This window comes from Macaca nemestrina, chromosome 18 (genome assembly GCF_043159975.1).
Source record: "Macaca nemestrina isolate mMacNem1 chromosome 18, mMacNem.hap1, whole genome shotgun sequence".
NCBI lineage: Eukaryota > Metazoa > Chordata > Mammalia > Primates > Cercopithecidae > Macaca > Macaca nemestrina.
The window spans coordinates 37,314,430-37,386,518 of record NC_092142.1 but is presented as its reverse complement, the minus strand read 5'-3'; positions in this window follow the sequence as shown (position 1 = coordinate 37,386,518).

The following is a 72,089-nucleotide window of genomic DNA, read 5'->3' as shown; positions in this document are numbered from 1 at the left end:
ATCTGAAATATCTGTTCTCAGATTCCACAGAAATAAGGCTAGCAAAGAGATCCACGAAATACAGATGTAACTCTGTGAGATGAATTAACAGAACACTAAGCAGTTTCTCAGAAAGCTTCTTTCCAGATTTCATCTGAGGATATTTCCTTTTTCACCATAGCCCTCTATGGGCTTCCAAATATCACTTTGCCAATTCCACAAGAATTGTCTTAGCGAAAGGCTTCTTGAGGGGAAAGCTGTAACTCTGTGAGATGATTTCACAGAACACAAAGAAGTTTCTCAGAAAGCTTCTTTCTCTTTGTTATCGGAGGATATTTCCTTTGGCCCTGTAGTCTCCAAAGGGAACAGAAATATCTGTTCTCAGATTCCACAAAAATAAGGGTAGCAAAGAGATCCACGAAATACAGATGTAACTCTGTGAGATGAATTAACAGAACACTAAGCAGTTTCTCAGAAAGCTTCTTTCCAGATTTCATCTGAGGATATTTCCTTTTTCACCATAGCCCTCAATGGGCTTCCAAATATCACTTTACCAAATCTACAAGAACTGTCTTAGTGAAAAGCTTCTTGAGGGGAAAGCTCTAACTCTGTGAGATGATTTCACAGAACACAAAGAAGTTTCTCAGAAAGCTTCTTTCTCTTTGTTATCGGAGTATATTTCCTTTGGCCATATAGTCTCCACTGGGATCTGAAATATCTGTTCTCAGATTCCACAGAAATAAGGCTAGCAAAGAGATCCACGAAATACAGATGTAACTCTGTGAGATGAATTAACAGAACACTAAGCAGTTTCTCAGAAAGCTTCTTTCCAGATTTCATCTGAGGATATTTCCTTTTTCACCATAGCCCTCTATGGGCTTCCAAATATCACTTTGCCAATTCCACAAGAACTGTCTTAGCGAAAGGCTTCTTGAGGGGAAAGCTGTAACTCTGTGAGATGATTTCACAGAACACAAAGAAGTTTCTCAGAAAGCTTCTTTCTCTTTGTTATCGGAGGATATTTCCTTTGGCCCTATAGTCTCCAAAGGGATCCGAAATATCTGTTCTCAGATTCCACAGAAATAAGGCTAGCAAAGAGATCCACGAAATACAGATGTAACTCTGTGAGATGAATTAACAGAACACTAAGCAGTTTCTCAGAAAGCTTCTTTCCAGATTTCATCTGAGGATATTTCCTTTTTCACCATAGCCCTCTATGGGCTTCCAAATATCACTTTGCCAATTCCACAAGAATTGTCTTAGCGAAAGGCTTCTTGAGGGGAAAGCTGTAACTCTGTGAGATGATTTCACAGAACACAAAGAAGTTTCTCAGAAAGCTTCTTTCTCTTTGTTATCGGAGGATATTTCCTTTGGCCCTATAGTCTCCAAAGGGATCTGAAATATCTGTTCTCAGATTCCACAGAAATGAGGCTAGCAAAGAGATCCACGAAATACAGATGTAACTCTGTGAGATGAATTAACAGAACACTAAGCAGTTTCTCAGAAAGCTTCTTTCCAGATTTCATCTGAGGATATTTCCTTTTTCACCATAGCCCTCTATGGGCTTCCAAATATCACTTTGCCAATTCCACAAGAATTGTCTTAGCGAAAGGCTTCTTGAGGGGAAAGCTGTAACTCTGTGAGATGATTTCACAGAACACAAAGAAGTTTCTCAGAAAGCTTCTTTCTCTTTGTTATCGGAGGATATTTCCTTTGGCCCTGTAGTCTCCAAAGGGAACAGAAATATCTGTTCTCAGATTCCACAAAAATAAGGGTAGCAAAGAGATCCACGAAATACAGATGTAACTCTGTGAGATGAATTAACAGAACACTAAGCAGTTTCTCAGAAAGCTTCTTTCCAGATTTCATCTGAGGATATTTCCTTTTTCACCATAGCCCCCTAAGGGCTTCCAAATATCACTTTGCCAATTCCACAAGAACTGTCTTAGCGAAAGGCTTCTTGAGGGGAAAGCTGTAACTCTGTGAGATGATTTCACAGAACACAAAGAAGTTTCTCAGAAAGCTTCTTTCTCTTTGTTATCGGAGGATATTTCCTTTGACCCTATAGTCTCCAAAGGGAACCGAAATATCAGTTCTCAGATTCCACAGAAATAAGGCTAGCAAAGAGATCCACGAAATACTGATGTAACTCTGTGAGATGAATTAACAGAACACTAAGCAGTTTCTCAGAAAGCTTCTTTCCAGATTTCATCTGAGGATATTTCCTTTTTCACCATAGCCCTCTATGGGCTTCCAAATATCACTTTGCCAATTACACAAGAACTGTCTTAGCGAAAGGCTTCTTGAGGGGAAAGCTGTAACTCTGTGAGATGATGTCACAGAACACAAAGAAGTTTCTCAGAAAGCTTCTTTCTCTTTGTTATCGGAGGATATTTCCTTTGTCCCTATAGTCTCCAAAGGGAACAGAAATATCTGTTCTCAGATTCCACAAAAATAAGGGTAGCAAAGAGATCCACGAAATACAGATGTAACTCTGTGAGATGAATTAACAGAACACTAAGCAGTTTCTCAGAAAGCTTCTTTCCAGATTTCATCTGAGGATATTTCCTTTTTCACCATAGCCCTCTATGGGCTTCCAAATATCACTTTGCCAATTCCACAAGAACTGTCTTAGCGAAAGGCTTCTTGAGGGGAAAGCTGTAACTCTGTGAGATGATTTCACAGAACACAAAGAAGTTTCTCAGAAAGCTTCTTTCTCTTTGTTATCGGAGTATATTTCCTTTGGCCATATAGTCTCCACAGGGATCCGAAATATCTGTTCTCAGATTCCACAGAAATAAGGCTAGCAAAGAGATCCACGAAATACAGATGTAACTCTGTGAGATGAATTAACAGAACACTAAGCAGTTTCCCAGAAAGCTTCTTTCCAGATTTCATCTGAGGATATTTCCTTTTTCACCATAGCCCTCTATGGGCTTCCAAATATCACTTTGCCAAATCCACAAGAACTGTCTTAGCGAAAGGCTTCTTGAGGGGAAAGCTGTAACTCTGTGAGATGATTTCACAGAACACAAAGAAGTTTCTCAGAAAGCTTCTTTCTCTTTGTTATCGGAGTATATTTCCTTTGGCCATATAGTCTCCACAGGGATCCGAAATATCTGTTCTCAGATTCCACAGAAATAAGGCTAGCAAAGAGATCCACGAAATACAGATGTAACTCTGTGAGATGAATTAACAGAACACTAAGCAGTTTCCCAGAAAGCTTCTTTCCAGATTTCATCTGAGGATATTTCCTTTTTCACCATAGACCTCTATGGGCTTCCAAATATCACTTTGCCAATTCCACAAGAACTGTCTTAGCGAAAGGCTTCTTGAGGGGAAAGCTGTAACTCTGTGAGATGATTTCACAGAACACAAAGAAGTTTCTCAGAAAGCTTCTTTCTCTTTGTTATCGGAGGATATTTCCTTTGGCCCTATAGTCTCCAAAGGGATCCGAAATATCTGTTCTCAGATTCCACAGAAATAAGGCTAGCAAAGAGATCCACGAAATACGGATGTAACTCTGTGAGATGAATTAACAGAACACTAAGCAGTTTCTCAGAAAGCTTCTTTCCAGATTTCATCTGAGGATATTTCCTTTTTCACCATAGCCCTCTATGGGCTTCCAAATATCACTTTGCCAATTCCACAAGAACTGTCTTAGCGAAAGGCTTCTTGAGGGGAAAGCTATAACTCTGTGAGATGATTTCACAGAACACAAAGAAGTTTCTCAGAAAGCTTCTTTCTCTTTGTTATCAGAGGATATTTCCTTTGACCCTATAGTCTCCAAAGGGATCTGAAATATCTGTTCTCAGATTCCACAGAAATGAGGCTAGCAAAGAGATCCACGAAATACAGATGTAACTCTGTGAGATGAATTAACAGAACACTAAGCAGTTTCTCAGAAAGCTTCTTTCCATATTTCATCTGAGGATATTTCCTTTTTCACCATAGCCCTCTATGGGCTTCCAAATATCACTTTGCCAATTCCACAAGAACTGTCTTAGCGAAAGGCTTCTTGAGGGGAAAGCTGTGACTCTGTGAGATGATTTCACAGAACACAAAGAAGTTTCTCAGAAAGCTTCTTTCTCTTTGTTATCGGAGGACATTTCCTTTGGCCCTATCGTCTCCAAAGGGAACAGAAATATCTGTTCTCAGATTCCACAGAAATAAGGCTAGCAAAGAGATCCACGAAATACAGATGTAACTCTGTGAGATGAATTAACAGAACACTAAGCAGTTTCTCAGAAAGCTTCTTTCCAGATTTCATCTGAGGATATTTCCTTTTTCACCATAGCCCTCAATGGGCTTCCAAATATCACTTTACCAAATCTACAAGAACTGTCTTAGTGAAAAGCTTCTTGAGGGGAAAGCTCTAACTCTGTGAGATGATTTCACAGAACACAAAGAAGTTTCTCAGAAAGCTTCTTTCTCTTTGTTATCCGAGTATATTTCCTTTGGCCATATAGTCTCCACTGGGATCTGAAATATCTGTTCTCAGATTCCACAGAAATAAGGCTAGCAAAGAGATCCACAAAATACAGATGTAACTCTGTGAGATGAATTAACAGAACACTAAGCAGTTTTTCAGAAAGCTTCTTTCCAGATTTCATCTGAGGATATTTCCTTTTTCACCATAGCCCTCTATGGGCTTCCAAATATCACTTTGCCAATTCCACAAGAACTGTCTTAGCGAAAGGCTTCTTAAGGGGAAAGCTGTTACTCTGTGAGATGATTTCACAGAACACAAAGAAGTTTCTCAGAAAGCTTCTTTCTCTTTGTTATCGGAGGATATTTCCTTTGGCCCTATCGTCTCCAAAGGGAACAGAAATATCTGTTCTCAGATTCCACAGAAATAAGGGTAGCAAAGAGATCCACGAAGTACACATGTAACTCTGTGAGATGAATTAACAGAACACTAAGCAGTTTCTCAGAAAGCTTCTTTCCAGATTTCATCTGAGGATATTTCCTTTTTCACCATAGCCCTCTATGGGCTTCCAAATATCACTTTGCCAATTCCACAAGAATTGTCTTAGCGAAAGGCTTCTTGAGGGGAAAGCTGTAACTCTGTGAGATGATTTCACAGAACACAAAGAAGTTTCTCAGAAAGCTTCTTTCTCTTTGTTATCGGAGGATATTTCCTTTGGCCCTGTAGTCTCCAAAGGGAACAGAAATATCTGTTCTCAGATTCCACAAAAATAAGGGTAGCAAAGAGATCCACGAAATACAGATGTAACTCTGTGAGATGAATTAACAGAACACTAAGCAGTTTCTCAGAAAGCTTCTTTCCAGATTTCATCTGAGGATATTTCCTTTTTCACCATAGCCCCCTAAGGGCTTCCAAATATCACTTTGCCAATTCCACAAGAACTGTCTTAGCGAAAGGCTTCTTGAGGGGAAAGCTGTAACTCTGTGAGATGATTTCACAGAACACAAAGAAGTTTCTCAGAAAGCTTCCTTCTCTTTGTTATGGAGGATATTTCCTTTGACCCTATAGTCTCCAAAGGGAACCGAAATATCAGTTCTCAGATTCCACAGAAATAAGGCTAGCAAAGAGATCCACGAAATACAGATGTAACTCTGTGAGATGAATTAACAGAACACTAAGCAGTTTCTCAGAAAGCTTCTTTCCAGATTTCATCTGAGGATATTTCCTTTTTCACCATAGCCCTCTATGGGCTTCCAAATATCACTTTGCCAATTCCACAAGAACTGTCTTAGCGAAAGGCTTCTTGAGGGGAAAGCTGTAACTCTGTGAGATGATTTCACAGAACACAAATAAGTTTCTCAGAAAGCTTCTTTCTCTTTGTTATCGGAGGATATTTCCTTTGGCCCTATAGTCTCCAAGGGATCCGAAATATCTGTTCTCAGATTCCACAGAAATAAGGCTAGCAAAGAGATCCACGAAATACAGATGTAACTCTGTGAGATGAATTAACAGAACACTAAGCAGTTTCTCAGAAAGCTTCTTTCCAGATTTCATCTGAGGATATTTCCTTTTTCACCATAGCCCTCTAAGGGCTTCCAAATATCACTTTGCCAATTCCACAAGAACTGTCTTAGCGAAAGGCTTCTTGAGGGGAAAGCTGTAACTCTGTGAGATGATGTCACAGAACACAAAGAAGTTTCTCAGAAAGCTTCTTTCTCTTTGTTATCGGAGGATATTTCCTTTGGCCCTATAGTCTCCAAAGGGATCCGAAATATCTGTTCTAAGATTCCACAGAAATAAGGCTAGCAAAGGGATCCACGAAATACGGATGTAACTCTGTGAGATGCATTAACAGAACACTAAGCAGTTTCTCAGAAAGCTTCTTTCCAGATTTCATCTGAGGATATTTCCTTTTTCACCATAGCCCTCTATGGGCTTCCAAATATCACTTTGCCAATTCCACAAGAACTGTCTTAGCGAAAGGCTTCTTGAGGGGAAAGCTGTAACTCTGTGAGATGATTTCACAGAACACAAAGAAGTTTCTCAGAAAGCTTCTTTCTCTTTGTTATCGGAGGATATTTCCTTTGACCCTATAGTCTCTATAGGGATCTGAAATATCTGTTCTCAGATTCCACAGAAATGAGGCTAGCAAAGAGATCCACGAAATACAGATGTAACTCTGTGAGATGAATTAACAGAACACTAAGCAGTTTCTCAGAAAGCTTCTTTCCAGATTTCATCTGAGGATATTTCCTTTTTCACCATAGCCCTCTATGGGCTTCCAAATATCACTTTGCCAATTCCACAAGAACTGTCTTAGCGAAAGGCTTCTTGAGGGGAAAGCTGTAACTCTGTGAGATGATTTCACAGAACACAAAGAAGTTTCTCAGAACGCTTCTTTCTCTTTGTTATCGGAGTATATTTCCTTTGGCCCTATAGTCTCCAAGGGAACCGAAATATCTGTTCTCAGATTCCACAGAAATAAGGCTAGCAAAGAGATCCACGAAATACAGATGTAAATCTGTGAGATGAATTAACAGAACACTAAGCAGTTTCTCAGAAAGCTTCTTTCCAGATTTCATCTGAGGATATTTCCTTTTTCACCATAGCCCTCTATGGGTTTCCAAATATCACTTTGCCAATTCCACAAGAACTGTCTTAGCGAAAGGCTTCTTGAGGGGAAAGCTGTAACTCTGTGAGATGATTTCACAGAACACAAAGAAGTTTCTCAGAAAGCTTCTTTCTCTTTGTTATCGGAGGATATTTCCTTTGGCCCTATAGTCTCCAAGGGAACCGAAATATCTGTTCTCAGATTCCACAGAAATAAGGCTAGCAAAGAGATCCACGAAATACAGATGTAACTCTGTGAGATGAATTAACAGAACACTAAGCAGTTTCTCAGAAAGCTTCTTTCCAGATTTCATGTGAGGATATTTCCTTTTTCACCATAGCCCTCTATGGGCTTCCAAATATCACTTTGCCAATTCCACAAGAACTGTCTTAGCGAAAGGCTTCTTGAGGGGAAAGCTGTAACTCTGTGAGATGATTTCACAGAACACAAAGAAGTTTCTCAGAAAGCTTCTTTCTCTTTGTTATCGGAGTATATTTCCTTTGGCCATATAGTCTCCACAGGGATCCGAAATATCTGTTCTCAGATTCCACAGAAATAAGGCTAGCAAAGAGATCCACGAAATACAGATGTAACTCTGTGAGATGAATTAACAGAACACTAAGCAGTTTCCCAGAAAGCTTCTTTCCAGATTTCATCTGAGGATAATTCCTTTTTCACCATAGCCCTCTATGGGCTTCCAAATATCACTTTGCCAATTCCACAAGAACTGTCTTAGCGAAAGGCTTCTTGAGGGGAAAGCTGTAACTCTGTGAGATGATTTCACAGAACACAAAGAAGTTTCTTAGAAAGCTTCTTTCTCTTTGTTATCGGAGTATATTTCCTTTGGCCATATAGTCTCCACAGGGATCCGAAATATCTGTTCTCAGATTCCACAGAAATAAGGCTAGCAAAGAGATCCAAGAAATACAGATGTAACTCTGTGAGATGAATTAACAGAACACTAAGCAGTTTCCCAGAAAGCTTCTTTCCAGATTTCATCTGAGGATATTTCCTTTTTCACCATAGCCCTCTATGGGCTTCCAAATATCACTTTGCCAATTCCACCAGAACTGTCTTAGCGAAAGGCTTCTTGAGGGGAAAGCTGAAACTCTGTGAGATGATTTCACAGAACACAAAGAAGTTTCTCAGAAAGCTTCTTTCTCTTTGTTATCGGAGGATATTTCCTTTGGCCCTATAGTCTCCAAAGGGATCCGAAATATCTGTTCTCAGATTCCACAGAAATAAGGCTAGCAAAGAGATCCACGAAATACGGATGTAACTCTGTGAGATGAATTAACAGAACACTAAGCAGTTTCTCAGAAAGCTTCTTTCCAGATTTCATCTGAGGATATTTCCTTTTTCACCATAGCCCTCTATGGGCTTCCAAATATCACGTTGCCAATTCCACAAGAACTGTCTTAGCGAAAGGCTTCTTGAGGGGAAAGCTGTAACTCTGTGAGATGATTTCACAGAACACAAAGAAGTTTCTCAGAAAGCTTCTTTCTCTTTGTTATCGGAGGATATTTCCTTTGACCCTATAGTCTCCAAAGGGATCTGAAATATCTGTTCTCAGATTCCACAGAAATGAGGCTAGCAAAGAGATCCACGAAATACAGATGTAACTCTGTGAGATGAATTAACAGAACACTAAGCAGTTTCTCAGAAAGCTTCTTTCCAGATTTCATCTGAGGATAATTCCTTTTTCACCGTAGCCCTCTATGGGCTTCCAAATATCACTTTGCCAATTCCACAAGAACTGTCTTAGCGAAAGGCTTCTTGAGGGGAAAGCTGTAACTCTGTGAGATGATTTCACAGAACACAAAGAAGTTTCTCAGAAAGCTTCTTTCTCTTGGTTATCGGAGGATATTTCCTTTGGCCCTATCGTCTCCAAAGGGAACAGAAATATCTGTTCTCAGATTCCACAAAAATAAGGGTAGCAAAGAGATCCACGAAATACAGATGTAACTCTGTGAGATGAATTAACAGAACACTAAGCAGTTTCTCAGAAAGCTTCTTTCCAGATTTCATCTGAGGATATTTCCTTTTTCACCATAGCCCCCTAAGGGCTTCCAAATATCACTTTGCCAATTCCACAAGAACTGTCTTAGCGAAAGGCTTCTTGAGGGGAAAGCTGTAACTCTGTGAGATGATTTCACAGAACACAAAGAAGTTTCTCAGAAAGCTTCTTTCTCTTTGTTATCGGACGATATTTCCTTTGACCCTATAGTCTCCAAAGGGAACCGAAATATCAGTTCTCAGATTCCACAGAAATAAGGCTAGCAAAGAGATCCACGAAATACTGATGTAACTCTGTGAGATGAATTAACAGAACACTAAGCAGTTTCTCAGAAAGCTTCTTTCCAGATTTCATCTGAGGATATTTCCTTTTTCACCATAGCCCTCTATGGGCTTCCAAATATCACTTTGCCAATTCCACAAGAACTGTCTTAGCGAAAGGCTTCTTGAGGGGAAAGCTGTAACTCTGTGAGATGATTTCACAGAACACAAAGAAGTTTCTCAGAAAGCTTCTTTCTCTTTGTTATCGGAGGATATTTCCTTTGGCCCTATAGTCTCCAAGGGAACCGAAATATCTGTTCTCAGATGCCACAGAAATAAGGCTAGCAAAGAGATCCACGAAATACAGATGTAACTCTGTGAGATGAATTAACAGAACACTAAGCAGTTTCTCAGAAAGCTTCTTTCCAGATTTCATCTGAGGATATTTCCTTTTTCACCATAGCCCTCTATGGGCTTCCAAATATCACTTTGCCAATTCCACAAGAACTGTCTTAGCGAAAGGCTTCTTGAGGGGAAAGCTGTAACTCTGTGAGATGATTTCACAGAACACAAAGAAGTTTCTCAGAAAGCTTCTTTCTCTTTGTTATCGGAGGATATTTCCTTTGGCCCTATAGTCTCCAAAGGGATCCGAAATATCTGTTCTCAGATTCCACAGAAATAAGGCTAGCAAAGAGATCCACGAAATACGGATGTAACTCTGTGAGATGAATTAACAGAACACTAAGCAGTTTCTCAGAAAGCTTCTTTCCAGATTTCATCTGAGGATATTTCCTTTTTCACCATAGCCCTCTATGGGCTTCCAAATATCACTTTGCCAATTCCACAAGAACTGTCTTAGCGAAAGGCTTCTTGAGGGGAAAGCTGTAACTCTGTGAGATGATTTCACAGAACACAAAGAAGTTTCTCAGAAAGCTTCTTTCTCTTTGTTATCGGAGGATATTTCCTTTGACCCTATAGTCTCCAAAGGGATCTGAAATATCTGTTCTCAGATTCCACAGAAATGAGGCTAGCAAAGAGATCCACGAAATACAGATGTAACTCTGTGAGATGAATTAACAGAACACTAAGCAGTTTCTCAGAAAGCTTCTTTCCAGATTTCATCTGAGGATATTTCCTTTTTCACCATAGCCCTCTATGGGCTTCCAAATATCACTTTGCCAATTCCACAAGAACTGTCTTAGCGAAAGGCTTCTTGAGGGGAACGCTGTAACTCTGTGAGATGATTTCACAGAACACAAAGAAGTTTCTCAGAAAGCTTCTTTCTCTTTGTTATCGGAGGATATTTCCTTTGGCCCTATCGTCTCCAAAGGGAACAGAAATATCTGTTCTCAGATTCCACAGCAATAAGGCTAGCAAAGAGATCCACGAAATACAGATGTAACTCTGTGAGATGAATTAACAGAACACTAAGCAGTTTCTCAGAAAGCTTCTTTCCAGATTTCATCTGAGGATATTTCCTTTTTCACCATAGCCCTCAATGGGCTTCCAAATATTACTTTGCCAAATCTACAAGAACTGTCTTAGTGAAAAACTTCTTGAGGGGAAAGCTCTAACTCTGTGAGATGATTTCACAGAACACAAAGAAGTTTCTCAGAAAGCTTCTTTCTCTTTGTTATCGGAGGATATTTCCTTTGGCCATATAGTCTCCACTGGGATCCGAAATATATGTTCTCAGATTCCACAGAAATAAGGCTAGCAAAGAGATCCACGAAATACAGATGTAACTCTGTGAGATGAATTAACAGAACACTAAGCAGTTTTTCAGAAAGCTTCTTTCCAGATTTCATCTGAGGATATTTCCTTTTTCACCATAGCCCTCTATGGGCTTCCAAATATCACTTTGCCAATTCCACAAGAACTGTCTTAGCGAAAGGCTTCTTGAGGGGAAAGCTGTAAATCTGTGAGATGATTTCACAGAACACAAAGAAGTTTCTCAGAAAGCTTCTTTCTCTTTGTTATCGGAGGATATTTCCTTTGGCCCTATCGTCTCCAAAGGGAACAGAAATATCTGTTCTCAGATTCCACAGAAATAAGGGAAGCAAAGAGATCCACGAAGTACAGATGTAACTCTGTGAGATGAATTAACAGAACACTAAGCAGTTTCTCAGAAAGCTTCTTTCCAGATTTCATCTGAGGATATTTCCTTTTTCACCATAGCCCTCTATGGGCTTCCAAATATCACTTTGCCAATTCCACAAGAATTGTCTTAGCGAAAGGCTTCTTGAGGGGAAAGCTGTAACTCTGAGAGATGATTTCCCAGAACACAAAGAAGTTTCTCAGAAAGCTTCTTTCTCTTTGTTATCGGAGGATATTTCCTTTGGCCCTGTAGTCTCCAAAGGGAACAGAAATATCTGTTCTCAGATTCCACAAAAATAAGGCTAGCAAAGAGATCCACGAAATACAGATGTAACTCTGTGAGATGAATTAACAGAACACTAAGCAGTTTCTCAGAAAGCTTCTTTCCAGATTTCATCTGAGGATATTTCCTTTTTCACCATAGCCCTCTATGGGCTTCCAAATATCACTTTGCCAATTCCACAAGAACTGTCTTAGCGAAAGGCTTCTTGAGGGGAAAGCTGTAACTCTGTGAGATGATTTCACAGAACACAAAGAAGTTTCTCAGAAAGCTTCTTTCTCTTTGTTATCGGAGGATATTTCCTTTGACCCTACAGTCTCCAAAGGGAACCGAAATATCAGTTCTCAGATTCCACAGAAATAAGGCTAGCAAAGAGATCCACGAAATATAGACGTAACTCTGTGAGATGAATTAACAGAACACTAAGCAGTTTCTCAGAAAGCTTCTTTCCAGATTTCATCTGAGGATATTTCCTTTTTCACCATAGCCCTCTATGGGCTTCCAAATATCACTTTGCCAATTCCACAAGAACTGTCTTAGCGAAAGGCTTCTTGAGGGGAAAGCTGTAACTCTGTGAGATGATTTCACAGAACACAAAGAAGTTTCTCAGAAAGCTTCTTTCTCTTTGTTATCGGAGGATATTTCCTTTGGCCCTATAGTCTCCAAGGGAACCGAAATATCTGTTCTCAGATTCCACAGAAATAAGGCTAGCAAAGAGATCCACGAAATACAGATGTAACTCTGTGAGATGAATTAACAGAACACTAAGCAGTTTCTCAGAAAGCTTCTTTCCAGATTTCATCTGAGGATATTTCCTTTTTCACCATAGCCCTCTATGGGCTTCCAAATATCACTTTGCCAATTCCACAAGAACTGTCTTAGCGAAAGGCTTCTTGAGGGGAAAGCTGTAACTCTGTGAGATGATTTCACAGAACACAAAGTAGTTTCTCAGAAAGCTTCTTTCTCTTTGTTATCGGAAGATATTTCCTTTGGCCCTATAGTCTCCAAAGGGATCCGAAATATCTGTTCTCAGATTCCACAGAAATAAGGCTAGCAAAGAGATCCACGAAATACAGATGTAACTCTGTGAGATGAATTAACAGAACACTAAGCAGTTTCTCAGAAAGCTTCTTTCCAGATTTCATCTGAGGATATTTCCTTTTTCACCATAGCCATCTATGGGCTTCCAAATATCACTTTGCCAATTCCACAAGAACTGTCTTAGCGAAAGGCTTCTTGAGGGGAAAGCTGTAACTCTGTGAGATGATTTCACAGAACACAAAGAAGTTTCTCAGAAAGCTTCTTTCTCTTTGTTATCGGAGGATATTTCCTTTGACCCTATAGCCTCCAAAGGGAACCGCAATATCAGTTCTCAGATTCCACAGAAATAAGGCTAGCAAACAGATACACGAAATACAGATGTAACTCTGTGAGATGAATAAACAGAACACTAAGCAGTTTCTCAGAAAGCTTCTTTCCAGATTTCATCTGAGGATATTTCCTTTTTCACCATAGCCCTCTATGGGCTTCCAAATATCACTTTGCCAATTCCACAAGAACTGTCTTAGCGAAAGGCTTCTTGAGGGGAAAGCTGTAACTCTGTGAGATGATTTCACAGAACACAAAGAAGTTTCTCAGAAAGCTTCTTTCTCTTTGTTATCGGAGGATATTTCCTTTGGCCCTATAGTCTCCAACGGAACCGAAATATCTGTTCTCAGATTCCACAGAAATAAGGCTAGCAAAGAGATCCACGAAATACAGATGTAACTCTGTGAGATGAATTAACAGAACACTAAGCAGTTTCTCAGAAAGCTTCTTTCCAGATTTCATGTGAGGATATTTCCTTTTTCACCATAGCCCTCTATGGGCTTCCAAATATCACTTTGCCAATTCCACAAGAACTGTCTTAGCGAAAGGCTTCTTGAGGGGAAAGCTGTAACTCTGTGAGATGATTTCACAGAACACAAAGAAGTTTCTCAGAAAGCTTCTTTCTCTTTGTTATCGGAGGATATTTCCTTTGGCCCTATAGTCTCCAAAGGGATCCGAAATATCTGTTCTCAGATTCCACAGAAATAAGGCTAGCAAAGAGATCCACGAAATACAGATGTAACTCTGTGAGATGAATTAACAGAACACTAAGCAGTTTCTCAGAAAGCTTCTTTCCAGATTTCATCTGAGGATATTTCCTTTTTCACCATAGCCCTCTATGGGCTTCCAAATATCACTTTGCCAATTCCACAAGAACTGTCTTAGCGAAAGGCTTCTTGAGGGGAAAGCTGTAACTCTGTGAGAAGATTTCACAGAACACAAAGAAGTTTCTCAGAAAGCTTCTTTCTCTTTGTTATCGGAGTATATTTCCTTTGGCCATATAGTCTCCACAGGGATCCGAAATATCTGTTCTCAGATTCCACAGAAATAAGGCTAGCAAAGAGATCCACGAAATACAGATGTAACTCTGTGAGATGAATTAACAGAACACTAAGCAGTTTCCCAGAAAGCTTCTTTCCATATTTCATCTGAGGATATTTCCTTTTTCACCATAGCCCTCTATGGGCTTCCAAATATCACTTTGCCAATTCCACAAGAACTGTCTTAGCGAAAGGCTTCTTGAGGGGAAAGCTGTAACTCTGTGAGATGATTTCACAGAACACAAAGAAGTTTCTCAGAAAGCTTCTTTCTCTTTGTTATCGGAGTATATTTCCTTTGGCCATATAGTCTCCACAGGGATCCGAAATATCTGTTCTCAGATTCCACAGAAATAAGGCTAGCAAAGAGATCCACGAAATACAGATGTAACTCTGTGAGATGAATTAACAGAACACTAAGCAGTTTCTCAGAAAGCTTCTTTCCAGATTTCATCTGAGGATATTTCCTTTTTCACCATAGCCCTCTATGGGCTTCCAAATATCACTTTGCCAATTCCACAAGAACTGTCTTAGCGAAAGGCTTCTTGAGGGGAAAGCTGTAACTCTGTGAGATGATTTCACAGAACACAAAGAAGTTTCTCAGAAAGCTTCTTTCTCTTTGTTATCGGAGGATATTTCCTTTGACCCTATAGCCTCCAAAGGGAACCGCAATATCAGTTCTCAGATTCCACAGAAATAAGGCTAGCAAAGAGATACACGAAATACAGATGTAACTCTGTGAGATGAATAAACAGAACACTAAGCAGTTTCTCAGAAAGCTTCTTTCCAGATTTCATCTGAGGATATTTCCTTTTTCACCATAGCCCTCTATGGGCTTCCAAATATCACTTTGCCAATTCCACAAGAACTGTCTTAGCGAAAGGCTTCTTGAGGGGAAAGCTGTAACTCTGTGAGATGATTTCACAGAACACAAAGAAGTTTCTCAGAAAGCTTCTTTCTCTTTGTTATCGGAGGATATTTCCTTTGACCCTATAGCCTCAAAAGGGAACCGAAATATCAGTTCTCAGATTCCACAGAAATAAGGCTAGCAAAGAGATACACGAAATACAGATGTAACTCTGTGAGATGAATAAACAGAACACTAAGCAGTTTCTCAGAAAGCTTCTTTCCAGATTTCATCTGAGGATATTTCCTTTTTCACCATAGCCCTCTATGGGCTTCCAAATATCACTTTGCCAATTCCACAAGAACTGTCTTAGCGAAAGGCTTCTTGAGGGGAAAGCTGTAACTCTGTGAGATGATTTCACAGAACACAAAGAAGTTTCTCAGAAAGCTTCTTTCTCTTTGTTATCGGAGGATATTTCCTTTGGCCCTATAGTCTCCAAGGGAACCGAAATATCTGTTCTCAGATTCCACAGAAATAAGGCTAGCAAAGAGATCCACGAAATACAGATGTAACTCTGTGAGATGAATTAACAGAACACTAAGCAGTTTCTCAGAAAGCTTCTTTCCAGATTTCATGTGAGGATATTTCCTTTTTCACCATAGCCCTCTATGGGCTTCCAAATATCACTTTGCCAATTCCACAAGAACTGTCTTAGCGAAAGGCTTCTTGAGGGGAAAGCTGTAACTCTGTGAGATGATTTCACAGAACACAAAGAAGTTTCTCAGAAAGCTTCTTTCTCTTTGTTATCGGAGGATATTTCCTTTGGCCCTATAGTCTCCAAGGGAACCGAAATATCTGTTCTCAGATTCCACAGAAATAAGGCTAGCAAAGAGATCCACGAAATACAGATGTAACTCTGTGAGATGAATTAACAGAACACTAAGCAGTTTCTCAGAAAGCTTCTTTCCAGATTTCATGTGAGGATATTTCCTTTTTCACCATAGCCCTCTATGGGCTTCCAAATATCACTTTGCCAATTCCACAAGAACTGTCTTAGCGAAAGGCTTCTTGAGGGGAAAGCTGTAACTCTGTGAGATGATTTCACAGAACACAAAGAAGTTTCTCAGAAAGCTTCTTTCTCTTTGTTATCGGAGGATATTTCCTTTGGCCATATAGTCTCCAAAGGGATCCGAAATATATGTTCTCAGATTCCACAGAAATAAGGCTAGCAAAGAGATCCATGAAATACAGATGTAACTCTGTGAGATGAATTAACAGAACACTAAGCAGTTTCTCAGAAAGCTTCTTTCCAGATTTCATCTGAGGATATTTCCTTTTTCACCATAGCCCTCTATGGGCTTCCAAATATCACTTTGCCAATTCCACAAGAACTGTCTTAGCGAAAGGCTTCTTGAGGGGAAAGCTGTAACTCTGTGAGAAGATTTCACAGAACACAAAGAAGTTTCTCAGAAAGCTTCTTTCTCTTTGTTATCGGAGTATATTTCCTTTGGCCATATAGTCTCCACAGGGATCCGAAATATCTGTTCTCAGATTCCACAGAAATAAGGCTAGCAAAGAGATCCACGAAATACAGATGTAACTCTGTGAGATGAATTAACAGAACACTAAGCAGTTTCCCAGAAAGCTTCTTTCCAGATTTCATGTGAGGATATTTCCTTTTTCACCATAGCCCTCTATGGGCTTCCAAATATCACTTTGCCAATTCCACAAGAACTGTCTTAGCGAAAGGCTTCTTGAGGGGAAAGCTGTAACTCTGTGAGATGATTTCACAGAACACAAAGAAGTTTCTCAGAAAGCTTCTTTCTCTTTGTTATCGGAGTATATTTCCTTTGGCCATATAGTCTCCACAGGGATCCGAAATATCTGTTCTCAGATTCCACAGAAATAAGGCTAGCAAAGAGATCCACGAAATACAGATGTAACTCTGTGAGATGAATTAACAGAACACTAAGCAGTTTCCCAGAAAGCTTCTTTCCAGATTTCATCTGAGCATATTTCCTTTTTCACCATAGACCTCCATGGGCTTCCAAATATCACTTTGCCAATTCCACAAGAACTGTCATAGCGAAAGGCTTCTTGAGGGGAAAGCTGTAACTCTGTGAGATGATTTCACAGAACACATAGAAGTTTCTCAGAAAGCTTCTTTCTCTTTGTTATTGAGGATATTTCCTTTGGCCCTATAGTCTCCAAAGGGATCCGAAATATCTGTTCTCAGATTCCACAGAAATAAGGCTAGCAAAGAGATCCACGAAATACGGATGTAACTCTGTGAGATGAATTAACAGAACACCAAGCAGTTTCTCAGAAAGCTTCTTTCCAGATTTCATCTGAGGATATTTCCTTTTTCACCATAGCCCTCTATGGGCTTCCAAATATCACATTGCCAATTCCACAAGAACTGTCTTAGCGAAAGGCTTCTTGAGGGGAAAGCTATAACTCTGTGAGATGATTTCACAGAACACAAAGAAGTTTCTCAGAAAGCTTCTTTCTCTTTGTTATCGGAGGATATTTCCTTTGACCCTATAGTCTCCAAATGGATCTGAAATATCTGTTCTCAGATTCCACAGAAATGAGGCTAGCAAAGAGATCCACGAAATACAGATGTAACTCTGTGAGATGAATTAACAGAACACTAAGCAGTTTCTCAGAAAGCTTCTTTCCAGATTTCATCTGAGGATATTTCCTTTTTCACCATAGCCCTCTATGGGCTTCCAAATATCACTTTGCCAATTCCACAAGAACTCTCTTAGCGAAAGGCTTCTTGAGGGGAAAGCTGTAACTCTGTGAGATGATTTCACAGAACACAAAGAAGTTTCTCAGAAAGCTTCTTTCTCTTTGTTATCGGAGGATATTTCCTTTGGCCCTATCGTCTCCAAAGGGAACAGAAATATCTGTTCTCAGATTCCACAGCAATAAGGCTAGCAAAGAGATCCACGAAATACAGATGTAACTCTGTGAGATGAATTAACAGAACACTAAGCAGTTTCTCAGAAAGCTTCTTTCCAGATTTCATCTGAGGATATTTCCTTTTTCACCATAGCCCTCAATGGGCTTCCAAATATTACTTTGCCAAATCTACAAGAACTGTCTTAGTGAAAAGCTTCTTGAGGGGAAAGCTCTAACTCTGTGAGATGATTTCACAGAACACAAAGAAGTTTCTCAGAAAGCTTCTTTCTCTTTGTTATCGGAGGATATTTCCTTTGGCCATATAGTCTCCACTGGGATCCGAAATATATGTTCTCAGATTCCACAGAAATAAGGCTAGCAAAGAGATCCACGAAATACAGATGTAACTCTGTGAGATGAATTAACAGAACACTAAGCAGTTTTTCAGAAAGCTTCTTTCCAGATTTCATCTGAGGATATTTCCTTTTTCACCATAGCCCTCTATGGGCTTCCAAATATCACTTTGCCAATTCCACAAGAACTGTCTTAGCGAAAGGCTTCTTGAGGGGAAAGCTGTAAATCTGTGAGATGATTTCACAGAACACAAAGAAGTTTCTCAGAAAGCTTCTTTCTCTTTGTTATCGGAGGATATTTCCTTTGGCCCTATCGTCTCCAAAGGGAACAGAAATATCTGTTCTCAGATTCCACAGAAATAAGGGAAGCAAAGAGATCCACGAAGTACAGATGTAACTCTGTGAGATGAATTAACAGAACACTAAGCAGTTTCTCAGAAAGCTTCTTTCCAGATTTCATCTGAGGATATTTCCTTTTTCACCATAGCCCTCTATGGGCTTCCAAATATCACTTTGCCAATTCCACAAGAATTGTCTTAGCGAAAGGCTTCTTGAGGGGAAAGCTGTAACTCTGAGAGATGATTTCACAGAACACAAAGAAGTTTCTCAGAAAGCTTCTTTCTCTTTGTTATCGGAGGATATTTCCTTTGGCCCTGTAGTCTCCAAAGGGAACAGAAATATCTGTTCTCAGATTCCACAAAAATAAGGCTAGCAAAGAGATCCACGAAATACAGATGTAACTCTGTGAGATGAATTAACAGAACACTAAGCAGTTTCTCAGAAAGCTTCTTTCCAGATTTCATCTGAGGATATTTCCTTTTTCAACATAGCCCTCTATGGGCTTCCAAATATCACTTTGCCAATTCCACAAGAACTGTCTTAGCGAAAGGCTTCTTGAGGGGAAAGCTGTAACTCTGTGAGATGATTTCACAGAACACAAAGAAGTTTCTCAGAAAGCTTCTTTCTCTTTGTTATCGGAGGATATTTCCTTTGACCCTACAGTCTCCAAAGGGAACGGAAATATCAGTTCTCAGATTCCACAGAAATAAGGCTAGCAAAGAGATCCACGAAATACAGATGTAACTCTGTGAGATGAATTAACAGAACACTAAGCAGTTTCTCAGAAAGCTTCTTTCCAGATTTCATCTGAGGATATTTCCTTTTTCACCATAGCCCTCTATGGGCTTCCAAATATTACTTTGCCAAATCTACAAGAACTGTCTTAGTGAAAAGCTTCTTGAGGGGAAAGCTGTAACTCTGTGAGATGATTTCACAGAACACAAAGAAGTTTCTCAGAAAGCTTCTTTCTCTTTGTTATCGGAGGATATTTCCTTTGGCCATATAGTCTCCACTGGGATCCGAAATATATGTTCTCAGATTCCACAGAAATAAGGCTAGCAAAGAGATCCACGAAATACAGATGTAACTCTGTGAGATGAATTAACAGAACACTAAGCAGTTTCTCAGAAAGCTTCTTTCCAGATTTCATCTGAGGATATTTCCTTTTTCACCATAGCCCTCTATGGGCTTCCAAATATCACTTTGCCAATTCCACAAGAACTGTCTTAGCGAAAGGCTTCTTGAGGGGAAAGCTGTAAATCTGTGAGATGATTTCACAGAACACAAAGAAGTTTCTCAGAAAGCTTCTTTCTCTTTGTTATCGGAGGATATTTCCTTTGGCCCTATCGTCTCCAAAGGGAACAGAAATATCTGTTCTCAGATTCCACAGAAATAAGGGAAGCAAAGAGATCCACGAAGTACAGATGTAACTCTGTGAGATGAATTAACAGAACACTAAGCAGTTTCTCAGAAAGCTTCTTTCCAGATTTCATCTGAGGATATTTCCTTTTTCACCATAGCCCTCTATGGGCTTCCAAATATCACTTTGCCAATTCCACAAGAATTGTCTTAGCGAAAGGCTTCTTGAGGGGAAAGCTGTAACTCTGAGAGATGATTTCACAGAACACAAAGAAGTTTCTCAGAAAGCTTCTTTCTCTTTGTTATCGGAGGATATTTCCTTTGGCCCTGTAGTCTCCAAAGGGAACAGAAATATCTGTTCTCAGATTCCACAAAAATAAGGCTAGCAAAGAGATCCACGAAATACAGATGTAACTCTGTGAGATGAATTAACAGAACACTAAGCAGTTTCTCAGAAAGCTTCTTTCCAGATTTCATCTGAGGATATTTCCTTTTTCACCATAGCCCTCTATGGGCTTCCAAATATCACTTTGCCAATTCCACAAGAACTGTCTTAGCGAAAGGCTTCTTGAGGGGAAAGCTGTAACTCTGTGAGATGATTTCACAGAACACAAAGAAGTTTCTCAGAAAGCTTCTTTCTCTTTGTTATCGGAGGATATTTCCTTTGACCCTACAGTCTCCAAAGGGAACGGAAATATCAGTTCTCAGATTCCACAGAAATAAGGCTAGCAAAGAGATCCACGAAATACAGATGTAACTCTGTGAGATGAATTAACAGAACACTAAGCAGTTTCTCAGAAAGCTTCTTTCCAGATTTCATCTGAGGATATTTCCTTTTTCACCATAGCCCTCTATGGGCTTCCAAATATCACTTTGCCAATTCCACAAGAACTGTCTTAGCGAAAGGCTTCTTGAGGGGAAAGCTGTAACTCTGTGAGATGATTTCACAGAACACAAAGAAGTTTCTCAGAAAGCTTCTTTCTCTTTGTTATCGGAGGATATTTCCTTTGGCCCTATAGTCTCCAAGGGAACCGAAATATCTGTTCTCAGATTCCACAGAAATAAGGCTAGCAAAGAGATCCACGAAATACAGATGTAACTCTGTGAGATGAATTAACGGAACACTAAGCAGTTTCTCAGAAAGCTTCTTTCCAGATTTCATCTGAGGATATTTCCTTTTTCACCATAGCCCTCTATGGGCTTCCAAATATCACTTTGCCAATTCCACAAGAACTGTCTTAGCGAAAGGCTTCTTGAGGGGAAAGCTGTAACTCTGTGAGATGATTTCACAGAACACAAAGAAGTTCCTCAGAAAGCTTCTTTCTCTTTGTTATCGGAAGATATTTCCTTTGGCCCTATAGTCTCCAAAGGGATCCGAAATATCTGTTCTCAGATTCCACAGAAATAAGGCTAGCAAAGAGATCCACGAAATACAGATGTAACTCTGTGAGATGAATTAACAGAACACTAAGCAGTTTCTCAGAAAGCTTCTTTCCAGATTTCATCTGAGGATATTTCCTTTTTCACCATAGCCCTCTATGGGCTTCCAAATATCACTTTGCCAATTCCACAAGAACTGTCTTAGCGAAAGGCTTCTTGAGGGGAAAGCTGTAACTCTGTGAGATGATTTCACAGAACACAAAGAAGTTTCTCAGAAAGCTTCTTTCTCTTTGTTATCGGAGTATATTTCCTTTGACCCTATAGCCTCCAAAGGGAACCGCAATATCAGTTCTCAGATTCCACAGAAATAAGGCTAGCAAAGAGATACACGAAATACAGATGTAACTCTGTGAGATGAATAAACAGAACACTAAGCAGTTTCTCAGAAAGCTTCTTTCCAGATTTCATCTGAGGATATTTCCTTTTTCACCATAGCCCTCTATGGGCTTCCAAATATCACTTTGCCAATTCCACAAGAACTGTCTTAGCGAAAGGCTTCTTGAGGGGAAAGCTGTAACTCTGTGAGATGATTTCACAGAACACAAAGAAGTTTCTCAGAAAGCTTCTTTCTCTTTGTTATCGGAGGATATTTCCTTTGGCCCTATAGTCTCCAAGGGAACCGAAATATCTGTTCTCAGATTCCACAGAAATAAGGCTAGCAAAGAGATCCACGAAATACAGATGTAACTCTGTGAGATGAATTAACAGAACACTAAGCAGTTTCTCAGAAAGCTTCTTTCCAGATTTCATGTGAGGATATTTCCTTTTTCACCATAGCCCTCTATGGGCTTCCAAATATCACTTTGCCAATTCCACAAGAACTGTCTTAGCGAAAGGCTTCTTGAGGGGAAAGCTGTAACTCTGTGAGATGATTTCACAGAACACAAAGAAGTTTCTCAGAAAGCTTCTTTCTCTTTGTTATCGGAGGATATTTCCTTTGGCCCTATAGTCTCCAAAGGGATCCGAAATATCTGTTCTCAGATTCCACAGAAATAAGGCTAGCAAAGAGATCCACGAAATACAGATGTAACTCTGTGAGATGAATTAACAGAACACTAAGCAGTTTCTCAGAAAGCTTCTTTCCAGATTTCATCTGAGGATATTTCCATTTTCACCGTAGCCCTCTATGGGCTTCCAAATATCACTTTGCCAATTCCACAAGAACTGTCTTAGCGAAAGGCTTCTTGAGGGGAAAGCTGTAACTCTGTGAGAAGATTTCACAGAACACAAAGAAGTTTCTCAGAAAGCTTCTTTCTCTTTGTTATCGGAGTATATTTCCTTTGGCCATATAGTATCCACAGGGATCCGAAATATCTGTTCTCAGATTCCACAGAAATAAGGCTAGCAAAGAGATCCACGAAATACAGATGTAACTCTGTGAGATGAATTAACAGAACACTAAGCAGTTTCCCAGAAAGCTTCTTTCCATATTTCATCTGAGGATATTTCCTTTTTCACCATAGCCCTCCATGGGCTTCCAAATATCACTTTGCCAATTCCACAAGAACTGTCTTAGCTAAAGGCTTCTTGAGGGGAAAGCTGTAACTCTGTGAGATGATTTCACAGAACACAAAGAAGTTTCTCAGAAAGCTTCTTTCTCTTTGTTATCGGAGTATATTTCCTTTGGCCATATAGTCTCCACAGGGATCCGAAATATCTGTTCTCAGATTCCACAGAAATAAGGCTAGCAAAGAGATCCACGAAATACAGATGTAACTCTGTGAGATGAATTAACAGAACACTAAGCAGTTTCCCAGAAAGCTTCTTTCCAGATTTCATCTGAGCATATTTCCTTTTTCACCATAGACCTCCATGGGCTTCCAAATATCACTTTGCCAATTCCACAAGAACTGTCTTAGCGAAAGGCTTCTTGAGGGGAAAGCTGTAACTCTGTGAGATGATTTCACAGAACACAAAGAAGTTTCTCAGAAAGCTTCTTTCTCTTTGTTATCGGAGGATATTTCCTTTGGCCCTATAGTCTCCAAAGGGATCCGAAATATCTGTTCTCAGATTCCACAGAAATAAGGCTAGCAAAGAGATCCACGAAATACGGATGTAACTCTGTGAGATGAATTAACAGAACACTAAGCAGTTTCTCAGAAAGCTTCTTTCCAGATTTCATCTGAGGATATTTCCTTTTTCACCATAGCCCTCTATGGGCTTCCAAATATCACATTGCCAATTCCACAAGAACTGTCTTAGCGAAAGGCTTCTTGAGGGGAAAGCTATAACTCTGTGAGATGATTTCACAGAACACAAAGAAGTTTCTCAGAAAGCTTCTTTCTCTTTGTTATCGGAGGATATTTCCTTTGACCCTATAGTCTCCAAATGGATCTGAAATATCTGTTCTCAGATTCCACAGAAATGAGGCTAGCAAAGAGATCCACGAAATACAGATGTAACTCTGTGAGATGAATTAACAGAACACTAAGCAGTTTCTCAGAAAGCTTCTTTCCAGATTTCATCTGAGGATATTTCCTTTTTCACCATAGCCCTCTATGGGCTTCCAAATATCACTTTGCCAATTCCACAAGAACTGTCTTAGCGAAAGGCTTCTTGAGGGGAAAGCTGTAACTCTGTGAGATGATTTCACAGAACACAAAGAAGTTTCTCAGAAAGCTTCTTTCTCTTTGTTATCGGAGGATATTTCCTTTGGCCCTATCGTCTCCAAAGGGAACAGAAATATCTGTTCTCAGATTCCACAGCAATAAGGCTAGCAAAGAGATCCACGAAATACAGATGTAACTCTGTGAGATGAATTAACAGAACACTAAGCAGTTTCTCAGAAAGCTTCTTTCCAGATTTCATCTGAGGATATTTCCTTTTTCACCATAGCCCTCAATGGGCTTCCAAATATTACTTTGCCAAATCTACAAGAACTGTCTTAGTGAAAAGCTTCTTGAGGGGAAAGCTCTAACTCTGTGAGATGATTTCACAGAACACAAAGAAGTTTCTCAGAAAGCTTCTTTCTCTTTGTTATCGGAGGATATTTCCTTTGGCCCTATAGTCTCCAAGGGAACCGAAATATCTGTTCTCAGATTCCACAGAAATAAGGCTAGCAAAGAGATCCACGAAATACAGATGTAACTCTGTGAGATGAATTAACAGAACACTAAGCAGTTTCTCAGAAAGCTTCTTTCCAGATTTCATCTGAGGATATTTCCTTTTTCACCATAGCCCTCTATGGGCTTCCAAATATCACTTTGCCAATTCCACAAGAACTGTCTTAGCGAAAGGCTTCTTGAGGGGAAAGCTGTAACTCTGTGAGATGATTTCACAGAACACAAAGAAGTTCCTCAGAAAGCTTCTTTCTCTTTTTTATCGGAAGATATTTCCTTTGGCCCTATAGTCTCCAAAGGGATCCGAAATATCTGTTCTCAGATTCCACAGAAATAAGGCTAGCAAAGAGATCCACGAAATACAGATGTAACTCTGTGAGATGAATTAACAGAACACTAAGCAGTTTCTCAGAAAGCTTCTTTCCAGATTTCATCTGAGGATATTTCCTTTTTCACCATAGCCCTCTATGGGCTTCCAAATATCACTTTGCCAATTCCACAAGAACTGTCTTAGCGAAAGGCTTCTTGAGGGGAAAGCTGTAACTCTGTGAGATGATTTCACAGAACACAAAGAAGTTTCTCAGAAAGCTTCTTTCTCTTTGTTATCGGAGGATATTTCCTTTGACCCTATAGCCTCCAAAGGGAACCGCAATATCAGTTCTCAGATTCCACAGAAATAAGGCTAGCAAAGAGATACACGAAATACAGATGTAACTCTGTGAGATGAATAAACAGAACACTAAGCAGTTTCTCAGAAAGCTTCTTTCCAGATTTCATCTGAGGATATTTCCTTTTTCACCATAGCCCTCTATGGGCTTCCAAATATCACTTTGCCAATTCCACAAGAACTGTCTTAGCGAAAGGCTTCTTGAGGGGAAAGCTGTAACTCTGTGAGATGATTTCACAGAACACAAAGAAGTTTCTCAGAAAGCTTCTTTCTCTTTGTTATCGGAGGATATTTCCTTTGGCCCTATAGTCTCCAAGGGAACCGAAATATCTGTTCTCAGATTCCACAGAAATAAGGCTAGCAAAGAGATCCACGAAATACAGATGTAACTCTGTGAGATGAATTAACAGAACACTAAGCAGTTTCTCAGAAAGCTTCTTTCCAGATTTCATGTGAGGATATTTCCTTTTTCACCATAGCCCTCTATGGGCTTCCAAATATCACTTTGCCAATTCCACAAGAACTGTCTTAGCGAAAGGCTTCTTGAGGGGAAAGCTGTAACTCTGTGAGATGATTTCACAGAACACAAAGAAGTTTCTCAGAAAGCTTCTTTCTCTTTGTTATCGGAGGATATTTCCTTTGGCCCTATAGTCTCCAAAGGGATCCGAAATATCTGTTCTCAGATTCCACAGAAATAAGGCTAGCAAAGAGATCCACGAAATACAGATGTAACTCTGTGAGATGAATTAACAGAACACTAAGCAGTTTCTCAGAAAGCTTCTTTCCAGATTTCATCTGAGGATATTTCCTTTTTCACCATAGCCCTCTATGGGCTTCCAAATATCACTTTGCCAATTCCACAAGAACTGTCTTAGCGAAAGGCTTCTTGAGGGGAAAGCTGTAACTCTGTGAGAAGATTTCACAGAACACAAAGAAGTTTCTCAGAAAGCTTCTTTCTCTTTGTTATCGGAGTATATTTCCTTTGGCCATATAGTCTCCACAGGGATCCGAAATATCTGTTCTCAGATTCCACAGAAATAAGGCTAGCAAAGAGATCCACGAAATACAGATATAACTCTGTGAGATGAATTAACAGAACACTAAGCAGTTTCCCAGAAAGCTTCTTTCCATATTTCATCTGAGGATATTTCCTTTTTCACCATAGCCCTCTATGGGCTTCCAAATATCACTTTGCCAATTCCACAAGAACTGTCTTAGCGAAAGGCTTCTTGAGGGGAAAGCTGTAACTCTGTGAGATGATTTCACAGAACACAAAGAAGTTTCTCAGAAAGCTTCTTTCTCTTTGTTATCGGAGTATATTTCCTTTGGCCATATAGTCTCCACAGGGATCCGAAATATCTGTTCTCAGATTCCACAGAAATAAGGCTAGCAAAGAGATCCACGAAATACAGATGTAACTCTGTGAGATGAATTAACAGAACACTAAGCAGTTTCCCAGAAAGCTTCTTTCCAGATTTCATCTGAGCATATTTCCTTTTTCACCATAGACCTCCATGGGCTTCCAAATATCACTTTGCCAATTCCACAAGAACTGTCTTAGCGAAAGGCTTCTTGAGGGGAAAGCTGTAACTCTGTGAGATGATTTCACAGAACACAAAGAAGTTTCTCAGAAAGCTTCTTTCTCTTTGTTATCGGAGGATATTTCCTTTGGCCCTATAGTCTCCAAAGGGATCCGAAATATCTGTTCTCAGATTCCACAGAAATAAGGCTAGCAAAGAGATCCACGAAATACGGATGTAACTCTGTGAGATGAATTAACAGAACACTAAGCAGTTTCTCAGAAAGCTTCTTTCCAGATTTCATCTGAGGATATTTCCTTTTTCACAATAGCCCTCTATGGGCTTCCAAATATCACATTGCCAATTCCACAAGAACTGTCTTAGCGAAAGGCTTCTTGAGGGGAAAGCTATAACTCTGTGAGATGATTTCACAGAACACAAAGAAGTTTCTCAGAAAGCTTCTTTCTCTTTGTTATCGGAGGATATTTCCTTTGACCCTATAGTCTCCAAATGGATCTGAAATATCTGTTCTCAGATTCCACAGAAATGAGGCTAGCAAAGAGATCCACGAAATACAGATGTAACTCTGTGAGATGAATTAACAGAACACTAAGCAGTTTCTCAGGAAGCTTCTTTCCAGATTTCATCTGAGGATATTTCCTTTTTCACCATAGCCCTCTATGGGCTTCCAAATATCACTTTGCCAATTCCACAAGAACTGTCTTAGCGAAAGGCTTCTTGAGGGGAAAGCTGTAACTCTGTGAGATGATTTCACAGAACACAAAGAAGTTTCTCAGAAAGCTTCTTTCTCTTTGTTATCGGAGGATATTTCCTTTGGCACTATCGTCTCCAAAGGGAACAGAAATATCTGTTTTCAGATTCCACAGCAATAAGGCTAGCAAAGAGATCCACGAAATACAGATGTAACTCTGTGAGATGAATTAACAGAACACTAAGCAGTTTCTCAGAAAGCTTCTTTCCAGATTTCATCTGAGGATATTTCCTTTTTCACCATAGCCCTCAATGGGCTTCCAAATATTACTTTGCCAAATCTACAAGAACTGTCTTAGTGAAAAGCTTCTTGAGGGGAAAGCTCTAACTCTGTGAGATGATTTCACAGAACACAAAGAAGTTTCTCAGAAAGCTTCTTTCTCTTTGTTATCGGAGGATATTTCCTTTGGCCATATAGTCTCCACTGGGATCCGAAATATATGTTCTCAGATTCCACAGAAATAAGGCTAGCAAAGAGATCCACGAAATACAGATGTAACTCTGTGAGATGAATTAACAGAACACTAAGCAGTTTCCCAGAAAGCTTCTTTCCAGATTTCATCTGAGCATATTTCCTTTTTCACCATAGACCTCCATGGGCTTCCAAATATCACTTTGCCAATTCCACAAGAACTGTCTTAGCGAAAGGCTTCTTGAGGGGAAAGCTGTAACTCTGTGAGATGATTTCACAGAACACAAAGAAGTTTCTCAGAAAGCTTCTTTCTCTTTGTTATCGGAGGATATTTCCTTTGGCCCTATAGTCTCCAAAGGGATCCGAAATATCTGTTCTCAGATTCCACAGAAATAAGGCTAGCAAAGAGATCCACGAAATACGGATGTAACTCTGTGAGATGAATTAACAGAACACTAAGCAGTTTTTCAGAAAGCTTCTTTCCAGATTTCATCTGAGGATATTTCCTTTTTCACCATAGCCCTCTATGGGCTTCCAAATATCACATTGCCAATTCCACAAGAACTGTCTTAGCGAAAGGCTTCTTGAGGGGAAAGCTATAACTCTGTGAGATGATTTCACAGAACACAAAGAAGTTTCTCAGAAAGCTTCTTTCTCTTTGTTATCGGAGGATATTTCCTTTGACCCTATAGTCTCCAAATGGATCTGAAATATCTGTTCTCAGATTCCACAGAAATGAGGCTAGCAAAGAGATCCACGAAATACAGATGTACCTCTGTGAGATGAATTAACAGAACACTAAGCAGTTTCTTAGAAAGCTTCTTTCCAGATTTCATCTGAGGATATTTCCATTTTCACCATAGCCCTCTATGGGCTTCCAAATATCACTTTGCCAATTCCACAAGAACTGTCTTAGCGAAAGGCTTCTTGAGGGGAAAGCTGTAACTCTGTGAGATGATTTCACAGAACACAAAGAAGTTTCTCAGAAAGCTTCTTTCTCTTTTTTATCGGAGGATATTTCCTTTGACCCTATAGCCTCCAAAGGGAACCGCAATATCAGTTCTCAGATTCCACAGAAATAAGGCTAGCAAAGAGATCCACGAAATACAGATGTAACTCTGTGAGATGAATAAACGGAACACTAAGCAGTTTCTCAGAAAGCTTCTTTCCAGATTTCATCTGAGGATATTTCCTTTTTCACCATAGCCCTCTATGGGCTTCCAAATATCACTTTGCCAATTCCACAAGAACTGTCTTAGCGAAAGGCTTCTTGAGGGGAAAGCTGTAACTCTGTGAGATGATTTCACAGAACACAAAGAAGTTTCTCAGAAAGCTTCTTTCTCTTTGTTATCGGAGGATATTTCCTTTGGCCCTATAGTCTCCAAGGGAACCGAAATATCTGTTCTCAGATTCCACAGAAATAAGGCTAGCAAAGAGATCCACGAAATACAGATGTAACTCTGTGAGATGAATTAACAGAACACTAAGCAGTTTCTCAGAAAGCTTCTTTCCAGATTTCATGTGAGGATATTTCCTTTTTCACCATAGCCCTCTATGGGCTTCCAAATATCACTTTGCCAATTCCACAAGAACTGTCTTAGCGAAAGGCTTCTTGAGGGGAAAGCTGTAACTCTGTGAGATGATTTCACAGAACACAAAGAAGTTTCTCAGAAAGCTTCTTTCTCTTTGTTATCGGAGGATATTTCCTTTGGCCCTATAGTCTCCAAAGGGATCCGAAATATCTGTTCTCAGATTCCACAGAAATAAGGCTAGCAAAGAGATCCACGAAATACAGATGTAACTCTGTGAGATGAATTAACAGAACACTAAGCAGTTTCTCAGAAAGCTTCTTTCCAGATTTCATCTGAGGATATTTCCTTTTTCACCATAGCCCTCTATGGGCTTCCAAATATCACTTTGCCAATTCCACAAGAACTGTCTTAGCGAAAGGCTTCTTGTGGGGAAAGCTGTAACTCTGTGAGATGATTTCACGGAACACAAATAAGTTTCTCAGAAAGCTTCTTTCTCCTTGTTATCGGAGGATATTTCCTTTGGCCCTATAGTCTCCAAGGGAACCGAAGTATCTGTTCTCAGATTCCACAGAAATAAGGCTAGCAAAGAGATCCACGAAATACAGATGTAACTCTGTGAGATGAATTAACAGAACACTAAGCAGTTTCTCAGAAAGCTTCTTTCCAGATTTCATCTGAGGATATTTCCTTTTTCACCATAGCACTCTATGGGCTTCCAAATATCACTTTGCCAATTCCACAAGAACTGTCTTAGCGAAAGGCTTCTTGAGGGGAAAGCTGTAACTCTGTGAGATGATGTCACAGAACACAAAGAAGTTTCTCAGAAAGCTTCTTTCTCTTTGTTATCGGAGGATATTTCCTTTGGCCCTATAGTCTCCAAAGGGATCCGAAATATCTGTTCTCAGATTCCACAGAAATAAGGCTAGCAAAGAGATCCACGAAATACAGATGTAACTCTGTGAGATGAATTAACAGAACACTAAGCAGTTTCTCAGAAAGCTTCTTTCCAGATTTCATCTAAGGATATTTCCTTTTTCACCATAGCCCTCTATGGGCTTCCAAATATCACTTTGCCAATTCCACAAGAACTGTCTTAGCGAAAGGCTTCTTGAGGGGAAAGCTGTAACTCTGTGAGATGATTTCACAGAACACAAAGAAGTTTCTCAGAAAGCTTCTTTCTCTTTGTTATCGGAGGATATTTCCTTTGACCCTATAGTCTCCAAATGGATCTGAAATATCTGTTCTCAGATTCCACAGAAATGAGGCTAGCAAAGAGATCCACGAAATACAGATGTAACTCTGTGAGATTAATTAACAGAACACTAAGCAGTTTCTCAGAAAGCTTCTTTCCAGATTTCATCTGAGGATATTTCCTTTTTCACCATAGCCCTCTATGGGCTTCCAAATATCACTTTGCCAATTCCACAAGAACTGTCTTAGCGAAAGGCTTCTTGAGGGGAAAATTGTAACTCTGTGAGATGATTTCACAGAACACAAAGAAGTTTCTCAGAAAGCTTCTTTCTCTTTGTTATCGGAGGATATTTCCTTTGGCACTATCGTCTCCAAAGGGAACAGAAATATCTGTTCTCAGATTCCACAGCAATAAGGCTAGCAAAGAGATCCACGAAATACAGATGTAACTCTGTGAGATGAATTAACAGAACACTAAGCAGTTTCTCAGAAAGCTTCTTTCCAGATTTCATCTGAGGATATTTCCTTTTTCACCATAGCCCTCAATGGGCTTCCAAATATTACTTTGCCAAATCTACAAGAACTGTCTTAGTGAAAAGCTTCTTGAGGGGAAAGCTCTAACTCTGTGAGATGATTTCACAGAACACAAAGAAGTTTCTCAGAAAGCTTCTTTCTCTTTGTTATCGGAGGATATTTCCTTTGGCCATATAGTCTCCACTGGGATCCGAAATATATGTTCTCAGATTCCACAGAAATAAGGCTAGCAAAGAGATCCACGAAACACAGATGTAACTCTGTGAGATGAATTAACAGAACACTAAGCAGTTTTTCAGAAAGCTTCTTTCCAGATTTCATCTGAGGATATTTCCTTTTTCACCATAGCCCTCTATGGGCTTCCAAATATCACTTTGCCAATTCCACAAGAACTGTCTTAGCGAAAGGCTTCTTGAGGGGAAAGCTGTAACTCTGTGAGATGATTTCACAGAACACAAAGAAGTTTCTCAGAAAGCTTCTTTCTCTTTGTTATCGGAGGATATTTCCTTTGGCCCTATCGTCTCCAAAGGGAACAGAAATATCTGTTCTCAGATTCCACAGAAATAAGGGAAGCAAAGAGATGCACGAAGTACAGATGTAACTCTGTGAGATGAATTAACAGAACACTAAGCAGTTTCTCAGAAAGCTTCTTTCCAGATTTCATCTGAGGATATTTCCTTTTTCACCATAGCCCTCTATGGGCTTCCAAATATCACTTTGCCAATTCCACAAGAATTGTCTTAGCGAAAGGCTTCTTGGGGGGAAAGCTGTAACTCTGAGAGATGATTTCACAGAACACAAAGAAGTTTCTCAGAAAGCTTCTTTCTCTTTGTTATCGGAGGATATTTCCTTTGACCCTGTAGTCTCCAAAGGGAACAGAAATATCTGTTCTCAGATTCCACAAAAATAAGGCTAGCAAAGAGATCCACGAAATACAGATGTAACTCTGTGAGATGAATTAACAGAACACTAAGCAGTTTCTCAGAAAGCTTCTTTCCAGATTTCATCTGAGGATATTTCCTTTTTCACCATAGCCCTCTATGGGCTTCCAAATATCACTTTGCCAATTCCACAAGAACTGTCTTAGCGAAAGGCTTCTTGAGGGGAAAGCTGTAACTCTGTGAGATGATTTCACAGAACACAAAGAAGTTTCTCAGAAAGCTTCTTTCTCTTTGTTATCGGAGGATATTTCCTTTGGCCCTATAGTCTCCAAAGGGAACCGAAATATCAGTTCTCAGATTCCACAGAAATAAGGCTAGCAAAGAGATCCACGAAATACAGTTGTAACTCTGTGAGATGAATTAACAGAACACTAAGCAGTTTCTCAGAAAGCTTCTTTCCAGATTTCATCTGAGGATATTTCCTTTTTCACCATAGCCCTCTATGGGCTTCCAAATATCACTTTGCCAATTCCACAAGAACTGTCTTAGCGAAAGGCTTCTTGAGGGGAAAGCTGTAACTCTGTGAGATGATTTCACAGAACACAAAGAAGTTTCTCAGAAAGCTTCTTTCTCTTTGTTATCGGAGGATATTTCCTTTGGCCCTATAGTCTCCAAGGGAACCGAAATATCTGTTCTCAGATTCCACAGAAATAAGGCTAGCAAATAGATCCACGAAATACAGATGTAACTCTGTGAGATGAATTAACAGAACACTAAGCAGTTTCTCAGAAAGCTTCTTTCCAGATTTCATCTGAGGATATTTCCTTTTTCACCATAGCCCTCTATGGGCTTCCAAATATCACTTTGCCAATTCCACAAGAACTGTCTTAGCGAAAGGCTTCTTGAGGGGAAAGCTGTAACTCTGTGAGATGATTTCACAGAACACAAAGAAGTTTCTCAGAAAGCTTCTTTCTCTTTGTTATCGGAAGATATTTCCTTTGGCCCTATAGTCTCCAAAGGGATCCGAAATATCTGTTCTCAGATTCCACAGAAATAAGGCTAGCAAAGAGATCCACGAAATACAGATGTAACTCTGTGAGATGAATTAACAGAACACTAAGCAGTTTCTCAGAAAGCTTCTTTCCAGATTTCATCTGAGGATATTTCCTTTTTCACCATAGCCCTCTATGGGCTTCCAAATATCACTTTGCCAATTCCACAAGAACTGTCTTAGCGAAAGGCTTCTTGTGGGGAAAGCTGTAACTCTGTGAGATGATTTCACGGAACACAAATAAGTTTCTCAGAAAGCTTCTTTCTCCTTGTTATCGGAGGATATTTCCTTTGGCCCTATAGTCTCCAAGGGAACCGAAGTATCTGTTCTCAGATTCCACAGAAATAAGGCTAGCAAAGAGATCCACGAAATACAGATGTAACTCTGTGAGATGAATTAACAGAACACTAAGCAGTTTCTCAGAAAGCTTCTTTCCAGATTTCATCTGAGGATATTTCCTTTTTCACCATAGCACTCTATGGGCTTCCAAATATCACTTTGCCAATTCCACAAGAACTGTCTTAGCGAAAGGCTTCTTGAGGGGAAAGCTGTAACTCTGTGAGATGATGTCACAGAACACAAAGAAGTTTCTCAGAAAGCTTCTTTCTCTTTGTTATCGGAGGATATTTCCTTTGGCCCTATAGTCTCCAAAGGGATCCGAAATATCTGTTCTCAGATTCCACAGAAATAAGGCTAGCAAAGAGATCCACGAAATACGGATGTAACTCTGTGAGATGAATTAACAGAACACTAAGCAGTTTCTCAGAAAGCTTCTTTCCAGATTTCATCTGAGGATATTTCCTTTTTCACCATAGCACTCTATGGGCTTCCAAATATCACTTTGCCAATTCCACAAGAACTGTCTTAGCGAAAGGCTTCTTGAGGGGAAAGCTGTAACTCTGTGAGATGATTTCACAGAACACAAAGAAGTTTCTCAGAAAGCTTCTTTCTCTTTGTTATCGGAGGATATTTCCTTTGACCCTATAGTCTCCAAAGGGATCTGAAATATCTGTTCTCAGATTCCACAGAAATGAGGCTAGTAAAGAGATCCACGAAATACAGATGTAACTCTGTGAGATGAATTAACAGAACACTAAGCAGTTTCTCAGAAAGCTTCTTTCCAGATTTCATCTGAGGATATTTCCTTTTTCACCATAGCCCTCTATGGGCTTCCAAATATCACTTTGCCAATTCCACAAGAACTGTCTTAGCGAAAGGCTTCTTGAGGGGAAAGCTGTAACTCTGTGAGATGATTTCACAGAACACAAAGAAGTTTCTCAGAACGCTTCTTTCTCTTTGTTATCGGAGGATATTTCCTTTGGCCCTATCGTCTCCAAAGGGAACAGAAATATCTGTTCTCAGATTCCACAGCAATAAGGCTAGCAAAGAGATCCACGAAATACAGATGTAACTCTGTGAGATGAATTAACAGAACACTAAGCAGTTTCTCAGAAAGCTTCTTTCCAGATTTCATCTGAGGATATTTCCTTTTTCACCATAGCCCTCTATGGGTTTCCAAATATCACTTTGCCAATTCCACAAGAACTGTCTTAGCGAAAGGCTTCTTGAGGGGAAAGCTGTAACTCTGTGAGATGATTTCAAAGAACACAAAGAAGTTTCTCAGAAAGCTTCTTTCTGTTTGTTATCGGAGGATATTTCCTTTGGCCCTATAGTCTCCAAGGGAACCGAAATATCTGTTCTCAGATTCCACAGAAATAAGGCTAGCAAAGAGGTCCACGAAATACAGATGTAACTCTGTGAGATGAATTAACAGAACACTAAGCAGTTTCTCAGAAAGCTTCTTTCCAGATTTCATCTGAGGATATTTCCTTTTTCACCATAGCCCTCTATGGGCTTCCAAATATCACTTTGCCAATTCCACAAGAACTGTCTTAGCGAAAGGCTTCTTGAGGGGAAAGCTGTAACTCTGTGAGATGATTTCACAGAACACAAAGAAGTTTCTCAGAAAGCTTCTTTCTCTTTGTTATCGGAGGATATTTTCTTTGGCCCTATCGTCTCCAAAGGGAACAGAAATATCTGTTCTCAGATTCCACAGAAATAAGGGTAGCAAAGAGATCCACGAAGTACAGATGTAACTCTGTGAGATGAATTAACAGAACACTAAGCAGTTTCTCAGAAAGCTTCTTTCCAGATTTCATCTGAGGATATTTCCTTTTTCACCATAGCCCTCTATGGGCTTCCAAATATCACTTTGTCAATTTCACAAGAATTGTCTTAGCGAAAGGCTTCTTGAGGGGAAAGCTGTAACTCTGTGAGATGATTTCACAGAACAAAAAGAAGTTTCTCAGAAAGCTTCTTTCTCTTTGTTATCGGAGGATATTTCCTTTGGCCCTGTACTCTCCAAAGGGAACAGAAATATCTGTTCTCAGATTCCACAAAAATAAGGGTAGCAAAGAGATCCACGAAATACAGATGTAACTCTGTGAGATGAATTAACAGAACACTAAGCAGTTTCTCAGAAAGCTTCTTTCCAGATTTCATCTGAGGATATTTCCTTTTTCACCATAGCCCCCTAAGGGCTTCCAAATATCACTTTGCCAATTCCACAAGAACTGTCTTAGCGAAAGGCTTCTTGAGGGGAAAGCTGTAACTCTGTGAGATGATGTCACAGAACACAAAGAAGTTTCTCAGAAAGCTTCTTTCTCTTTGTTATCGGAGGATATTTCCTTTGGCCCTATAGTCTCCAAAGGGATCCGAAATATCTGTTCTCAGATTCCACAGAAATAAGGCTAGCAAAGAGATCCACGAAATACGGATGTAACTCTGTGAGATGAATTAACAGAACACTAAGCAGTTTCTCAGAAAGCTTCTTTCCAGATTTCATCTGAGGATATTTCCTTTTTCACCATAGCCCTCTATGGGCTTCCAAATATCACTTTGCCAATTCCACAAGAACTGTCTTAGCGAAAGGCTTCTTGAGGGGAAAGCTGTAACTCTGTGAGATGATTTCACAGAACACAAAGAAGTTTCTCAGAAAGCTTCTTTCTCTTTGTTATCGGAGGATATTTCCTTTGACCCTATAGTCTCCAAAGGGATCTGAAATATCTGTGCTCAGATTCCACAGAAATGAGGCTAGTAAAGAGATCCACGAAATACAGATGTAACTCTGTGAGATGAATTAACAGAACACTAAGCAGTTTCTCAGAAAGCTTCTTTCCAGATTTCATCTGAGGATATTTCCTTTTTCACCATAGCCCTCTATGGGCTTCCAAATATCACTTTGCCAATTCCACAAGAACTGTCTTAGCGAAAGGCTTCTTGAGGGGAAAGCTGTAACTCTGTGAGATGATTTCACAGAACACAAAGAAGTTTCTCAGAACGCTTCTTTCTCTTTGTTATCGGAGGATATTTCCTTTGGCCCTATCGTCTCCAAAGGGAACAGAAATATCTGTTCTCAGATTCCACAGCAATAAGGCTAGCAAAGAGATCCACGAAATACAGATGTAACTCTGTGAGATGAATTAACAGAACACTAAGCAGTTTCTCAGAAAGCTTCTTTCCAGATTTCATCTGAGGATATTTCCTTTTTCACCATAGCCCTCTATGGGTTTCCAAATATCACTTTGCCAATTCCACAAGAACTGTCTTAGCGAAAGGCTTCTTGAGGGGAAAGCTGTAACTCTGTGAGATGATTTCAAAGAACACAAAGAAGTTTCTCAGAAAGCTTCTTTCTGTTTGTTATCGGAGGATATTTCCTTTGGCCCTATAGTCTCCAAGGGAACCGAAATATCTGTTCTCAGATTCCACAGAAATAAGGCTAGCAAAGAGGTCCACGAAATACAGATGTAACTCTGTGAGATGAATTAACAGAACACTAAGCAGTTTCTCAGAAAGCTTCTTTCCAGATTTCATGTGAGGATATTTCCTTTTTCACCATAGCCCTCTATGGGCTTCCAAATATCACTTTGCCAATTCCACAAGAACTGTCTTAGCGAAAGGCTTCTTGAGGGGAAAGCTGTAACTCTGTGAGATGATTTCACAGAACACAAAGAAGTTTCTCAGAAAGCTTCTTTCTCTTTGTTATCGGAGGATATTTTCTTTGGCCCTATCGTCTCCAAAGGGAACAGAAATATCTGTTCTCAGATTCCACAGAAATAAGGGTAGCAAAGAGATCCACGAAGTACAGATGTAACTCTGTGAGATGAATTAACAGAACACTAAGCAGTTTCTCAGAAAGCTTCTTTCCAGATTTCATCTGAGGATATTTCCTTTTTCACCATAGCCCTCTATGGGCTTCCAAATATCACTTTGCCAATTTCACAAGAATTGTCTTAGCGAAAGGCTTCTTGAGGGGAAAGCTGTAACTCTGTGAGATGATTTCACAGAACAAAAAGAAGTTTCTCAGAAAGCTTCTTTCTCTTTGTTATCGGAGGATATTTCCTTTGGCCCTGTACTCTCCAAAGGGAACAGAAATATCTGTTCTCAGATTCCACAAAAATAAGGGTAGCAAAGAGATCCACGAAATACAGATGTAACTCTGTGAGATGAATTAACAGAACACTAAGCAGTTTCTCAGAAAGCTTCTTTCCAGATTTCATCTGAGGATATTTCCTTTTTCACCATAGCCCCCTAAGGGCTTCCAAATATCACTTTGCCAATTCCACAAGAACTGTCTTAGCGAAAGGCTTCTTGAGGGGAAAGCTGTAACTCTGTGAGATGATTTCACAGAACACAAAGAAGTTTCTCAGAAAGCTTCTTTCTCTTTGTTATCGGAGGATATTTCCTTTGACCCTATAGTCTCCAAAGGGAACCGAAATATCAGTTCTCAGATTCCACAGAAATAAGGCTAGCAAAGAGATCCACGAAATACAGATGTAACTCTGTGAGATGAATTAACAGAACACTAAGCAGTTTCTCAGAAAGCTTCTTTCCAGATTTCATCTGAGGATATTTCCTTTTTCACCATAGCCCTCTATGGGCTTCCAAATATCACTTTGCCAATTCCACAAGAACTGTCTTAGCGAAAGGCTTCTTGAGGGGAAAGCTGTAACTCTGTGAGATGATTTCACAGAACACAAAGAAGTTTCTCAGAAAGCTTCTTTCCCTTTGTTATCGTAGGATATTTCCTTTGGCCCTATAGTCTCCAAGGGAACCGAAATATCTGTTCTCAGATTCCACAGAAATAAGGCTAGCAAAGAGATCCACGAAATACAGATGTAACTCTGTGAGATGAATTAACAGAACACTAAGCAGTTTCTCAGAAAGCTTCTTTCCAGATTTCATCTGAGGATATTTCCTTTTTCACCATAGCCCTCTATGGGCTTCCAAATTTCACTTTGCCAATTCCACAAGAACTGTCTTAGCGAAAGGCTTCTTGAGGGGAAAGCTGTAACTCTGTGAGATGATGTCACAGAACACAAAGAAGTTTCTCAGAAAGCTTCTTTCTCTTTGTTATCGGAGGATATTTCCTTTGGCCCTATAGTCTCCAAAGGGATCCGAAATATCTGTTCTCAGATTCCACAGAAATAAGGCTAGCAAAGAGATCCACGAAATACGGATGTAACTCTGTGAGATGAATTAACAGAACACTAAGCAGTTTCTCAGAAAGCTTCTTTCCAGATTTCATCTGAGGATATTTCCTTTTTCACCATAGCCCTCTATGGGCTTCCAAATATCACTTTGCCAATTCCACAAGAACTGTCTTAGCGAAAGGCTTCTTGAGGGGAAAGCTGTAACTCTGTGAGATGATTTCACAGAACACAAAGAAGTTTCTCAGAAAGCTTCTTTCTCTTTGTTATCGGAGGATATTTCCTTTGACCCTATAGTCTCCAAAGGGATCTGAAATATCTGTTCTCAGATTCCACAGAAATGAGGCTAGCAAAGAGATCCACGAAATACAGATGTAACTCTGTGAGATGAATTAACAGAACACTAAGCAGTTTCTCAGAAAGCTTCTTTCCAGATTTCATCTGAGGATATTTCCTTTTTCAGCATAGCCCTCAATGGGCTTCCAAATATCACTTTGCCAAATCTACAAGAACTGTCTTAGTGAAAAGCTTCTTGAGGGGAAAGCTCTAACTCTGTGAGATGATTTCACAGAACACAAAGAAGTTTCTCAGAAAGCTTCTTTCTCTTTGTTATCGGAGGATATTTCCTTTGGCCATATAGTCTCCACTGGGATCCGAAATATATGTTCTCAGATTCCACAGAAATAAGGCTAGCAAAGAGATCCACGAAATACAGATGTAACTCTGTGAGATGAATTAACAGAACACTAAGCAGTTTCTCAGAAAGCTTCTTTCCAGATTTCATCTGAGGATATTTCCTTTTTCACCATAGCCCTCTATGGGCTTCCAAATATCACTTTGCCAATTCCACAAGAACTGTCTTAGCGAAAGGCTTCTTGAGGGGAAAGCTGTAACTCTGTGAGATGATTTCACAGAACACAAAGAAGTTTCTCAGAAAGCTTCTTTCTCTTTGTTATCGGAGGATATTTCCTTTGGCCCTATCGTCTCCAAAGGGAACAGAAATATCTGTTCTCAGATTCCACAGAAATAAGGGAAGCAAAGAGATCCACGAAGTACAGATGTAACTCTGTGAGATGAATTAACAGAACACTAAGCAGTTTCTCAGAAAGCTTCTTTCCAGATTTCATCTGAGGATATTTCCTTTTTCACCATAGCCCTCTATGGGCTTCCAAATATCACTTTGCCAATTCCACAAGAACTATTTAGCGAAAGGCTTCTTGAGGGGAAAGCTGTAACTCTGTGAGATGATTTCACAGAACACAAAGAAGTTTCTCAGAAAGCTTCTTTCTCTTTGTTATCGGAGTATATTTCCTTTGGCCATATAGTCTCCACTGGGATCCGAAATATCTGTTCTCAGATTCCACAGAAATAAGGCTAGCAAAGAGATCCACGAAATACAGATGTAACTCTGTGAGATGAATTAACAGAACACTAAGCAGTTTCTCAGAAAGCTTCTTTCCAGATTTCATCTGAGGATATTTCCTTTTTCACCATAGCCCTCTATGGGCTTCCAAATATCACTTTGCCAATTCCACAAGAACTGTCTTAGCGAAAGGCTTCTTGAGGGGAAAGCTGTAACTCTGTGAGATGATTTCACAGAACACAAAGAAGTTTCTCAGAAAACTTCTTTCTCTTTGTTATCGGAGGATATTTCCTTTGGCCCTATAGTCTCCAAAGGGATCCGAAATATCTGTTCTCAGATTCCACAGAAATAAGGCTAGCAAAGAGATCCACGAAATACAGATGTAACTCTGTGAGATGAATTAACAGAACACTAAGCAGTTTCTCAGAAAGCTTCTTTCCAGATGTCATCTGAGGATAATTCCTTTTTCACCATAGCCCTCTAAGGGCTTCCAAATATCACTTTGCCAATTCCACAAGAACTGTCTTAGCGAAAGGCTTCTTGAGGGTAAAGCTGTACCTCTGTGAGATGATTTCACAGAACACAAAGAAGTTTCTCAGAAAGCTTCTTTCTCTTTGTTATCGGAGGATATTTCCTTTGGCCCTGTAGTCTCCAAAGGGAACAGAAATATCTGCTCTCAGATTCCACAGAAATAAGGGTAGCAAAGAGATCCACGAAATACAGATGTAACTCTGTGAGATGAATTAACAGAACACTAAGCAGTTTCTCAGAAAGCTTCTTTCCAGATTTCATCTGAGGATATTTCCTTTTTCACCATAGCCCTCTATGGGCTTCCAAATATCACTTTGCGAAATCTACAAGAACTGTCTTAGCGAAAGGCTTCTTGAGGGGAAAGCTGTAACTCTGTGAGATGATTTCACAGAACACAAAGAAGTTCCTCAGAAAGCTTCTTTCTCTTTGTTATCGGAGTATATTTCCTTTGGCCATATAGTCTCCACTGGGATCCGAAATATCAGTTCTCAGATTCCACAGAAATAAGGTTAGCAAAGAGATCCACGAAATACAGATGTAACTATGTGAGATGAATTAACAGAACACTAAGCAGTTTCTCAGAAAGCTTCTTTCCAGATTTCATCTGAGGATATTTCCTTTTTCACCATAGCCCTCTATGGGCTTCCAAATATCACTTTGCCAATTCCACAAGAACTGTCTTAGCGAAAGGCTTCTTGAGGGGAAAGCTGTAACTCTGTGAGATGATTTCACAGAACACAAAGAAGTTTCTCAGAAAGCTTCTTTCTCTTTGTTATCGGAGGATATTTCCTTTGGCCCTATAGTCTCCAAAGGGATCCGAAATATCTGTTCTCAGATTCCACAGAAATAAGGCTAGCAAAGAGATCCACGAAATACAGATGTAACTCTGTGAGATGAATTAACAGAACACTAAGCAGTTTCTCAGAAAGCTTCTTTCCAGATTTCATCTGAGGATATTTCCTTTTTCACCATAGCCCTCTATGGGCTTCCAAATATCACTTTGCCAATTCCACAAGAACTGTCTTAGCGAAAGGCTTCTTGAGGGGAAAGTTGTAACTCTGTGAGATGATTTCACAGAACACAAAGAAGTTTCTCAGAAAGCTTCTTTCTCTTTGTTATCGGAGGATATTTCCTTTGGCCCTATAGTCTCCAAGGGAACCGAAATATCTGTTCTCAAATTCCACAGAAATAAGGCTAGCAAAGAGATCCACGAAATACAGATGTAACTCTGTGAGATGAATTAACGGAACACTAAGCAGTTTCTCAGAAAGCTTCTTTCCAGATTTCATGTGAGGATATTTCCTTTTTCACCATAGCCCTCTATGGGCTTCCAAATATCACTTTGCCAATTCCACAAGAACTGTCTTAGCGAAAGGCTTCTTGAGGGGAAAGCTGTAACTCTGTGAGATGATTTCACAGAACACAAAGAAGTTTCTCAGAAAGCTTCTTTCTCTTTGTTATCGGAGGATATTTCCTTTGGCCCTATAGTCTCCAAAGGGATCCGAAATATCTGTTCTCAGATTCCACAGAAATAAGGCTAGCAAAGAGATCCACGAAATACAGATGTAACTCTGTGAGATGAATTAACAGAACACTAAGCAGTTTCTCAGAAAGCTTCTTTCCAGATTTCATCTGAGGGTATTTCCTTTTTCACCATAGCCCTCTATGGGCTTCCAAATATCACTTTGCCAATTCCACAAGAACTGTCTTAGCGAAAGGCTTCTTGTGGGGAAAGCTGTAACTCTGTGAGATGATTTCACGGAACACAAATAAGTTTCTCAGAAAGCTTCTTTCTCCTTGTTATCGGAGGATATTTCCTTTGGCCCTATAGTCTCCAAGGGAACCGAAGTATCTGTTCTCAGATTCCACAGAAATAAGGCTAGCAAAGAGATCCACGAAATACAGATGTAACTCTGTGAGATGAATTAACAGAACACTAAGCAGTTTCTCAGAAAGCTTCTTTCCAGATTTCATCTGAGGATATTTCCTTTTTCACCATAGCACTCTATGGGCTTCCAAATATCACTTTGCCAATTCCACAAGAACTGTCTTAGCGAAAGGCTTCTTGAGGGGAAAGCTGTAACTCTGTGAGATGATGTCACAGAACACAAAGAAGTTTCTCAGAAAGCTTCTTTCTCTTTGTTATCGGAGGATATTTCCTTTGGCCCTATAGTCTCCAAAGGGATCCGAAATATCTGTTCTCAGATTCCACAGAAATAAGGCTAGCAAAGAAATCCACGAAATACGGATGTAACTCTGTGAGATGAATTAACAGAACACTAAGCAGTTTCTCAGAAAGCTTCTTTCCAGATTTCATCTGAGGATATTTCCTTTTTCACCATAGCCCTCTATGGGCTTCCAAATATCACTTTGCCAATTCCACAAGAACTGTCTTAGCGAAAGGCTTCTTGAGGGGAAAGCTGTAACTCTGTGAGATGATTTCACAGAACACAAAGAAGTTTCTCAGAAAGCTTCTTTCTCTTTGTTATCGGAGGATATTTCCTTTGGCCCTATAGTCTCCAAAGGGATCCGAAATATCTGTTCTCAGATTCCACAGAAATAAGGCTAGCAAAGAGATCCACGAAATACAGATGTAACTCTGTGAGATGAATTAACAGAACACTAAGCAGTTTCTCAGAAAGCTTCTTTCCAGATTTCATCTGAGGGTATTTCCTTTTTCACCATAGCCCTCTATGGGCTTCCAAATATCACTTTGCCAATTCCACAAGAACTGTCTTAGCGAAAGGCTTCTTGTGGGGAAAGCTGTAACTCTGTGAGATGATTTCACGGAACACAAATAAGTTTCTCAGAAAGCTTCTTTCTCCTTGTTATCGGAGGATATTTCCTTTGGCCCTATAGTCTCCAAGGGAACCGAAGTATCTGTTCTCAGATTCCACAGAAATAAGGCTAGCAAAGAGATCCACGAAATACAGATGTAACTCTGTGAGATGAATTAACAGAACACTAAGCAGTTTCTCAGAAAGCTTCTTTCCAGATTTCATCTGAGGATATTTCCTTTTTCACCATAGCACTCTATGGGCTTCCAAATATCACTTTGCCAATTCCACAAGAACTGTCTTAGCGAAAGGCTTCTTGAGGGGAAAGCTGTAACTCTGTGAGATGATGTCACAGAACACAAAGAAGTTTCTCAGAAAGCTTCTTTCTCTTTGTTATCGGAGGATATTTCCTTTGGCCCTATAGTCTCCAAAGGGATCCGAAATATCTGTTCTCAGATTCCACAGAAATAAGGCTAGCAAAGAAATCCACGAAATACGGATGTAACTCTGTGAGATGAATTAACAGAACACTAAGCAGTTTCTCAGAAAGCTTCTTTCCAGATTTCATCTGAGGATATTTCCTTTTTCACCATAGCCCTCTATGGGCTTCCAAATATCACTTTGCCAATTCCACAAGAACTGTCTTAGCGAAAGGCTTCTTGAGGGGAAAGCTGTAACTCTGTGAGATGATTTCACAGAACACAAAGAAGTTTCTCAGAAAGCTTCTTTCTCTTTGTTATCGGAGGATATTTCCTTTGACCCTATAGTCTCCAAAGGGATCTGAAATATCTGTTCTCAGATTCCACAGAAATGAGGCTAGTAAAGAGATCCACGAAATACAGATGTAACTCTGTGAGATGAATTAACAGAACACTAAGCAGTTTCTCAGAAAGCTTCTTTCCAGATTTCATCTGAGGATATTTCCTTTTTCACCGTAGCCCTCTATGGGCTTCCAAATATCACTTTGCCAATTCCACAAGAACTGTCTTAGCGAAAGGCTTCTTGAGGGGAAAGCTGTAACTCTGTGAGATGATTTCACAGAACACAAAGAAGTTTCTCAGAACGCTTCTTTCTCTTTGTTATCGGAGGATATTTCCTTTGGCCCTATCGTCTCCAAAGGGAACAGAAATATCTGTTCTCAGATTCCACAGAAATAAGGGTAGCAAAGAGATCCACGAAGTACAGATGTAACTCTGTGAGATGAATTAACAGAACACTAAGCAGTTTCTCAGAAAGCTTCTTTCCAGATTTCATCTGAGGATATTTCCTTTTTCACCATAGCCCTCTATGGGCTTCCAAATATCACTTTGTCAATTTCACAAGAATTGTCTTAGCGAAAGGCTTCTTGAGGGGAAAGCTGTAACTCTGTGAGATGATTTCACAGAACAAAAAGAAGTTTCTCAGAAAGCTTCTTTCTCTTTGTTATCGGAGGATATTTCCTTTGGCCCTGTACTCTCCAAAGGGAACAGAAATATCTGTTCTCAGATTCCACAAAAATAAGGGTAGCAAAGAGATCCACGAAATACAGATGTAACTCTGTGAGATGAATTAACAGAACACTAAGCAGTTTCTCAGAAAGCTTCTTTCCAGATTTCATCTGAGGATATTTCCTTTTTCACCATAGCCCCCTAAGGGCTTCCAAATATCACTTTGCCAATTCCACAAGAACTGTCTTAGCGAAAGGCTTCTTGAGGGGAAAGCTGTAACTCTGTGAGATGATTTCACAGAACACAAAGAAGTTTCTCAGAAAGCTTCTTTCTCTTTGTTATCGGAGGATATTTCCTTTGACCCTATAGTCTCCAAAGGGAACCGAAATATCAGTTCTCAGATTCCACAGAAATAAGGCTAGCAAAGAGATCCACGAAATACAGATGTAACTCTGTGAGATGAATTAACAGAACACTAAGCAGTTTCTCAGAAAGCTTCTTTCCAGATTTCATCTGAGGATATTTCCATTTTCACCATAGCCCTCTATGGGCTTCCAAATATCACTTTGCCAATTCCACAAGAACTGTCTTAGCGAAAGGCTTCTTGAGGGGAAAGCTGTAACTCTGTGAGATGATTTCACAGAACACAAAGAAGTTTCTCAGAAAGCTTCTTTCTCTTTGTTATCGGAGGATATTTCCTTTGACCCTATAGCCTCCAAAGGGAACCGCAATATCAGTTCTCAGATTCCACAGAAATAAGGCTAGCAAAGAGATCCACGAAATACAGATGTAACTCTGTGAGATGAATAAACAGAACACTAAGCAGTTTCTCAGAAAGCTTCTTTCCAGATTTCATCTGAGGATATTTCCTTTTTCACCATAGCCCTCTATGGGCTTCCAAATATCACTTTGCCAATTCCACAAGAACTGTCTTAGCGAAAGGCTTCTTGAGGGGAAAGCTGTAACTCTGTGAGATGATTTCACAGAACACAAAGAAGTTTCTCAGAAAGCTTCTTTCTCTTTGTTATCGGAGGATATTTCCTTTGGCCCTATAGTCTCCAAAGGGATCCGAAATATCTGTTCTCAGATTCCACAGAAATAAGGCTAGCAAAGAGATCCACGAAATACAGATGTAACTCTGTGAGATGAATTAACAGAACACTAAGCAGTTTCTCAGAAAGCTTCTTTCCAGATTTCATCTGAGGATATTTCCTTTTTCACCATAGCCCTCTATGGGCTTCCAAATATCACTTTGCCAATTCCACAAGAACTGTCTTAGCGAAAGGCTTCTTGTGGGGAAAGCTGTAACTCTGTGAGATGATTTCACGGAACACAAATAAGTTTCTCAGAAAGCTTCTTTCTCCTTGTTATCGGAGGATATTTCCTTTGGCCCTATAGTCTCCAAGGGAACCGAAGTATCTGTTCTCAGATTCCACAGAAATAAGGCTAGCAAAGAGATCCACGAAATACAGATGTAACTCTGTGAGATGAATTAACAGAACACTAAGCAGTTTCTCAGAAAGCTTCTTTCCAGATTTCATCTGAGGATATTTCCTTTTTCACCATAGCACTCTATGGGCTTCCAAATATCCCTTTGCCAATTCCACAAGAACTGTCTTAGCGAAAGGCTTCTTGAGGGGAAAGCTGTAACTCTGTGAGATGATGTCACAGAACACAAAGAAGTTTCTCAGAAAGCTTCTTTCTCTTTGTTATCGGAGGATATTTCCTTTGGCCCTATAGTCTCCAAAGGGATCCGAAATATCTGTTCTCAGATTCCACAGAAATAAGGCTAGCAAAGAGATCCACGAAATACGGATGTAACTCTGTGAGATGAATTAACAGAACACTAAGCAGTTTCTCAGAAAGCTTCTTTCCAGATTTCATCTGAGGATATTTCCTTTTTCACCATAGCCCTCTATGGGCTTCCAAATATCACTTTGCCAATTCCACAAGAACTGTCTTAGCGAAAGGCTTCTTGAGGGGAAAGCTGTAACTCTGTGAGATGATTTCACAGAACACAAAGAAGTTTCTCAGAAAGCTTCTTTCTCTTTGTTATCGGAGGATATTTCCTTTGACCCTATAGTCTCCAAAGGGATCTGAAATATCTGTGCTCAGATTCCACAGAAATGAGGCTAGTAAAGAGATCCACGAAATACAGATGTAACTCTGTGAGATGAATTAACAGAACACTAAGCAGTTTCTCAGAAAGCTTCTTTCCAGATTTCATCTGAGGATATTTCCTTTTTCACCATAGCCCTCTATGGGCTTCCAAATATCACTTTGCCAATTCCACAAGAACTGTCTTAGCGAAAGGCTTCTTGAGGGGAAAGCTGTAACTCTGTGAGATGATTTCACAGAACACAAAGAAGTTTCTCAGAACGCTTCTTTCTCTTTGTTATCGGAGGATATTTCCTTTGGCCCTATCGTCTCCAAAGGGAACAGAAATATCTGTTCTCAGATTCCACAGCAATAAGGCTAGCAAAGAGATCCACGAAATACAGATGTAACTCTGTGAGATGAATTAACAGAACACTAAGCAGTTTCTCAGAAAGCTTCTTTCCAGATTTCATCTGAGGATATTTCCTTTTTCACCATAGCCCTCTATGGGTTTCCAAATATCACTTTGCCAATTCCACAAGAACTGTCTTAGCGAAAGGCTTCTTGAGGGGAAAGCTGTAACTCTGTGAGATGATTTCAAAGAACACAAAGAAGTTTCTCAGAAAGCTTCTTTCTGTTTGTTATCGGAGGATATTTCCTTTGGCCCTATAGTCTCCAAGGGAACCGAAATATCTGTTCTCAGATTCCACAGAAATAAGGCTAGCAAAGAGGTCCACGAAATACAGATGTAACTCTGTGAGATGAATTAACAGAACACTAAGCAGTTTCTCAGAAAGCTTCTTTCCAGATTTCATGTGAGGATATTTCCTTTTTCACCATAGCCCTCTATGGGCTTCCAAATATCACTTTGCCAATTCCACAAGAACTGTCTTAGCGAAAGGCTTCTTGAGGGGAAAGCTGTAACTCTGTGAGATGATTTCACAGAACACAAAGAAGTTTCTCAGAAAGCTTCTTTCTCTTTGTTATCGGAGGATATTTTCTTTGGCCCTATCGTCTCCAAAGGGAACAGAAATATCTGTTCTCAGATTCCACAGAAATAAGGGTAGCAAAGAGATCCACGAAGTACAGATGTAACTCTGTGAGATGAATTAACAGAACACTAAGCAGTTTCTCAGAAAGCTTCTTTCCAGATTTCATCTGAGGATATTTCCTTTTTCACCATAGCCCTCTATGGGCTTCCAAATATCACTTTGCCAATTTCACAAGAATTGTCTTAGCGAAAGGCTTCTTGAGGGGAAAGCTGTAACTCTGTGAGATGATTTCACAGAACAAAAAGAAGTTTCTCAGAAAGCTTCTTTCTCTTTGTTATCGGAGGATATTTCCTTTGGCCCTGTACTCTCCAAAGGGAACAGAAATATCTGTTCTCAGATTCCACAAAAATAAGGGTAGCAAAGAGATCCACGAAATACAGATGTAACTCTGTGAGATGAATTAACAGAACACTAAGCAGTTTCTCAGAAAGCTTCTTTCCAGATTTCATCTGAGGATATTTCCTTTTTCACCATAGCCCCCTAAGGGCTTCCAAATATCACTTTGCCAATTCCACAAGAACTGTCTTAGCGAAAGGCTTCTTGAGGGGAAAGCTGTAACTCTGTGAGATGATTTCACAGAACACAAAGAAGTTTCTCAGAAAGCTTCTTTCTCTTTGTTATCGGAGGATATTTCCTTTGACCCTATAGTCTCCAAAGGGAACCGAAATATCAGTTCTCAGATTCCACAGAAATAAGGCTAGCAAAGAGATCCACGAAATACAGATGTAACTCTGTGAGATGAATTAACAGAACACTAAGCAGTTTCTCAGAAAGCTTCTTTCCAGATTTCATCTGAGGATATTTCCTTTTTCACCATAGCCCTCTATGGGCTTCCAAATATCACTTTGCCAATTCCACAAGAACTGTCTTAGCGAAAGGCTTCTTGAGGGGAAAGCTGTAACTCTGTGAGATGATTTCACAGAACACAAAGAAGTTTCTCAGAAAGCTTCTTTCCCTTTGTTATCGTAGGATATTTCCTTTGGCCCTATAGTCTCCAAGGGAACCGAAATATCTGTTCTCAGATTCCACAGAAATAAGGCTAGCAAAGAGATCCACGAAATACAGATGTAACTCTGTGAGATGAATTAACAGAACACTAAGCAGTTTCTCAGAAAGCTTCTTTCCAGATTTCATCTGAGGATATTTCCTTTTTCACCATAGCCCTCTATGGGCTTCCAAATATCACTTTGCCAATTCCACAAGAACTGTCTTAGCGAAAGGCTTCTTGAGGGGAAAGCTGTAACTCTGTGAGATGATGTCACGGAACACAAAGAAGTTTCTCAGAAAGCTTCTTTCTCTTTGTTATCGGAGGATATTTCCTTTGGCCCTATAGTCTCCAAAGGGATCCGAAATATCTGTTCTCAGATTCCACAGAAATAAGGCTAGCAAAGAGATCCACGAAATACGGATGTAACTCTGTGAGATGAATTAACAGAACACTAAGCAGTTTCTCAGAAAGCTTCTTTCCAGATTTCATCTGAGGATATTTCCTTTTTCACCATAGCCCTCTATGGGCTTCCAAATATCACTTTGCCAATTCCACAAGAACTGTCTTAGCGAAAGGCTTCTTGAGGGGAAAGCTGTAACTCTGTGAGATGATTTCACAGAACACAAAGAAGTTTCTCAGAAAGCTTCTTTCTCTTTGTTATCGGAGGATATTTCCTTTGACCCTATAGTCTCCAAAGGGATCTGAAATATCTGTTCTCAGATTCCACAGAAATGAGGCTAGCAAAGAGATCCACGAAATACAGATGTAACTCTGTGAGATGAATTAACAGAACACTAAGCAGTTTCTCAGAAAGCTTCTTTCCAGATTTCATCTGAGGATATTTCCTTTTTCAGCATAGCCCTCAATGGGCTTCCAAATATCACTTTGCCAAATCTACAAGAACTGTCTTAGTGAAAAGCTTCTTGAGGGGAAAGCTCTAACTCTGTGAGATGATTTCACAGAACACAAAGAAGTTTCTCAGAAAGCTTCTTTCTCTTTGTTATCGGAGGATATTTCCTTTGGCCATATAGTCTCCACTGGGATCCGAAATATATGTTCTCAGATTCCACAGAAATAAGGCTAGCAAAGAGATCCACGAAATACAGATGTAACTCTGTGAGATGAATTAACAGAACACTAAGCAGTTTCTCAGAAAGCTTCTTTCCAGATTTCATCTGAGGATATTTCCTTTTTCACCATAGCCCTCTATGGGCTTCCAAATATCACTTTGCCAATTCCACAAGAACTGTCTTAGCGAAAGGCTTCTTGAGGGGAAAGCTGTAACTCTGTGAGATGATTTCACAGAACACAAAGAAGTTTCTCAGAAAGCTTCTTTCTCTTTGTTATCGGAGGATATTTCCTTTGGCCCTATCGTCTCCAAAGGGAACAGAAATATCTGTTCTCAGATTCCACAGAAATAAGGGAAGCAAAGAGATCCACGAAGTACAGATGTAACTCTGTGAGATGAATTAACAGAACACTAAGCAGTTTCTCAGAAAGCTTCTTTCCAGATTTCATCTGAGGATATTTCCTTTTTCACCATAGCCCTCTATGGGCTTCCAAATATCACTTTGCCAATTCCACAAGAACTATTTAGCGAAAGGCTTCTTGAGGGGAAAGCTGTAACTCTGTGAGATGATTTCACAGAACACAAAGAAGTTTCTCAGAAAGCTTCTTTCTCTTTGTTATCGGAGTATATTTCCTTTGGCCATATAGTCTCCACTGGGATCCGAAATATCTGTTCTCAGATTCCACAGAAATAAGGCTAGCAAAGAGATCCACGAAATACAGATGTAACTCTGTGAGATGAATTAACAGAACACTAAGCAGTTTCTCAGAAAGCTTCTTTCCAGATTTCATCTGAGGATATTTCCTTTTTCACCATAGCCCTCTATGGGCTTCCAAATATCACTTTGCCAATTCCACAAGAACTGTCTTAGCGAAAGGCTTCTTGAGGGGAAAGCTGTAACTCTGTGAGATGATTTCACAGAACACAAAGAAGTTTCTCAGAAAACTTCTTTCTCTTTGTTATCGGAGGATATTTCCTTTGGCCCTATAGTCTCCAAAGGGATCCGAAATATCTGTTCTCAGATTCCACAGAAATAAGGCTAGCAAAGAGATCCACGAAATACAGATGTAACTCTGTGAGATGAATTAACAGAACACTAAGCAGTTTCTCAGAAAGCTTCTTTCCAGATGTCATCTGAGGATAATTCCTTTTTCACCATAGCCCTCTAAGGGCTTCCAAATATCACTTTGCCAATTCCACAAGAACTGTCTTAGCGAAAGGCTTCTTGAGGGTAAAGCTGTACCTCTGTGAGGTGATTTCACAGAACACAAAGAAGTTTCTCAGAAAGCTTCTTTCTCTTTGTTATCGGAGGATATTTCCTTTGGCCCTGTAGTCTCCAAAGGGAACAGAAATATCTGCTCTCAGATTCCACAGAAATAAGGGTAGCAAAGAGATCCACGAAATACAGATGTAACTCTGTGAGATGAATTAACAGAACACTAAGCAGTTTCTCAGAAAGCTTCTTTCCAGATTTCATCTGAGGATATTTCCTTTTTCACCATAGCCCTCTATGGGCTTCCAAATATCACTTTGCCAATTCCACAAGAACTGTCTTAGCGAAAGGCTTCTTGAGGGGAAAGCTGTAACTCTGTGAGATGATTTCACAGAACACAAAGAAGTTTCTCAGAAAGCTTCTTTCTCTTTGTTATCGGAGGATATTTCCTTTGGCCCTATCGTCTCCAATGGGATCCGAAATATCTGTTCTCAGATTCCACAGAAATAAGGCTAGCAAAGAGATCCACGAAATACAGATGTAACTCTGTGAGATGAATTAACAGAACACTAAGCAGTTTCTCAGAAAGCTTCTTTCCAGATTTCATCTGAGGATATTTCCTTTTTCACCATAGCCCTCTATGGGCTTCCAAATATCACTTTGCCAATTCCACAAGAACTGTCTTAGCGAAAGGCTTCTTGAGGGGAAAGCTGTAACTCTGTGAGATGATTTCACACAACACAAAGAAGTTTCTCAGAAAGCTTCTTTCTCTTTGTTATCGGAGGATATTTCCTTTGGCCATGTAGTCTCCACTGGGATCCGAAATATCTGTTCTCAGATTCCACAGAAATAAGGCTAGCAAAGAGATCCACGAAATACAGATGTAACTCTGTGAGATGAATTAACAGAACGCTAAGCAGTTTCTCAGAAAACTTCTTTCCAGATTTCATCTGAGGATATTTCCTTTTTCACCATAGCCCTCTATGGGCTTCCAAATATCACTTTGCCAATTCCAGAAGAACTGTCTTAGCGAAAGTCTTCTTGAGGGGAAAGCTGTAACTCTGTGAGATGATTTCACAGAACACAAAGAAGTTTCTCAGAAAGCTTCTTTCTCTTTGTTATCGGAGGATATTTCCTTTGGCCCTGTAGTCTCCAAAGGGAACAGAAATATCTGTTCTCAGATTCCACAAAAATAAGCGTAGAAAAGAGATCCACGAAATACAGATGTAACTCTGTGAGATGAATTAACAGAACACTAAGCAGTTTCTCAGAAAGCTTCTTTCCAGATTTCATCTGAGGATATTTCCTTTTTCACCATAGCCCTCTATGGGCTTCCAAATATCACTTTGCCAATTCCACAAGAACTGTCTTAGCGAAAGGCTTCTTGAGGGGAAAGCTGTAACTCTGTGAGATGATTTCACAGAACACAAAGTAGTTTCTCAGAAAGCTTCTTTCTCTTTGTTATCGAAGGATATTTCCTTTGGCCCTATAGTCTCCAAAGGGAACCGAAATATCAGTTCTCAGATTCCACAGAAATAAGGCTAGCAAAGAGATCCACGAAATAAAGATGTAACTCTGTGAGATGAATTAACAGAACACTAAGCAGTTTCTCAGAAAGCTTCTTTCCAGATTTCATCTGAGGATATTTCCTTTTTCACCATAGCCCTCTAGGGGCTTCCAAATATCACTTTGCGAAATCTACAAGAACTGTCTTAGCGAAAGGCTTCTTGAGGGGAAAGCTGTAACTCTGTGAGATGATTTCACAGAACACAAAGAAGTTCCTCAGAAAGCTTCTTTCTCTTTGTTATCGGAGTATATTTCCTTTGGCCATATAGTCTCCACTGGGATCCGAAATATCAGTTCTCAGATTCCACAGAAATAAGGTTAGCAAAGAGATCCACGAAATACAGATGTAACTATGTGAGATGAATTAACAGAACACTAAGCAGTTTCTCAGAAAGCTTCTTTCCAGATTTCATCTGAGGATATTTCCTTTTTCACCATAGCCCTCTATGGGCTTCCAAATATCACTTTGCCAATTCCACAAGAACTGTCTTAGCGAAAGGCTTCTTGAGGGGAAAGCTGTAACTCTGTGAGATGATTTCACAGAACACAAAGAAGTTTCTCAGAAAGCTTCTTTCTCTTTGTTATCGGAGGATATTTCCTTTGGCCCTATAGTCTCCAAAGGGATCCGAAATATCTGTTCTCAGATTCCACAGAAATAAGGCTAGCAAAGAGATCCACGAAATACAGATGTAACTCTGTGAGATGAATTAACAGAACACTAAGCAGTTTCTCAGAAAGCTTCTTTCCAGATTTCATCTGAGGATATTTCCTTTTTCACCATAGCCCTCTATGGGCTTCCAAATATCACTTTGCCAATTCCACAAGAACTGTCTTAGCGAAAGGCTTCTTGAGGGGAAAGTTGTAACTCTGTGAGATGATTTCACAGAACACAAAGAAGTTTCTCAGAAAGCTTCTTTCTCTTTGTTATCGGAGGATATTTCCTTTGGCCCTATAGTCTCCAAGGGAACCGAAATATCTGTTCTCAGATTCCACAGAAATAAGGCTAGCAAAGAGATCCACGAAATAGAGATGTAACTCTGTGAGATGAATTAACGGAACACTAAGCAGTTTCTCAGAAAGCTTCTTTCCAGATTTCATGTGAGGATATTTCCTTTTTCACCATAGCCCTCTATGGGCTTCCAAATATCACTTTGCCAATTCCACAAGAACTGTCTTAGCGAAAGGCTTCTTGAGGGGAAAGCTGTAACTCTGTGAGATGATTTCACAGAACACAAAGAAGTTTCTCAGAAAGCTTCTTTCTCTTTGTTATCGGAGGATATTTCCTTTGGCCCTATAGTCTCCAAAGGGATCCGAAATATCTATTCTCAGATTCCACAGAAATAAGGCTAGCAAAGAGATCCACGAAATACAGATGTAACTCTGTGAGATGAATTAACAGAACACTAAGCAGTTTCTCAGAAAGCTTCTTTCCAGATTTCATCTGAGGGTATTTCCTTTTTCACCATAGCCCTCTATGGGCTTCCAAATATCACTTTGCCAATTCCACAAGAACTGTCTTAGCGAAAGGCTTCTTGTGGGGAAAGCTGTAACTCTGTGAGATGATTTCACGGAACACAAATAAGTTTCTCAGAAAGCTTCTTTCTCCTTGTTATCGGAGGATATTTCCTTTGGCCCTATAGTCTCCAAGGGAACCGAAGTATCTGTTCTCAGATTCCACAGAAATAAGGCTAGCAAAGAGATCCACGAAATACAGATGTAACTCTGTGAGATGAATTAACAGAACACTAAGCAGTTTCTCAGAAAGCTTCTTTCCAGATTTCATCTGAGGATATTTCCTTTTTCACCATAGCACTCTATGGGCTTCCAAATATCACTTTGCCAATTCCACAAGAACTGTCTTAGCGAAAGGCTTCTTGAGGGGAAAGCTGTAACTCTGTGAGATGATGTCACAGAACACAAAGAAGTTTCTCAGAAAGCTTCTTTCTCTTTGTTATCGGAGGATATTTCCTTTGGCCCTATAGTCTCCAAAGGGATCCGAAATATCTGTTCTCAGATTCCACAGAAATAAGGCTAGCAAAGAAATCCACGAAATACGGATGTAACTCTGTGAGATGAATTAACAGAACACTAAGCAGTTTCTCAGAAAGCTTCTTTCCAGATTTCATCTGAGGATATTTCCTTTTTCACCGTAGCCCTCTATGGGCTTCCAAATATCACTTTGCCAATTCCACAAGAACTGTCTTAGCGAAAGGCTTCTTGAGGGGAAAGCTGTAACTCTGTGAGATGATTTCACAGAACACAAAGAAGTTTCTCAGAACGCTTCTTTCTCTTTGTTATCGGAGGATATTTCCTTTGGCCCTATCGTCTCCAAAGGGAACAGAAATATCTGTTCTCAGATTCCACAGCAATAAGGCTAGCAAAGAGATCCACGAAATACAGATGTAACTCTGTGAGATGAATTAACAGAACACTAAGCAGTTTCTCAGAAAGCTTCTTTCCAGATTTCATCTGAGGATATTTCCTTTTTCACCATAGCCCTCTATGGGTTTCCAAATATCACTTTGCCAATTCCACAAGAACTGTCTTAGCGAAAGGCTTCTTGAGGGGAAAGCTGTAACTCTGTGAGATGATTTCAAAGAACACAAAGAAGTTTCTCAGAAAGCTTCTTTCTGTTTGTTATCGGAGGATATTTCCTTTGGCCCTATAGTCTCCAAGGGAACCGAAATATCTGTTCTCAGATTCCACAGAAATAAGGCTAGCAAAGAGGTCCACGAAATACAGATGTAACTCTGTGAGATGAATTAACAGAACACTAAGCAGTTTCTCAGAAAGCTTCTTTCCAGATTTCATGTGAGGATATTTCCTTTTTCACCATAGCCCTCTATGGGCTTCCAAATATCACTTTGCCAATTCCACAAGAACTGTCTTAGCGAAAGGCTTCTTGAGGGGAAAGCTGTAACTCTGTGAGATGATTTCACAGAACACAAAGAAGTTTCTCAGAAAGCTTCTTTCTCTTTGTTATCGGAGGATATTTTCTTTGGCCCTATCGTCTCCAAAGGGAACAGAAATATCTGTTCTCAGATTCCACAGAAATAAGGGTAGCAAAGAGATCCACGAAGTACAGATGTAACTCTGTGAGATGAATTAACAGAACACTAAGCAGTTTCTCAGAAAGCTTCTTTCCAGATTTCATCTGAGGATATTTCCTTTTTCACCATAGCCCTCTATGGGCTACCAAATATCACTTTGCCAATTTCACAAGAATTCTCTTAGCGAAAGGCTTCTTGAGGGGAAAGCTGTAACTCTGTGAGATGATTTCACAGAACAAAAAGAAGTTTCTCAGAAAGCTTCTTTCTCTTTGTTATCGGAGGATATTTCCTTTGACCCTATAGTCTCCAAACGGAACCGAAATATCAGTTCTCAGATTCCACAGAAATAAGGCTAGCAAAGAGATCCACGAAATACAGATGTAACTCTGTGAGATGAATTAACAGAACACTAAGCAGTTTCTCAGAAAGCTTCTTTCCAGATTTCATCTGAGGATATTTCCTTTTTCACCATAGCCCTCTATGGGCTTCCAAATATCACTTTGCCAATTCCACAAGAACTGTCTTAGCGAAAGGCTTCTTGAGGGGAAAGCTGTAACTCTGTGAGATGATTTCACAGAACACAAAGAAGTTTCTCAGAAAGCTTCTTTCCCTTTGTTATCGTAGGATATTTCCTTTGGCCCTATAGTCTCCAAGGGAACCGAAATATCTGTTCTCAGATTCCACAGAAATAAGGCTAGCAAAGAGATCCACGAAATACAGATGTAACTCTGTGAGATGAATTAACAGAACACTAAGCAGTTTCTCAGAAAGCTTCTTTCCAGATTTCATCTGAGGATATTTCCTTTTTCACCATAGCCCTCTATGGGCTTCCAAATATCACTTTGCCAATTCCACAAGAACTGTCTTAGCGAAAGGCTTCTTGAGGGGAAAGCTGTAACTCTGTGAGACGATGTCACAGAACACAAAGAAGTTTCTCAGAAAGCTTCTTTCTCTTTGTTATCGGAGGATATTTCCTTTGGCCCTATAGTCTCCAAAGGGATCCGAAATATCTGTTCTGAGATTCCACAGAAATAAGGCTAGCAAAGAGATCCACGAAATACGGATGTAACTCTGTGAGATGAATTAACAGAACACTAAGCAGTTTATCAGAAAGCTTCTTTCCAGATTTCATCTGAGGATATTTCCTTTTACACCATAGCCCTCTATGGGCTTCCAAATATCACTTTGCCAATTCCACAAGAACTGTCTTAGCGAAAGGCTTCTTGAGGGGAAAGCTGTAACTCTGTGAGATGATTTCACAGAACACAAAGAAGTTTCTCAGAAAGCTTCTTTCTCTTTGTTATCGGAGGATATTTCCTTTGACCCTATAGTCTCCAAAGGGATCTGAAATATCTGTTCTCAGATTCCACAGAAATGAGGCTAGCAAAGAGATCCACGAAATACAGATGTAACTCTGTGAGATGAATTAACAGAACACTAAGCAGTTTCTCAGAAAGCTTCTTTCCAGATTTCATCTGAGGATATTTCCTTTTTCAGCATAGCCCTCAATGGGCTTCCAAATATCACTTTTGCAAATCTACAAGAACTGTCTTAGTGAAAAGCTTCTTGAGGGGAAAGCTCTAACTCTGTGAGATGATTTCACAGAACACAAAGAAGTTTCTCAGAAAGCTTCTTTCTCTTTGTTATCGGAGGATATTTCCTTTGGCCATATAGTCTCCACTGGGATCCGAAATATATGTTCTCAGATTCCACAGAAATAAGGCTAGCAAAGAGATCCACGAAATACAGATGTAACTCTGTGAGATGAATTAACAGAACACTAAGCAGTTTCTCAGAAAGCTTCTTTCCAGATTTCATCTGAGGATATTTCCTTTTTCACCATAGCCCTCTATGGGCTTCCAAATATCACTTTGCCAATTCCACAAGAACTGTCTTAGCGAAAGGCTTCTTGAGGGGAAAGCTGTAACTCTGTGAGATGATTTCACAGAACACAAAGAAGTTTCTCAGAAAGCTTCTTTCTCTTTGTTATCGGAGGATATTTCCTTTGGCCCTATCGTCTCCAAAGGGAACAGAAATATCTGTTCTCAGATTCCACAGAAATAAGGGAAGCAAAGAGATCCACGAAGTACAGATGTAACTCTGTGAGATGAATTAACAGAACACTAAGCAGTTTCTCAGAAAGCTTCTTTCCAGATTTCATCTCAGGAAATTTCCTTTTTCACCATAGCCCTCTATGGGCTTCCAAATATCACTTTGCCAATTCCACAAGAACTATTTAGCGAAAGGCTTCTTGAGGGGAAAGCTGTAACTCTGTGAGATGATTTCACAGAACACAAAGAAGTTTCTCAGAAAGCTTCTTTCTCTTTGTTATCGGAGTATATTTCCTTTGGCCATATAGTCTCCACTGGGATCCGAAATATCTGTTCTCAGATTCCACAGAAATAAGGCTAGCAAAGAGATCCACGAAATACAGATGTAACTCTGTGAGATGAATTAACAGAACACTAAGCAGTTTCTCAGAAAGCTTCTTTCCAGATTTCATCTGAGGATATTTCCTTTTTCACCATAGCCCTCTATGGGCTTCCAAATATCACTTTGCCAATTCCACAAGAACTGTCTTAGCGAAAGGCTTCTTGAGGGGAAAGCTGTAACTCTGTGAGATGATTTCACAGAACACAAAGAAGTTTCTCAGAAAACTTCTTTCTCTTTGTTATCGGAGGATATTTCCTTTGGCCCTATAGTCTCCAAAGGGATCCGAAATATCTGTTCTCAGATTCCACAGAAATAAGGCTAGCAAAGAGATCCACGAAATACAGATGTAACTCTGTGAGATGAATTAACAGAACACTAAGCAGTTTCTCAGAAAGCTTCTTTCCAGATGTCATCTGAGGATATTTCCTTTTTCACCATAGCCCTCTAAGGGCTTCCAAATATCACTTTGCCAATTCCACAAGAACTGTCTTAGCGAAAGGCTTCTTGAGGGTAAAGCTGTACCTCTGTGAGATGATTTCACAGAACACAAAGAAGTTTCTCAGAAAGCTTCTTTCTCTTTGTTATCGGAGGATATTTCCTTTGGCCCTGTAGTCTCCAAAGGGAACAGAAATATCTGTTCTCAGATTCCACAGAAATAAGGGTAGCAAAGAGATCCACGAAATACAGATGTAACTCTGTGAGATGAATTAACAGAACACTAAGCAGTTTCTCAGAAAGCTTCTTTCCAGATTTCATCTGAGGATATTTCCTTTTTCACCATAGCCCTCTATGGGCTTCCAAATATCACTTTGCCAATTCCACAAGAACTGTCTTAGCGAAAGGCTTCTTGAGGGGAAAGCTGTAACTCTGTGAGATGATTTCACAGAACACAAAGAAGTTTCTCAGAAAGCTTCTTTCTCTTTGTTATCGGAGGATATTTCCTTTGGCCCTATCGTCTCCAATGGGATCCGAAATATCTGTTCTCAGATTCCACAGAAATAAGGCTAGCAAAGAGATCCACGAAATACAGATGTAACTCTGTGAGATGAATTAACAGAACACTAAGCAGTTTCTCAGAAAGCTTCTTTCCAGATTTCATCTGAGGATATTTCCTTTTTCACCATAGCCCTCTATGGGCTTCCAAATATCACTTTGCCAATTCCACAAGAACTGTCTTAGCGAAAGGCTTCTTGAGGGGAAAGCTGTAACTCTGTGAGATGATTTCACACAACACAAAGAAGTTTCTCAGAAAGCTTCTTTCTCTTTGTTATCGGAGGATATTTCCTTTGGCCATGTAGTCTCCACTGGGATCCGAAATATCTGTTCTCAGATTACACAGAAATAAGGCTAGCAAAGAGATCCACGAAATACAGATGTAACTCTGTGAGATGAATTAACAGAACGCTAAGCAGTTTCTCAGAAAACTTCTTTCCAGATTTCATCTGAGGATATTTCCTTTTTCACCATAGCCCTCTATGGGCTTCCAAATATCACTTTGCCAATTCCACAAGAACTGTCTTAGCGAAAGGCTTCTTGAGGGGAAAGCTGTAACTCTGTGAGATGATTTCACAGAACACAAAGTAGTTTCTCAGAAAGCTTCTTTCTCTTTGTTATCGAAGGATATTTCCTTTGGCCATATAGTCTCCACTGGGATCCGAAATACCTGTTCTCAGATTCCACAGAAATAAGGCTAGCAAAGAGATCCACGAAATACAGATGTAACTCTGTGAGATGAATTAACAGAACACTAAGCAGTTTCTCAGAAAGCTTCTTTCCAGATTTCATCTGAGGATATTTCCTTTTTCACCATAGCCCTCTATGGGCTTCCAAATATCACTTTGCCAATTCCACAAGAACTGTCTTAGCGAAAGGCTTCTTGAGGGGAAAGCTGTAACTCTGTGAGATGATTTCACAGAACACAAAGAAGTTTCTCAGAAAGTTTCTTTCTCTTTGTTATCGGAGTATATTTCCTTTGGCCATGTAGTCTCCACTGGGATCCGAAATATCTGTTCTCAGATTCCACAGAAATAAGGCTAGCAAAGAGATCCACGAAATACAGATGTAACTCTGTGAGATGAATTAACAGAATACTAAGCAGTTTATCAGAAAACTTCTTTCCAGATTTCATCTGAGGATATTTCCTTTTTCACCATAGCCCTCTATGGGCTTCCAAATATCACTTTGCCAATTCCACAAGAACTGTCTTAGCGAAAGTCTTCTTGAGGGGAAAGCTGTAACTCTGTGAGATGATTTCACAGAACACAAAGAAGTTTCTCAGAAAGCTTCTTTCTCTTTGTTATCGGAGGATATTTCCTTTGGCCCTGTAGTCTCCAAAGGGAACAGAAATATCTGTTCTCAGATTCCACAAAAATAAGCGTAGCAAAGAGATCCACGAAATACAGATGTAACTCTGTGAGATGAATTAACAGAACACTAAGCAGTTTCTCAGAAAGCTTCTTTCCAGATTTCATCTGAGGATATTTCCTTTTTCACCATAGCCCTCTATGGGCTTCCAAATATCACTTTGCCAATTCCACAAGAACTGTCTTAGCGAAAGGCTTCTTGAGGGGAAAGCTGTAACTCTGTGAGATGATTTCACAGAACACAAAGAAGTTTCTCAGAAAGCTTCTTTCTCTTTGTTATCGAAGGATATTTCCTTTGGCCCTATAGTCTCCAAAGGGAACCGAAATATCAGTTCTCAGATTCCACAGAAATAAGGCTAGCAAAGAGATCCACGAAATACAGATGTAACTCTGTGAGATGAATTAACAGAACACTAAGCAGTTTCTCAGAAAGCTTCTTTCCAGATTTCATCTGAGGATATTTCCTTTTTCACCATAGCCCTCTATGGGCTTCCAAATATCACTTTGCCAATTCCACAAGAACTGTCTTAGCGAAAGGCTTCTTGAGGGGAAAGCTGTAACTCTGTGAGATGATTTCACAGAACACAAAGAAGTTTCTCAGAAAGCTTCTTTCTCTTTGTTATCGGAGGATATTTCCTTTGGCCCTGTAGTCTTCAAAGGGAACAGAAATATCTGTTCTCAGATTCCACAAAAATAAGGCTAGCAAAGAGATCCACGAAATACAGATGTAACTCTGTGAGATGAATTAACAGAACACTAAGCAGTTTCTCAGAAAGCCTCTTTCCAGATTTCATCTGAGGATATTTCCTTTTTCACCATAGCCCTCTATGGGCTTCCAAATATCACTTTGCCAATTCCACAAGAACTGTCTTAGCGAAAGGCTTCTTGAGGGGAAAGCTGAAACTCTGTGAGATGATTTCACAGAACACAAAGAAGTTTCTCAGAAAGCTTCTTTCTCTTTGTTATCGGAGGATATTTCCTTTGGCCATATGGTCTCCACAGGGATCCGAAATATCTGTTCTCAGATTCCACAGAAATAAGGCTAGCAAAGAGATCCACGAAATACAGATGTAACACTGTGAGATGAATTAACAGAACACTAAGCAGTTTCTCAGAAAGCTTCTTTCCAGATTTCATCTGAGGATATTTCCTTTTTCACCATAGCCCTCTATGGGCTTCCAAATATCACTTTGCCAATTCCACAAGAACTTTCTTAGCGAAAGGCTTCTTGAGGGGAAAGCTGTAACTCTGTGAGATGATTTCACAGAACAGAAAGAAGTTTCTCAGAAAGCTTCTTTCTCTTTGTTATCGGAGGATATTTCCTTTGGCCCTGTAGTCTCCAAATGGAACAGAAATATCTGTTCTCAGATTCCACAAAAATAAGGGTAGCAAAGAGATCCACGAAATACAGATGTAACTCTGTGAGATGAATTAACAGAACACTAAGCAGTTTCTCAGAAAGCTTCTTTCCAGATTTCATCTGAGGATATTTCCTTTTTCACCATAGCCCTCTATGGGCTTCCAAATATCACTTTGCCAATTCCACAAGAACTGTCTTAGCGAAAGGCTTCTTGAGGGGAAAGCTGTAACTCTGTGAGATGATTTCACAGAACACAAAGAAGTTTCTCAGAAAGCTTCTTTCTCTTTGTTATCGGAGATTATTCCTTTGGCCCTATAGTCTCCAAAGGGAACCGAAATATCTGTTCTCAGATTCCACAGAAATAAGGCTAGCAAAGAGATCCACGAAATACAGATGTAACTCTGTGAGATGAATTAACAGAACACTAAGCAGTTTCTCAGAAAGCTTCTTTCCAGATTTCATCTGAGGATATTTCCTTTTTAATCATAGCCCTCTATGGGCTTCCAAATATCACTTTGCGAAATCTACAAGAACTGTCTTATCGAAAGGCTTCTTGAGGGGAAAGCTGTAACTCTGTGAGATGATTTCACAGAACACAAAGAAGTTCCTCAGAAAGCTTCTTTCTCTTTGTTATCGGAGTATATTTCCTTTGGCCATATAGTCTCCACTGGGATCCGAAATATCAGTTCTCAGATTCCACAGAAATAAGGCTAGCAAAGAGATCCACGAAATACAGATGTAACTCTGTGAGATGAATTAACAGAACACTAAGCAGTTTCTCAGAAAGCTTCTTTCCAGATTTCATCTGAGGATATTTCCTTTTTCACCATAGCCCTCTATGGGCTTCCAAATATCACTTTGCCAATTCCACAAGAACTGTCTTAGCGAAAGGCTTCTTGAGGGGAAAGCTGTAACTCTGTGAGATGATTTCACAGAACACAAAGAAGTTTCTCAGAAAGCTTCTTTCTCTTTGTTATCGGAGGATATTTCCTTTGGCCCTATAGTCTCCAAAGGGATCCGAAATATCTGTTCTCAGATTCCACAGAAATAAGGCTAGCAAAGAGATCCACGAAATACAGATGTAACTCTGTGAGATGAATTAACAGAACACTAAGCAGTTTCTCAGAAAGCTTCTTTACAGATTTCATCTCAGGATATTTCCTTTTTCACCATAGCCCTCTATGGGCTTCCAAATATCACTTTGCCAATTCCACAAGAACTGTCTTAGCGAAAGGCTTCTTGAGGGGAAAGCTGTAACTCTGTGAGATGATTTCACAGAACACAAAGAAGTTTCTCAGAAAGCTTCTTTCTCTTTGTTATCGGAGTATATTTCCTTTGGCCATATAGTCTCCACAGGGATCGGAAATATCAGTTCTCAGATTCCACAGAAATAAGGCTAGCAAAGAGATCCACGAAATACAGATGTAACTCTGTGAGATGAATTAACAGAACACTAAGCAGTTTCTCAGAAAGCTTCTTTCCAGATTTCATCTGAGGATATTTCCTTTTTCACCATAGCCCTCTATGGGCTTCCAAATATCACTTTGCCAATTCCACAAGAACTGTCTTAGCGAAAGGCTTCTTGAGGGGAAAGCTGTAACTCTGTGAGATGATTTCACAGAACACAAAGAAGTTTCTCAGAAAGCTTCTTTCTCTTTGTTATCGGAGGATATTTCCTTTGGCCCTATAGTCTCCAAAGGGATCCGAAATATCTGTTCTCAGATTCCACAGAAATAAGTCTAGCAAAGAGATCCACGAAATACAGATGTAACTCTGTGAGATGAATTAACAGAACACTAAGCAGTTTCTCAGAAAGCTTCTTTCCAGATTTCATCTGAGGATATTTCCTTTTTCACCATAGCCCTCTATGGGCTTCCAAATATCACTTTGTCAATTCCACAAGAACTGTCTTAGCGAAAGGCTTCTTGAGGGGAAAGCTGTAACTCTGTGAGATGATTTCACAGAACACAAAGAAGTTTCTCACAAAGCTTCTTTCTCTTTGTTATCGGAGGATATTTCCTTTGGCCCTATAGTCTCCAAAGGGATCCGAAATATCAGTTCTCAGATTCCACAGAAATAAGGCTAGCAAAGAGATCCACGAAATACAGATGTAACTCTGTGAGATGAATTAACAGAACACTAAGCAGTTTCTCAGAAAGCTTTTTTCCAGATTTCATCTGAGGATATTTCCTTTTTCACCATAGCCCTCTATCGGCTTCCAAATATCACTTTGCCAATTCCACAAGAACTGTCTTAGCGAAAGGCTTCTTGAGGGGAAAGCTGTAACTCTGTGAGATGATTTCACAGAACACAAAGAAGTTTCTCAGAAAGCTTCTTTCTCTTTGTTATCGGAGTATATTTCCTTTGGCCATATAGTCTCCACAGGGATCCGAAATATCTGTTCTCAGATTCCACAGAAATAAGGCTAGCAAAGAGATCCACGAAATACAGATGTAACTCTGTGAGATGAATTAACAGAACACTAAGCAGTTTCTCAGAAAGCTTCTTTCCAGATTTCATCTGAGGATACTTCCTTTTTCACCATAGCCCTCTATGGGCTTCCTAATATCACTTTGCCAATTCCATAAGAACTGTCTTAGCGAAAGGCTTCTTGAGGGGAAAGCTGTAACTCTGTGAGATGATTTCACAGAACACAAAGAAGTTTCTCAGAACGCTTCTTTCTCTTTGTTATCGGAGGATATTTCCTTTGGCCCGGTAGTCTCCAAAGGGATCCGAAATATCTGTTCTCAGATTCCACAGAAATAAGGCTAGCAAAGAGATCCACGAAATACAGATGTAACTCTGTGAGATGAATTAACAGAACACTAAGCAGTTTCTCAGAAAGCTTCTTTCCTGATTTCATCTGAGGATATTTCCTTTTTCACCATAGCCCTCTATGGGCTTCCAAATATCACTTTGCCAATTCCACAAGAACTGTCTTAGCGAAAGGCTTCTTGAGGGGAAAGCTGTAACTCTGTGAGATGATTTCACAGAACACAAAGAAGTTTCTCAGAAAGCTTCTTTCTCTTTGTTATCGGAGTATATTTCCTTAGGCCATGTAGTCTCCACAGGGATCGGAAATATCAGTTCTCAGATTCCACAGAAATAAGGCTAGCAAAGAGATCCACGAAATACAGATGTAACTCTGTGAGATGAATTAACAGAACACTAAGCAGTTTCCCAGAAAGCTTCTTTCCAGATTTCATCTGAGGATATTTCCTTTTTCACCATAGCCCTCTATGGGCTTCCAAATATCACTTTGCCAATTCCACAAGAACTGTCTTAGCGAAAGGCTTCTTGAGGGGAAAGCTGTAACTCTGTGAGATGATTTCACAGAACACAAAGAAGTTTCTCAGAAAGCTTCTTTCTCTTTGTTATCGGAGGATATTTCCTTTGGCCCTATAGTCTCCAAAGGGATCCGAAATATCTGTTCTCAGATTCCACAGAAATAAGTCTAGCAAAGAGATCCACGAAATACAGATGTAACTCTGTGAGATGAATTAACAGAACCCTAAGCAGTTTCTCAGAAAGCTTCTTTCCAGATTCCATCTGAGGATATTTCCTTTTTCACCCTAGCCCTCTATCGGCTTCCAAATATCACTTTGCCAATTCCACAAGAACTGTCTTAGCGAAAGGCTTCTTGAGGGGAAAGCTGTAACTCTGTGAGATGATTTCACAGAACACAAAGAAGTTTCTCAGAAAGCTTCTTTCTCTTTGTTATCGGAGTATATTTCCTTTGGCCATATAGTCTCCACAGGGATCCGAAATATCTGTTCTCAGATTCCACAGAAATAAGGCTAGCAAAGAGATCCACGAAATACAGATGTAACTCTGTGAGATGAATTAACAGAACACTAAGCAGTTTCTCAGAAAGCTTCTTTCCAGATTTCATCTGAGGATATTTCCTTTTTCACCATAGCCCTCTATGGGCTTCCAAATATCACTTTGCCAATTCCACAAGAACTGTCTTAGCGAAAGGCTTCTTGAGGGGAAAGCTGTAACTCTGTGAGATGATTTCACAGAACACAAAGAAGTTTCTCAGAAAGCTTCTTTCTCTTTGTTATCGGAGGATATTTCCTTTGGCCCTATAGTCTCCAAAGGGATCTGAAATATCTGTTCTAAGATTCCACAGAAATAAGGGTAGCAAAGAGATCCACGAAATACAGATGTAACTCTGTGAGATGAATTAACAGAACACTAAGCAATTTCTCAGAAAGCTTCTTTCCAGATTTCATCTGAGGATATTTCCTTTTTCACCATAGCCCTCTATGGGCTTCCAAATATCACTTTGCCAATTCCACAAGAACTGTCTTAGCGAAAGGCTTCTTGAGGGGAAAGCTGTAACTCTGTGAGATGATTTCACAGAACACAAAGAAGTTTCTCAGAAAGCTTCTTTCTCTTTGTTATCGGAGGATATTTCCTTTGGCCCTGTAGTCTCCAAAGGGAACAGAAATATCTGTTCTCAGATTCCACATAAATAAGGGTAGCAAAGAGATCCACGAAATACAGATGTAACTCTGTGAGATGAATTAACAGAACACTAAGCAGTTTCTCAGAAAGCTTCTTTCCAGATTTCATCTGAGGATATTCCCTTTTTCACCATAGCCCTCTATGGGCTTCCAAATATCACTTTGCCAATTCCACAAGAACTGTCTTAGCGAAAGGCTTCTTGAGGGGAAAGCTGTAACTCTGTGAGATGATTTCACAGAACACAAAGAAGTTTCTCAGAAAGCTTCTTTCTCTTTGTTATTGGAGGATATTTCCTTTGGCCCTATAGTCTCCAAAGGGATCCGAAATATCTGTTCTCAGATTCCACAGAAATAAGGCTAGCAAAGAGATCCACGAAATACAGATGTAACTCTGTGAGATGAATTAACAGAACACTAAGCAGTTTCTCAGAAAGCTTCTTTCCAGATTTCATCTGAGGATATTTCCTTTTTCACCATAGCCCTCTATGGGCTTCCAAATATCACTTTGCCAATTCCACAAGAACTGTCTTAGCGAAAGGCTTCTTGAGGGGAAAGCTGTAACTCTGTGAGATGATTTCACAGAACACAAAGAAGTTTCTCAGAAAGCTTCTTTCTCTTTGTTATCGGAGTATATTTCCTTTGGCCATATAGTCTCCACAGAGATCGGAAATATCAGTTCTCAGATTCCACAGAAATAAGGCTAGCAAAGAGATACAGGAAATACAGATGTAACTCTGTGAGATGAATTAACAGAACACTAAGCAGTTTCTCAGAAAGCTTCTTTCCAGATTTCATCTGAGGATATTTCCTTTTTCACCATAGCCCTCTATGGGCTTCCAAATATCACTTTGCCAATTCCACAAGAACTGTCTTAGCGAAAGGCTTCTTGAGGGGAAAGCTGTAACTCTGTGAGATGATTTCACAGAACACAAAGAAGTTTCTCAGAATGGTTCTTTCTCTTTGTTATCGGAGGATATTTCCTTTGGCCCTATAGTCTCCAAAGGGATCCGAAATATCTGTTCTCAGATTCCACAGAAATAAGGCTAGCAAAGAGATCCACGAAATACAGATGTAACTCTGTGAGATGAATTAACAGAACACTAAGCAGTTTCTCAGAAAGCTTCTTTCCAGATTTCATCTGAGGATATTTCCTTTTTCACCATAGCCCTCTATGGGCTTCCAAATATCACTTTGCCAATTCCACAAGAACTGTCTTAGCGAAAGGCTTCTTGAGGGGAAAGCTGTAATTCTGTGAGATGATTTCACAGAACACAAAGAAGTTTCTCAGAAAGCTTCTTTCTCTTTGTTTTCGGAGGATATTTCCTTTGGCCCTATAGTCTCCAAAGGGAACCGAAATATCTGTTCTCAGATTCCACAGAAATAAGGCTAGCAAAGAGATCCTCGAAATACAGATGTAACTCTGTGAGATGAATTAACAGAACACTAAGCGGTTTCTCAGAAAGCTTCTTTCCAGATTTCATCTGAGGATATTTCCTTTTTCACAATAGCCCTCTATGGGCTTCCAAATACCACTTTGCCAAATCTACAAGAACTGTCTTAGAGAAAGGTTTCTTGAGGGGAAAGCTGTAACTCTGTGAGATGATTTCACAGAACACAAAGAAGTTTCTCAGAAATCTTCTTTCTCTTTGTTATCGGAGGATATTTCCTTTGGCCATATAGTCTCCACAGGGATCCGAAATATCTGTTCTCAGATTCCACAGAAATAAGGCTAGCAAAGAGATCCACGAAATACAGATGTAACTCTGTGAGATGAATTAACAGAACACTAAGCAGTTTCTCAGAAAGCTTCTTTCCAGATTTCATCTGAGGATATTTCCTTTTTCACCATAGCCCTCTATGGGCTTCCAAATATCACTTTGCCAATTCCACAAGAACTGTCTTAGCGAAAGGCTTCTTGAGGGGAAAGCTGTAACTCTGTGAGATGATTTCACAGAACACAAAGAAGTTTCTCAGAAAGCTTCTTTCTCTTTGTTATCGGAGGATATTTCCTTTGGCCCTATAGTCTCCAAAGGGATCCGAAATATCTGTTCTCAGATTCCACAGAAATAAGGCTAGCAAAGAGATCCACGAAATACAGATGTAACTCTGTGAGATGAATTAACAGAACACTAAGCAGTTTCTCAGAAAGCTTCTTTCCAGATTTCATCTGAGGATATTTCCTTTTTCACCATAGCCCTCTATGGGCTTCCAAATATCACTTTGCCAATTCCACAAGAACTGTCTTAGCGAAAGGCTTCTTGAGGGGAAAGCTGTAACTCTGTGAGATGATTTCACAGAACACAAAGAAGTTTCTCAGAAAGCTTCTTTCTCTTTGTTATCGGAGTATATTTCCTTTGGCCATATAGTCTCCACAGAGATCGGAAATATCAGTTCTCATTTCCACAGAAATAAGGCTAGCAAAGAGATACAGGAAATACAGATGTAACTCTGTGAGATGAATTAACAGAACACTAAGCAGTTTCTCAGAAAGCTTCTTTCCAGATTTCATCTGAGGATATTTCCTTTTTCACCATAGCCCTCTATGGGCTTCCAAATATCACTTTGCCAATTCCACAAGAACTGTCTTAGCGAAAGGCTTCTTGAGGGGAAAGCTGTAACTCTGTGAGATGATTTCACAGAACACAAAGAAGTTTCTCAGAAAGCTTCTTTCTCTTTGTTATCGGAGTATAATTCCTTTGGCCCTATATTCTCCAAAGTGATCCGAAATATCTGTTCTCAGATTCCACAGAAATAAGGCTAGCAAAGAGATCCACGAAATACAGATGTAACTCTGTGAGATGAATTAACAGAACACTAAGCAGTTTCTCAGAAAGCTCCTTTCCAGATTACAACTGAGGATATTTCCTTTTTCACCATAGCCCTCTATCGGCTTCCAAATATCACTTTGCCAATTCCACAAGAACTGTCTTAGCGAAAGGCTTCTTGAGGGGAAAGCTGTAACTCTGTGAGATGATTTCACAGAACACAAAGAAGTTTCTCAGAAAGGTTCTTTCTCTTTGTTATCGGAGGATATTTCCTTTGGCCCTATAGTCTCCAAAGGGATCTGAAATATCTGTTCTCAGATTCCACAGAAATAAGGCTAGCAAAGAGATCCACGAAATACAGATGTAACTCTGTGAGATGAATTAACAGAACACTAAGCAGTTTCTCAGAAAGCTTCTTTCCAGATTTCATCTGAGGATATTTCCTTTTTCACCATAGCCCTCTATGGGCTTCCAAATATCACTTTGCCAATTCCACAAGAACTCTCTTAGCGAAAGGCTTCTTGAGGGGAAAGCTGTAATTCTGTGAGATGATTTCACAGAACACAAAGAAGTTTCTCAGAAAGCTTCTTTCTCTTTGTTTTCGGAGGATATTTCCTTTGGCCCTATCGTCTCCAAAGGGAACCGAAATATCTGTTCTCAGATTCCACAGAAATAAGGCTAGCAAAGAGATCCTCGAAATACAGATGTAACTCTGTGAGATGAATTAACAGAACACTAAGCGGTTTCTCAGAAAGCTTCTTTCCAGATTTCATCTGAGGATATTTCCTTTTTCACCATAGCCCTCTATGGGCTTCCAAATACCACTTTGCCAAATCTACAAGAACTGTCTTAGCGAAAGGCTTCTTGAGGGGAAAGCTGTAACTCTGTGAGATGATTTCACAGAACACAAAGAAGTTTCTCAGAAATCTTCTTTCTCTTTGTTATCGGAGGATATTTCCTTTGGCCATATAGTCACCACAGGGATCCGAAATATCTGTTCTCAGATTCCACAGAAATAAGGCTAGCAAAGAGATCCACGAAATACAGATGTAACTCTGTGAGATGAATTAACAGAACACTAAGCAGTTTCTCAGAAAGCTTCTTTCCAGATTTCATCTGAGGATATTTCCTTTTTCACCATAGCCCTCTATGGGCTTCCAAATATCACTTTGCCAATTCCACAAGAACTGTCTTAGCGAAAGGTTTCTTGAGGGGAAAGCTGTAACTCTGTGAGATGATTTCACAGAACACAAAGAAGTTTCTCAGAAAGCTTCTTTCTCTTTGTTATCGGAGTATATTTCCTTTGGCCATATAGTCTCCACAGAGATCGGAAATATCAGTTCTCAGATTCCACAGAAATAAGGCTAGCAAAGAGATACAGGAAATACAGATGTAACTCTGTGAGATGAATTAACAGAACACTAAGCAGTTTCTCAGAAAGCTTCTTTCCAGATTTCATCTGAGGATATTTCCTTTTTCACCATAGCCCTCTATGGGCTTCCAAATATCACTTTGCCAATTCCACAAGAACTGTCTTAGCGAAAGGCTTCTTGAGGGGAAAGCTGTAACTCTGTGAGATGATTTCACAGAACACAAAGAAGTTTCTCAGAAAGCTTCTTTCTCTTTGTTATCGGAGGATAATTCCTTTGGCCCTATATTCTCCAAAGTGATCCGAAATATCTGTTCTCAGATTCCACAGAAATAAGGCTAGCAAAGAGATCCACGAAATACAGATGTAACTCTGTGAGATGAATTAACAGAACACTAAGCAGTTTCTCAGAAAGCTCCTTTCCAGATTTCAACTGAGGATATTTCCTTTTTCACCATAGCCCTCTATCGGCTTCCAAATATCACTTTGCCAATTCCACAAGAACTGTCTTAGCGAAAGGCTTCTTGAGGGGAAAGCTGTAACTCTGTGAGATGATTTCACAGAACACAAAGAAGTTTCTCAGAAATCTTCTTTCTCTTTGTTATCGGAGGATATTTCCTTTGGCCATATAGTCTCCACAGGGATCCGAAATATCTGTTCTCAGATTCCACAGAAATAAGGCTAGCAAAGAGATCCACGAAATACAGATGTAACTCTGTGAGATGAATTAACAGAACACTAAGCAGTTTCTCAGAAAGCTTCTTTCCAGATTTCATCTGAGGATATTTCCTTTTTCACCATAGCCCTCTATGGGCTTCCAAATATCACTTTGCCAATTCCACAAGAACGGTCTTAGCGAAAGGCTTCTTGAGGGGAAAGCTGTAATTCTGTGAGATGATTTCACAGAACACAAAGAAGATTCTCAGAAAGCTTCTTTCTCTTTGTTTTCGGAGGATATTTCCTTTGGCCCTATAGTCTCCAAAGGGAACCGAAATATCTGTTCTCAGATTCCACAGAAATAAGGCTAGCAAAGAGATCCTCGAAATACAGATGTAACTTTGTGAGATGAATTAACAGAACACTAAGCGGTTTCTCAGAAAGCTTCTTTCCAGATTTCATCTGAGGATATTTCCTTTTTCACCATAGCCCTCTATGGGCTTCCAAATACCACTTTGCCAAATCTACAAGAACTGTCTTAGCGAAAGGCTTCTTGAGGGGAAAGCTGTAACTCTGTGAGATGATTTCACAGAACACAAAGAAGTTTCTCAGAAATCTTCTTTCTCTTTGTTATCGGAGGATATTTCCTTTGGCCATATAGTCTCCACAGGGATCCGAAATATCTGTTCTCAGATTCCACAGAAATAAGGCTAGCAAAGAGATCCACGAAATACAGATGTAACTCTGTGAGATGAATTAACAGAACACTAAGCAGTTTCTCAGAAAGCTTCTTTCCAGATTTCATCTGAGGATATTTCCTTTTTCACCATAGCCCTCTATGGGCTTGAAAATATCACTTTGCCAATTCCACAAGAACTGTCTTAGCGAAAGGCTTCTTGAGGGGAAAGCTGTAACTCTGTGAGATGATTTCACAGAACACAAAGAAGTTTCTCAGAAAGCTTCTTTCTCTTTGTTATCGGAGTATATTTCCTTTGGCCATATAGTCTCCACAGAGATCGGAAATATCAGTTCTCAGATTCCACAGAAAAAAGGCTAGCAAAGAGATACAGGAAATACAGATGTAACTCTGTGAGATGAATTAACAGAACA